General features: G+C 38.3%; 4 protein-coding genes and 1 pseudogene across 17 annotated transcripts; 1 reads left to right on the forward strand and 4 right to left on the reverse strand.

The window, feature by feature from the left end:
- Positions 1-2,337: 2,337 nt before the first annotated feature.
- LOC102793099 (protein mono-ADP-ribosyltransferase PARP6) lies at positions 2,338-20,948 on the reverse strand. 7 transcript variants are annotated; one of them, XM_087850455.1, is made up of 24 exons: positions 20,913-20,931; positions 20,646-20,739; positions 19,196-19,268; positions 18,603-18,680; positions 16,867-16,976; positions 16,563-16,623; positions 16,302-16,392; positions 16,050-16,116; positions 15,698-15,847; positions 13,979-14,129; positions 13,383-13,514; positions 12,897-12,992; positions 12,524-12,616; positions 12,162-12,287; positions 11,830-11,895; positions 11,394-11,461; positions 11,105-11,153; positions 10,855-10,967; positions 9,198-9,270; positions 7,472-7,541; positions 6,571-6,650; positions 6,221-6,284; positions 5,652-5,736; positions 2,338-4,649 (listed from the first exon to the last, which is right to left on the reverse strand). In XM_087850455.1, exons 3-24 carry the CDS (start codon positions 19,196-19,198, stop codon positions 4,547-4,549), a joined length of 1,929 nt encoding a protein of 642 aa, XP_087706581.1. In that variant the 5' UTR covers positions 19,199-19,268; positions 20,646-20,739; positions 20,913-20,931; the 3' UTR covers positions 2,338-4,546. The 7 variants fall into 7 exon arrangements, with proteins under 7 accessions (XP_087706581.1, XP_087706838.1, XP_087706713.1 ...); XM_087850712.1 differs by having other exon boundaries at positions 13,383-13,436; positions 16,867-16,961; positions 20,646-20,948; XM_087850587.1 differs by having other exon boundaries at positions 11,830-11,892; positions 16,867-16,961; positions 20,646-20,948.
- Positions 20,949-22,876: 1,928 nt separating this feature from the next.
- Positions 22,877-39,362, forward strand: pkma (pyruvate kinase M1/2a). Of its 7 annotated transcripts, none has more exons than XM_087850976.1 (11): positions 22,877-23,056; positions 30,032-30,213; positions 30,595-30,686; positions 32,386-32,517; positions 32,618-32,804; positions 32,910-33,180; positions 33,400-33,550; positions 33,697-33,849; positions 35,930-36,096; positions 37,813-37,994; positions 38,103-39,362. In XM_087850976.1, the coding sequence occupies exons 1-11, from the start codon at positions 23,016-23,018 to the stop codon at positions 38,207-38,209; spliced, it is 1,665 nt and encodes a 554-aa protein (XP_087707102.1). In that variant the 5' UTR covers positions 22,877-23,015; the 3' UTR covers positions 38,210-39,362. The 7 variants fall into 7 exon arrangements, with proteins under 7 accessions (XP_087707102.1, XP_087706954.1, XP_006779864.1 ...); XM_087850828.1 differs by lacking the exon at positions 35,930-36,096 and adding an exon at positions 35,350-35,516 and having other exon boundaries at positions 22,890-23,056; XM_006779801.2 differs by lacking the exons at positions 22,877-23,056; positions 35,930-36,096 and adding exons at positions 24,578-24,685; positions 35,350-35,516.
- Positions 39,363-39,487: 125 nt separating this feature from the next.
- Positions 39,488-42,808, reverse strand: dhdh.2 (dihydrodiol dehydrogenase, tandem duplicate 2). The gene is made up of 7 exons (XM_087851014.1): positions 42,703-42,808; positions 41,918-42,029; positions 41,607-41,770; positions 41,109-41,364; positions 40,407-40,531; positions 40,065-40,215; positions 39,488-39,896 (listed from the first exon to the last, which is right to left on the reverse strand). The coding sequence occupies exons 1-7, from the start codon at positions 42,790-42,792 to the stop codon at positions 39,787-39,789; spliced, it is 1,008 nt and encodes a 335-aa protein (XP_087707140.1). The 5' UTR covers positions 42,793-42,808; the 3' UTR covers positions 39,488-39,786.
- Positions 42,809-44,968: 2,160 nt separating this feature from the next.
- On the reverse strand, positions 44,969-50,138 carry LOC102794036 (trans-1,2-dihydrobenzene-1,2-diol dehydrogenase-like). The gene is made up of 7 exons (XM_087844006.1): positions 49,590-50,138; positions 49,342-49,453; positions 49,093-49,256; positions 47,392-47,644; positions 46,684-46,808; positions 46,340-46,490; positions 44,969-45,953 (listed from the first exon to the last, which is right to left on the reverse strand). The coding sequence occupies exons 1-7, from the start codon at positions 49,677-49,679 to the stop codon at positions 45,844-45,846; spliced, it is 1,005 nt and encodes a 334-aa protein (XP_087700132.1). The 5' UTR covers positions 49,680-50,138; the 3' UTR covers positions 44,969-45,843.
- A 2,165-nt stretch (positions 50,139-52,303) lies between these two features.
- Positions 52,304-55,924, reverse strand: LOC148106288 (trans-1,2-dihydrobenzene-1,2-diol dehydrogenase-like; annotated as a pseudogene). Its single transcript, XR_015719313.1, has 7 exons — positions 55,835-55,924; positions 55,614-55,725; positions 55,376-55,539; positions 54,175-54,408; positions 53,529-53,653; positions 53,187-53,337; positions 52,304-52,805 (listed from the first exon to the last, which is right to left on the reverse strand). The product of XR_015719313.1 is annotated as a trans-1,2-dihydrobenzene-1,2-diol dehydrogenase-like (transcript).
- Between the last annotated feature and the right edge of the window lie 2,842 nt (positions 55,925-58,766).

Consider the following 58,766-nt stretch of genomic DNA (forward strand, 5'->3'; position numbering starts at 1 on the left):
TAATGTACAAGAATCATCCAGGCTTTGTTCATACTGTGGCTGATGCAATTCTCTTCAAAATCATTAAATACTGACTCTCTTGCAGTTCTGGGAACTCTCCACACCTGCTCAACAAGTGCAACCACACTGTCATGTGCTCAAATACCTCTTTTGCTTTGTGTCACTGCAAAAAAATGTTGCCATGTCTCTGCAAGAACACGACCAAGAGAAATTCCTGCACATTTATCCTACTTGGCCAATAAAGCGAATCTGATTCTGATGTGTCCCCCAAACTCTGCCCTCTAGTCTCTCTCTCCCTTGATCTTAAGTCTATCTATCTCTCTGCCTGGCTGGCCATCCTGTCTTCTGGTCTAGTCTACCTCTTTGTCTCTGTCCCAGGGGCCTCCACAGCGTGCAAAGTAGCCTGCGAAGTCTTAACTCAAACGAGACCCCTTCGCGCCCCGTTAAACCACCGACCTTCTCTGTCACTCCTGTCGCCCGCTGCTGCCGACGACGGGAGCCTGAGCTGCAAGCTAAGAGACCCCGAGCTCAATAAAAGTGTGGGTGATTAAACAACTCCCTTTAATTGCTCCTTTTGTGCAGGAATCAAACGGTCACACTTATTACTGAGGCAAGAGAAAGGGAGGCTGGGAGCAGTCGTTTCCACTGAGGGCCAGACACCCTCAGTGACCCGCTGCCCTCCCGTCACTACTCCTTTATCTGACCAAACAACGACTGTGTAGTGTGTGTTTACGTATGTGTGCGCGTGTGCGTGTGTATGTGTGCGCGTGTGCTAATGCCCTATGTGTATTTACCCATGTGTAAATTAAGTATGCAAAGAAACCCGCTGAAACAAAGGGAGAGCAGAATAGCACCAGAGCTCCCCTCAGTGGTCAAAGCTTAAACTACACACCAAATCCCCTCGGTTGGATCGAAGGGATTTGGAGTTGTGTGCCATCAGCCAGCTGGCTTTGGTAATGGGGGAGAAAGCCAAACCAGAGGACCATGTCCAACATGAGGGCCGGGTTTCAGAGATCATAGTAACACATGAACCATACACATCATCTGCAAGTCACACACATATATACAAATATCAGTACAAGGGCCCAACCACAGGCCCTGTCAAATGGGTCAGCTTACCAAGGGGAGGGGCCCAATTACCTTAGCCACAAATACACACATAAAGTGCCTTTCAAGGGTCCATGAGTGCTTCAGCTTCCCTATGATTATACCCACTTTCTACACACCCAGCACTTGTCGTACACATACAGCACATCCAGAGCCAAAACAGCCATCAGACTGGACTTTTGCAGCAAAGTAGCAATGTGCTGTTTTCAACTGGTTTGAAAGTAAAGAGCTTTCTGTGGTCAGAGAGAGCAAGCGAGACAAAGAAAGGGAGAACAGAGTGAGCATTTGGCTGATCAACAAATATTAGTGATCCTCTCTGAGAGGGAGGCATACCCTGCAATATTTCGAGGAGGAGAGATTACATTTAAAAGAAATCAATAACAACTTGAATGAATTTCTGATGTCCTGAATTGTAAACATTTAGATGTTGTAAGTACTTTTGCACAGGCATCCATGTATACTGGTATATTGCACTACTATTTAAAAAAAAAAACCGAAATCCATTGTTTTTAAGAAGCAAAGTTAGTTTTAATAGTGATGTTTAAGGTCAAAGACTTTGTTTCTAACGAAAAAGAAACATAACGCGAAATTTAAGGAACGGGATCGCACCGGCAGGCCTATGGCGTGAGATTCTGCAAAATATATGCCACTCAAGTGCCTATTCACTTCTGTTGTTTTTATATCAGCATAGCGCTGTGTGATGTAGTTTGCAACTGTATGCTAATTCATCACCTATATTTTTATTTATTTGCATTTGTCGAGTTTGGTCTTCATGTGACTGCGTAAAAACGCTAATACCGAAAGTAAATGTCATACAAACATCTCTTTTGTGTTTCTTTAGGTACAGTTTAGTATATGTTGATTCGATGGCTTCAAGCTTCTCTTTTTTTTTTTTTTTGCAGCATTCTTGCTTTTTACACGATAATCATCAAAGACTGACACATTAATGACTCGGTTTTCTCAAATGCGAAACCTAATTTCTCTATGACATGCCAGTTTTTTAATATTTAGCATACTGCCTTACCTTTATATCCTACACGTGAGCGCGAATACACAGGAAAACATGTTGATCACCAACACAGGATTCAAACAGAACAGAGGACTCGAGCAGTCTAAGCGGTGGTGGAGTAATAGTGCCCCCTTCTGCTTAAAATGCCGCACAAAAGCTCAGCAACAATAGACATTTCAACACATATAATAAACAAAACGACGCCGAGAATAAGACTGTGCAAAACCAGGCTTTATTCTTATTTTTTTGTCTGCATCGCCCCCCCTTTCATCTCGATCATAATCACCATCACTGTCATAACATCATCGTCAAAAACATTACTCACCAGTTACAGTCAGCGAGAGAAACGACTCTCAAAAACACTCAGTGTCTTGGCAAAAACAGGCATCAGCTGTTAGAAGAGTCCCAAGTCCCACAGTGGGTCAGCTGTATGTGTCCATCTTTTTCTGGGCAATACATTTCAACAAGCTCTCCAGTGTCCTTATGTACAATCTGTTTTGTTTTTGTGCCCCACAAGTCCATTCAGTGGTCAGTTTCAGAAGACAAAATCCATCTTAGTACAAACACAGTTAAGATGTTGGATATTTTAGTCTTGCTGATTCCATTAACATTTATTTTATCATGTCTTTTTCACCACTTCCCGTCTACTGCAGGCCCAAGGACAGTCAAATTGTCCAGTTTAGGCGAACGCTGAGTAAGTGCAATGTCTATTATAATGTCAAGAAAATACAAAGCCACACATACATACATACAGTACATGACTAACTGATAAACTTGTTTAGCTATACAACATTGCCATTCTCCAACGTGAAACCAAAGAGTTGCACATTCATGCACCTCTATATAATATCCAGTCTCAATTGCGTTAGGGGTGAGAAGGACGTGAGCTCACCTGGACTAGATAATGTTTGTAGTTAGAAAACTGTCCATGATTTTCTGTACAGGTGATTTTGTTTGTGGATCCACTGGTCAGTGTAGTTCATACACAAAAATATTCATTTTAAATTGAGATATTCATTGGATGTTTAAGTAGTAAAGACTACTTAAAAAGGGGTATATGGCAGACTGTGGTAGTTTTTAAACAGAAAACAAACTTCAAGTAGTTGATGTAACATGTTATATGACATCTGATCAACATTTTTTTTTCCATCAAGTGAGACAAGAGTAATGTGTATAATTTCACCTATATATTTTGCTGCATATTGCTGTTTTTGAAGGTCAAACCTGACAGCCAAAGTCACCCCACTGGGTTTTTAAATGCTTGAAATAACTGTTTGTGTTGAAGAACTACAAATCCCATTATTCTTCAAAACAGGAACAAAGACAAAACCTTGATGGAGCGGTAAGTCATCACAACAAAACACTGTCCACTTTATCATAATTGTGGAATGAAAGGAAGAGAAACAGATCTTTACCAAAACAATAAACTGAATTCATTTAAAATGAGCAAAAACAGTGCCAATGTCCTAATTTCATAAAAATATCAACAGCAAATTTTTCAATATATGAATCCTTAAGGAAATTTTTATTACATTTGTCCTTTTTGTCACAAATTCGTCCAGAGAGAACAAAGCTTCTTCTTTTTTTTTTTTTTAGAGCTCTGACATTTGGGGGTTCTAAAGATTTAAAGTGCATCCTTAATCAAAACTGTCTTAATCGTTCTGTGAAAAATTCTAATCATGGTAAACCCCCACATCAAAAGCAAAGTGCTTAATGTGTATGTCATCTGAGTCTAAACCAAACCAACACCTCGTGTTTTGGATTCTGGGAGATTCATTGAGTATGCAGGGATGAAACGACAGTGCAATACTTGCTGCTCAGGGGGCTAAACATATCACAAACATTAATTCATACCATTACTGAAAGAACACTGTATAATAAGAAAAGGGATAAAGACTTTGCAAACACAAAAGTAAAAAAATAAAAAATTCCATGTGTATGTAAATCCATCACTTACTCGTTTGCCACAAAGGGAACAATTATCATTTGGAATGGTTATTTGTTTTACTATATATTCACAGAGAGAAATAAATAAATAAATGGAGATGAAGAGTTCAAAGGAACAGTAAAAATGCAGCAAAAAAGAAACCAAGGTCAGGAGAGTGTGTGTTGATAATATATCCGATGACTACTGCCATTTTTCTTCACTTGTTTTAATGATATGAAATGAGAAAAGAAGACATTACCCCAATTAAGCCTAACTGTAGATTAAATGACCATGTAAGGTGTAACAATTTGGAAAAAGGAGAAAAAAGAAAACAAGGAGACCAGAACAAAGCAACTTCTGAAATAATGTGCTTAAGAGCTCCCTCATCCTTCATTATCAGGCCTGAGGACAGCCCAGCTGAAAACATTCGCTAAAACTGTCTGCCTGCCTGTGTGCCTTCCACAGAGAAACGTATGGATCCAAACACTGCTGGTGAACCTCCATTAGCTCGAGTAGATCTGGGTCCCAATCACACGCATGATCTCCTTCTGCACCTTAGGCTCTTGGGTGTTGATGTTAGCATCTCCTACTTGGCCATCCTCATATCTGCGCATAGAGAGAATACTTTATATTTCTGCTTAACACCTGGTCTTGATAGCGTCCCTGCCCTTTCTACTGCACTTTATTTTGGATATAACTGCCCAACTTAATGGCGCAGCTTTAATAAGGAAGACCTGTATTCATTCTTCTGCCTACATTCCTGGGCTGCTCGTCTACTTACATCACTTCCGCATTCCCACGCTGTCAAATTAAATTCTGTTGTCATCAATCAGGCCTAATATTTTTCTTTCCCTCTTTCTGCAAGCCGCTTTTACATACACTTCAAATCTTAGTGCGTTTTTGTCGTTCTGCCTTTCAGATTTAGATTCATGCGACCCACTTCCTCTTCATCTTCACCTGGCCAGAGCTGCTTATCCAAGTCTCCACCTGCTTCATCTCTACCATCACTAGTGTCTAGACTCCAGGGTGTCCTGCCCTACCAGACTCTCATCCCCAAATAATTTAAAACTAAAACTCTGTATGTCATTAAATCATGTTCAGTTTTTCCAAATATAGTTTACCTTATTTCATTTTAAGATTAAGATTTAATCGAGGTGTTAAGGAAATAGGCCTTTAAAAGGAACAACTGAGGTTTGGCTTGATGCTCCTGTCTGGGGAGCAAGGAAAAATGATTTTAGAAGTTGTGTTCTGACATCTTTCTGTTTTTATTCTAACCACACTCTCCATTCTGGAAATAAGAATAAGCACACACATAGCACAAGAGTTCATTTATGTTTAGCTGTCATTTGAGTTAGACTGTAAGAAATTGAAAAATTATTTTCTAACATATTGATAAAATCTGCTATTTGATCCGATCTTTAAATCACCTGCATCTTTACGCAGTGTAGCAGATTAAAAAACGAGAAAAAACAAAACAACATAAAAACACCAACTATGCATTCAAGAGTGACAATGACAAAATTAGATTGGTATGCCAACTCGATTTTGTAATAATTCCAAGAATTCAGTTGAAATTATCAAGGCGCTGAAAGTTACTGAAATACTTACACAAAAAAGAAGCGAGTACAGACATGGTCAGAAACCGGACACACCCAGATGTTTCCATGCTTCTGCAGATCCTTTGATGTGATAACTGTTAAAATCAGAGAACTATGTTTTATCAAAGGAACGTTATTAGAAATTGTAAACTGTAACAACAGTGCTTCTTGTTCTGCTTTGATTGTAGTGTTGCTGTTGTTTTGGAATTATCTGATACAGCATAAAATGTATTATAGCCTAAATGTGCTAAATGGCCTTATTATTCTAAGTGATCCAATCTAAATCTTTATTTTTATTGTCTCCTTCAATAATAGCAGTGATCATATTGCCATGACTTCATAGCAAGAGCAACTGCATTATAATATCTTTTAATCTGTAATAGGACTCTATTTGTATTTTACTTTATCAAGGTTTGTCAAGTTTGAAAAGGGTTGAGTAGAAAATATCAAAAATGTGTGTATTAGTTGTTACATCATGTCACATTTAGTCTGTAGTTAATTTATTTCTAAAAAAGCTATAATGATGTGACTCAGTTTAACCCATCTACCAATAATATTACGCCTCCTACATAATATTACCTTCACAAAGAGCAATACAGTTCAAGTTTCGACTCTGAAGAAACCTTGACTGGATGGGACGGCTCTGTTGAAAAGCAAACATCACTCAATTAGTTGTTACAGAAAAGGCGACGATGTAACTGAAGCATCCAAAAGACAAATAATTAATGTTTAGAAATACTGAAATTATATGGTTCGCCACAGTCAGGTCCAAGGTGAAGATACAAGTGTTTAAAGCATGAAAAACGTCAAAAAAGGCAAACTGCCTTTTGGAAACCAACTCTCATCTAACCATCAATGTTATTTTAAAAAGAAATCGGATCTTTTAAGAGATCGGTATAATAAAACTGTGACTCTTCACTGTCCCTCACCTGTGGTATAGTGTTCATGCGGTTGTAACGCTGCACTAGTTCATCTTTGGTGGGCATGCGGTGCTGTCCTTTCCCCATTCCTGCAAGAAGCAGCACACAACAAATAAAAACAGTCAGAACAACTTTACCTCAACTCAACCAATATGTGGGGAAAAAAAAAAAAAAAAACTTTCTCTGGTGAACTTTTGATGTCCTTGTCAACAGGTCCGACTTTGATATAAAATTCACTGCCCTAAATGGTACCAAATACATGCTACATGGAAAACAAGTAAAAAAAACAAATATTCAGCGTGAGACATTTTCAGTATTGATAAACAGTTCAAACAGTACTTGTTTTAGACTGTGCCTATAATTAAAATAATATTTGTACTTAGAAAATTAGCTGGGAAAATAAAACCAAGTAGATGTAATGTCAAAAACTGTAACATCTGTTAAGTGTTTTGCTTTGTTTTAAGAATTCCACATCCATTCTCCAAGTTAGCATATGTTAATAGCTGGCCCCCACTAGGAACACACTGTGCTGAAGTCCTTATTATCGCCAGCAAACTCTATAAGCCTTGAAACATCTTTGCAACCCTCAACTGACAAAGGCAAAGCCAGATGAAAACCAAAAAATGTGAAAACACACAAATCCAATGACAAACCTATTTTTATACAGCCACAACATGAAGCATGGCATGGCAGGTGGCACAGAAGCTCAGAGGCCCGAGACCCAGCACCCAAAAATGGAAACACAGTACAGCACAACAGGATAACATGGCAGGCACCCACAAGTGAAAATGGAGTGCTCCACGATGTCAATTAGGCCATGTAGCAAACACAAAGGATACTCGGTGAACATGGTGGAAAAAGCGAGAGGGGGGGGGGCACAGGGGTCTGAATGGTGATGAACCGTTCCTACCTGAGTATCCAAAAGATATGCTGGAGATGGGGCTCAGATAGATGCCCTTTCCGTACGCTGCCCCATGCAGCTTGGGTTTGAAAAGAGCAGGAAGGAAGGGTCACAGGACAGCCTTACACACACATGTATATATATGTACACTTGGAAATGCTAACACATACAGTGAAATTCATCTCAGATCAACTGTACTTAAATTAGCCTGTGAATGTCAATGATTTTAATATGGATGTGACAGTTCCCCTCAACAACCAAGCATACTAAATACACCCACACATGCAAAGTGCAAATCCAAATTCTGCAAAGTAGAAAGCGTCAAAGAGAGAGATTGTTCCAGGAATCTGAAGCAATTCATATACAGTTACACCTGCTAACTTCTTTCAACATTATGCATTAGAGATCAAGTGATACTTTTGATTTTTGTGCTCTGAATTTTTTGCGTAAATGTCCAGGTATTCAAATAATACTTGCATGAAACTTGAAATGTAGACATAAATGGAAAGAAAGAAAACTGATTATAAGGTGAGCCTTCTCTCTGCAATGTCTGCAGGGAGGAAAACAGAAGCGCCACATGTGTAACGACCAAAAGTCAAATTAAGAGGAAGAACAAAGAGCCACTTGACTGGGAATGCACGAGGGAGACAGCAGTCGGGACATTGCACATCTGGAAGAAATGAAAAGGAACAAGAGACAAGAGATTTTGTGTGATGGCTGGAGCTAAAGGCAGATTCAGTCATCCTCCTCCTCCTCCTGCTGTGAAACACAATGACAGAGGAAGAGTGTCAATGCTCAAGGTGAAATAGAGAGAAGGGGGAGGCAGACGAGCACCAAAGCAAGATCAAAGATGAAGACTTCAAAAAGTTGGAGAATAAAGAAGGCATAAATGAAACACATCAGCACGATAGAGCAATCATGGCTGAAAGATCCTTGAGATTTCAGATTTAATTGTGTTTAATCTATTTTCAGGACAAGCCTGAGTCTCTCCCGAGCAGCAGTCTTTATCAGCTGTATTGTGCAAATGAGACAGTCTGTTCTCTCTGAAGATCAAATCTTTTCCCTTGTTTTTTTAAGAATTATCTATGAAAGACCAGATTGATTACAACTACAACAAAATAAAAGTGAGAACAAATGCGGAAATTAATAAGAATTAAAAAAATTAAAATCACAAATATAATTGGGTATGCCCTTCTTTCCTGGAAAACTCTATAGTTCTTATATGGTCATTTGTTCCACTTTGGTATTAACAAGTTTTCTATAAACATTTGAATGATTTATATAAAATATTTTTGCGTATATAAAGAGTAGTGACAGTTACTAACCTTTCAAAAGAGATCCCTATTCACTCTGTTGAAGGCTGTACTCACTGCCACAGAACTTGTCCTCTGCGTCCTTTAAATACAGATCTAACCTACTCAGTGCTCTAGATGGTTGACCCCAACAGGGCACACAGGCTCTCAGCTGACACCACAGCCCATTTCCTTTGTCCCACAACAGGAAGGGACATGCTGTCTGCTGTTGCCAGCAGAGAAGGCAGAAAGAGGCTGACGCTGGCAAGGAAAATCTCCTAGTGTGCCCTGCTTGCTAAAATGCCAATTGCAAAGCTGATGAAAAGGAAGCTGGCATCCATTAACTGTGAAAATGAATCAGCCGGACAGCGAGCCTGCTTTGTGCAAGGGCAGGTTTGCTGTCCGATAGGAGATGCATCCAGCTAACTGCCAGGGTTACATACCTGCAGTTTGGTATAAGAGGCATTGACTAGTCCATTTCTCAGAACAGAGTGCCAGTTCTCTATATGGGAACCACTAGAGCAAGTGTAGAGAGGGAGAGATAAGAAGATAAAACAAATACCATGTGAATATAACAGTGTAATAGCGTGGAATCGCTTTTTCGTATTGGCTGGATCTTTGCTGTTCAACGCTGGAAAAAAATGAACAAAAACAAACATTTTGTTCTCTTTTCGTAATAGAAAAACTATAAGATTAAATATTTTGTGATAACATATTTTACAAAGTATGTTATCACAAAATATTTAATCTTATAGTTTTTCTATTTTAAAATTCATCATTTTTCATGAACTGGGTAATTGAAGCTTATTACTGGCAAGAAAGAGCAGCAACAGGGATGAGCAACTGGATGCTGAATATACTTGCATTTATCAGCATGTAAATTACTGCATAAGAGGATTTTTTTAAAATTTAATTTTAAAAAGAAAGGGTTAAACAAGCTATAAATCTTTTGGTTTTTAATAATTTAACATTCTACAAAATCTACAACTTAATTCATTAAAAGAGAAGATAACATCACAATCTTCCAGATTTATATTGGTTAATTAAGCCTTAAAACACGGGCAAGGAGTTTTTTTATATATATATATATTTTTAACTAATCAGCCTTTGAGCATAATTAAAGGAACAGTTCACCCCCAAATCAAATTTCTGTGTTTTTGAGCTGACTAGTGGTGCTGTTTATCCATCTGGATTGTTTTGGTGTTAGTTGATAAGTTTTGCAAATATCAGCTGTACGGATTTCACTTGAATATGATGAAGCCAGATTCTGCTGCTCAAAACACCAAAATACACGAATCTCAGCAACAACATCTATTTTCTGTAATCATGACCCAGTATAAGGTTACTTTTCTACTGATTTTTTTCAAATATATTATTTGGTGATTTGAGAACCATTAGGCAAGTGCCATTTAATTCCTTTATATGTGAGATGGTCTCTCTTTTTTTCAAAAGGTCATGTTTCTATTTATATCAATATAAAAGAAAATTGCAGTCAGGCTAAATTAAGTATTTGGCATTTATTGTTATCTGATTATTACATTTCTAGTAGGAACCATCATGCAGAGAGACTGTAAGCCCTGTTGGTGAATCAGTTGTACCCTGCACGTGCTCAGATGGGTTGTGAGTATCTAAAATATTCAGCACAGGCCCCATCTGCTACAGTACAAATCTGTATCTCACAGATATTGCTGGCTCCATGTGCTGGCTAAGAAAGGTGGTTTCTCAGTCCAGGAGAATGACCATTGCTCTGTGCTGTTATTTGTTATGGTTCCATAAAAATCTGCTAAAGTGGCCCCTTTCAGCAAATGCATAATGACCAGGTGTTACACTGAGACATGTTCATGTTTGCAAAGTATAGCGCTCCAAAGCTAAAGTATGCATTCATTTTAGCAGCTATGCTTGATTTGACATCAATTATTAAAAGAATTTGATTCCTCAGAAAATATTTCCCACCAGCCACACGCTTATAAATATAATAACCGCTAAGTGTTTTCTGATACTTCAGCACAGCCTAAATGGTTTTACTTCTTAAGCATTAAAGGCTTTAAAAATTTAAATTCATTTACTGACAACATGTTAAATAATGGAAATGTAACTCACTGGAAGGCAAAAGTGCTGCCGTATAACTTCTTGGCAGTGCGAAAACGAGCTTCCTTGGCTGGGGGGCTGCTGAGCAGGAGGAACTGGTGGGAGGTGTGCATGAATTTCAATTGCTGTTACGGTGAGATCATTGAGACGAGAGAATGTCAGAGACAAGTGGACAGGGAACGAGTACGTATCAAATTACACAATATAGCATTCAAAAATGTTTATAGAAGGGACATAAGGCAATATTGTTCTGGTTTCCTACCCTACTGAGAGGCAGCTTGACGATATGAGATCTGTTACTGGAAATAATCCTGTAGAAACATAGAGAAGAGATTCAAATATGTATATAAACTATATTGTATCATAATAGCATTGTGTTAATACTACTCACAGCAGACATCTTGACTTGTCAAAGTAAAAACAACACACCACTGAAGATGCTTCCTTTTTTTTTTCAAGTGTCCAAGTATCCCATGGCAATATGACAGTGAGGTGAAGTAGATAATACCAGAAGGTGAAAACACACAGCACAACGGATTGTCTTTACTCACCACTGTAGCAGGGGATGGGCCAAAGGGTCTAGTTTGTCCATCTGTTTCTTAATCTCCAGATATGAACCCTGGAAAAAATGCAAAAACAAATAAGTAAGCTTTTACTTGTGATATGAATATTATATAAGGATATCATCTTATAGATGCAGTCCAACCACAGTAGGTGACAAGTGGGTAAACAAATGTAGCACGGAGAAGACCATGCTACCACTTTGATTAACAAAACTGCATCCATGAAGATTAAACAGCACAGTTCCTTAAATTTAAAAAAAATGTGAACGGACATTGTCAGTAATCTCGATACACATAAAAGCCTACTTCCAAATACATTGGGATGCTATTTTTATCTGCATTTTACATGCCTTTCAACCCATTTTTAAAAAAAAAGCTACTCTACTATTATGGCCTTTCTTTCCCGCCCACCTCCTTCTTGTACCTGGGTCATTTCCCGAATGGACATTACACTGTCCAGTGCTTTTTGTAGTCTTTCATAATTCTTCTTCTGTGTTCACCGGTTGAGCCGAACATCCATTGTATGCAGTAAGAAAGAGAACAACATACAGAAATCTAAAATCACTGGAGACATACAGGTCTTAGGTTTAATCATTAGTTTGAAATATATGATATAGAAAAATGAATTGTAACAATAATTTTAGTTTGTTCTGATGGCAGAAGTGGGTTTTTTTTAAGCATGCAGTATGTCTTTTTCAAATTAAATGTCATGATGGAATTAAATATGATCTTTAGAAATGCAGTGAGGATGCTGACCTTTGGATTAAAGGCAAGAGTCTTGGGGTCATTGGGATCAACAACTGAAGGGTAAGGCTCAAATATGATGCTCTTACGGGGTGACTCCAGGGCAGCTCGACACATAGCTACAAGAAGGTCCACGACCTGGGAAGAGAGGGATTATATATTTATATTTTGTGCCTTCAGTTTATGCTGATGAGGGAAATTGTGTTTTTTCCAATAACACATATTAGCTACAGGTAATCAGAATTGGATCAAAATGTTGACATTGGTATTTTTGTTCTTATCTATATTTCAGCATCTTTATCTAATATCTAAAGGAATGGACTATAAAATCCAAATAATGTGCATTATTTGATATACTGAAGTGTTGTGGTCACCTCTGCTCCGGTGGCCACTTCCTCTGCAGCTCCAGACATTACACCCAGAGTGTAGAAAGAGAACACACACAGCTCCCTTGTGCACACAGCAGGCTGCATGAACAAACAAAGTTTAAACTACACCTATTTCAAAATCTACTACCCATACACAAAAAGGTACATGAACTCACACAATCTTCCCATTTGCTTACTCCAGTATTAAGTAAGCAAGAAAATCTTCAACCAGAAAAATGCATATGTATATTACTGACAGAAAAAAAAATCATAGATCATGTTTCAAGTTTTACTGATATGTTTTCCACTTATATGAGGGTTCATATTTCTGCATCTCTTACTTATACATCTACGTGTTTCTCTTATTTGCCTCTGGTACCTTCAGCATGGATCCATTCTGAAAGACATGCTGTTCGTCACAAACCACGCAGTACTCATTAAGTGTGGGGATCCTCTGTTCTGAGTACTTCATTATCTGTTTGGGGGGAAAAGCAGTTTAATTCTGAATTAATTGTCACCTTCAGCACTGCCATTCAAAGGAATGCTATTTTGGCAAAGTTGTTACAATGCCATGGTTTTGGGTCCTAGAATAACATTACATTTTAGAGCTCAACAATCATTTGCACAATACTAGGAGCTAATAGAATCTACAGACTGTATGGCGTGGGTTCACACCTAACAATCATGAAATCCCCAGGAGCCATTTATAAATTACTCACCAGGTATTATTTTTTATTTTTAAGTCATTCAAACAACATGTGGTATTTTAATGCTCAGGTAATTAGTTTACTTTTTTCTTAGCTATGACTGAGACAAAATGTAGAAGTGGCTTTGTAAGTGGACTGACATCTTTTTGAGCTCTAACCTGCACTAAGAAGCCATACTCCAAGGTAGGAATGTTCTTGCAGTGGCCGCCCGCCTGGGATGAGAAAAACAATTCAATCAGCTGCCTCGTGGTAATCTGCGCTGGGGCCCTGGCCGCCGGGACAGCCACAGTCTGATGAGTCAAGTGAAGACAAAGCATTATGGGAAAGGGCGCACCAGCCATGTTACGGTAAGGGTAGGGAAAGACTCAGGTGGGTATAGTGCAGGTGGCGGGTGACTGAGAAGGGGGTCAGAGTGAATCACAGCGGATTAAGACATAAAAAGAAAAAGAAAAACAAAAAAAACTTAAGTTTCTTAATAGCAGCATTTCACCACATACAATTCCCAGAATTACAGTACTTAAAATATTAACTTCAAACATTACGGGTTTCTACAACAGAACTTTTATGAGTGGAAAGAAAGTAAAGTTAAGAGCCTCAGAGTTGTGGCGTAAACACTGCAACCAAAACTTGACATGTGACAGTTAAAATATATGTTTACTGAGAAAGAGGGAAAGGAGTAAAATTTACACAAGTCAGCATTTTAACTGAAAGGTATTTCACATTTGGGTGTTGATTTGTCGAGACTTGCTCTGACCTGGCTATTTGGTGGATAGCTGAATAGCTCTCCTTTAGGGTTCTTCATGGTGCAGGAGATTGAGCGGTTCATTAAGCGCGTCACCCTCAGCTCAGGGACACTCAGCTTCCCTTTTAAAACTGTGTCTTGAATCAGAGGAAAACTTGGAGACCTGACAGAGACCAAAATACAAAGAAAGCTGTCATTCAGAGTTTCAAAGGGGATATGATTCAGAGCACAAAGGATTTAGATTTTAAGGTTAAAGAACACATTTTGGTATTTGATGCTGCTAACAACAAAATCTTAATTGTGAATAATCTCATTTCAAAAATCATATTATCTATAATAATATATGATCTAGACTGTAATATACTTGTCGACTATAGGCTTGGACAATTTTATAGTAACATCTTCTAAAGAAGTACACACTCTGCTCTAGTGATTCATATGTACTAACAGGTAATACTAGCTCTGACAACTGAAATCTGGCAGCAGCTCAAGTCACTAACTGTTACCTGCAAGAGCCAGTTTTGACTTCTACCATTGCTCTCAGTATATAATCAATGGACCACCTTAACGTGAGACTTGTCAAGTTTTGAGGATGTCAAGACAGGCTAGTAGTTAGAGGAGCTGACCTCCACTGAGTGGGCTGGGATTTAATCCCTTTGCACCAATAACTGTCAAAGAATGTCTGAGGAAGTCAGAAGCCAAAAATTGTAGTTACCCAAAGGGGAATTTGGTTGTGCTTGTCAAAGCTTGAATTTCAGTCAGTCTTCACAATGCTGAGTCAGAGCTACCATTACAAATGTGGATTGCACAACACTGGACATTATATTTCTTCATTTCCACTTAATACTGTACAGCTGCTGTTATTGTATATGTATATATTTATATTTATTCATATCTTATATATTTCTATACTGTGTATTTGTGTATTGTGTATTTTGTTGTACAGTTATTTTATTTTCAACTTTAATTTATATATTTTATCTTATTCTTTCCCAGTTAAATTTACCCTTCATTCTAATTTGTTGTTGTACAGTTATTTCATTTTTAACTTTAATTTTTATATTTTATTTTATTTTATTCCTTCCTAGTTAAATTGACCCTTTTTTAATTTTCATATTTATTTCCTATCTTATTCATAGCCTTTTTTTTTTCTTTAGGTCACGAGCAGTTGTGTAAGCATTTCAATGCATATCATACTGTGTATGACTGTGTATGTGACAAATAAAATTTGAATTTGAATTAGAATTTCCTGTTTGTCTTTTTTGCTATAGTTCACCTAATAGTTTGTAGTATTTATATGGTGTATTTATCCTGTTTATGAACGTAGGTAGAGAATGAATCATTAACCTCTTAAGCCCCAATGCCCCCTGATACGGGGGCAAAAAGCAGGAGATCGGGTAGGCTTGGGGCTTAAGAGGTTAAACTTTAGGTGCGCACAGTACTGTGTATCATGAAAGACTGATAACTAACTTAACTGGAGAAACATAGCATATTAGCACTTGTCACTACAGTCTGAATCAGCTTTGAGATGTTCTCAAAAAAGTCAATGTCTTCCATCACTATGCCTATATTATGTCAGCAAATAACAAAAGTACAAACAGACTACACAGAAAGCAAACATGCATTTGTGTTGAATGAAAAAAAAAAAGACAGAAATCAGAAATTAAATCTTACTCGGGATTCCAGAGTCATTTACCAATGGTGAAGCTGAAGTGTGAGAGAGATACCTACTTTGGGATGGGGGAGAAGATGCTGAGCCCGGCACGGAACTTCTTGATGGTCCCTCCGGCTTTGAACCAGCTGTGCCTCTTCTCCTGCTGGGCCTTGAGAAACTCATTACTGAGGTGCTTCCACTGCTGTGAGGTGAATGTGCTCAGGATCCTGTGATAACATGACAGTCAGGAAGGAAGACGCTAATTTTCTCTTTCAATCGGCGCCAAATATACCTTCTCATAAACGAAATATTACTATTACGTTAAACTAAGCTACTGAAACTAACTGAAATGTTTCTGCAGCTCTTGCTCACAATGGTACAGGTATAGATGTTTTTTAGGTCCCAAATTTAAGAGATTACATCACTTACTTTTTAAGTTGCAGGCCCAAGCTGAAACCTTCTTTATTTGACGGCTGGAACACTTCTACTGACGGCTCTAAATAAAGATGACTAATATTATTACACATAGTGAACAGATAGACACAAACTGTGTGTGTGTGTTTTCCCCCCCATTCTCCCTCTTGTACAGCCCACAATGTACTCATCTCTCACACTCATTGAGTAGCACAAATACAAAGTCCCTTCCAGAAAACCAACATCCACAGTGACAGCTTTACTCACCGGGTCCATCGAGATACTGAGAAAGAGAAAAGCGAAGTCTCAGAATAATTGGTTCTGTTCTGATAACTTTCCATGCCGTCGCAACTTCCTCCTGAGTCGGACACAGACACACAAATATGCAGAGTTAGCATCCTAATTAAAGACATTTCCTGTAATATAAATAGATGATAGATGATTTTATGATGCATTTTACTTTGCAAACTGTCAATATTAGAATAGTAATAGGCACAATTGGAAGAGGTGTTTCCAGTGAAGACTCACATCTAAGAAACTGATGTTAATATGAAGATCGATGTCTACATCATCAATGGTTCCATACTCCCTGTTCATAAACACAACAACATGTAGAGTTAATTTATCATGAGTAATCAAAGTTATACTCAAACCACTTCACGTGGTTATACCCTGAGGGTGGTGGTTTTTTTCTCTTTTGGCCCAGCTAGTTATAACAGAGTGCAAGCATGTTTAATCTTATCTCTACTTAGTTATTTCTTTCAAAACTAGTCAAAATTTAAACAGCTTGATTGCATATGTGTGTGTGTGTGTCTTACTATCTATGCTGTACCTGACAGAGATAGCACTGTCAGTGTAGATGTCTTTTACAGCCTCAATGTCTGCATCCAGTTGAGGGTGTCGATACAGGTCAGCAGCACAACTCCCCTGCAATAAGCAGCACTGGTCACAGTTATAGCAGGGAATGAATTCTCAGTGGTTCCTAATCTTATTTTCTTTTTAAATCAAACATATCCCCACACACCCCACAGTCCCGTCAGATAAAATCCAAGCACTCGTTACTGTCGTGTTTCAAAACAGTTTAAGTTTTTAAGTTAAGCCTTAAATTAGAGATTGCTTATCAAAATGAATTATCTAACATTTGATATTGCTACAGTTTGCACACAATTGTTCATTCACTGTTTGTGTTAGTTTGCATTTGTACCAGCTTAAGGTTTCAACTAGCTGCTCATTACTTTCATACACTTATTTTAACTAATCATCCACAGTATGATTTACTATGAGCTTGCAAAGCTCTGACTCAAAAACAAAATCTTTATAACAAAGCAATTTTTTTATATGAAACTATAGTTAATAACTTATATGGGATATCTGAACAATATGATATGGAGTGGCATTTAATCTTAATATTACAAAAATTAAAAAGCCTAAATAAAATGTACTATGTCTGTCATATATGTTCCTGATATCTAGAGTTGATATCTCTTCCCTTCAGCTGAGTGTGTAGAACAGATCACACAGTTTTGTTCTTATCTTCACTTCACTGCTTTCATGTTCTCTGACTGCACTGAAATGAGCGTTAAGTCCCAGACTGGATTTACATTTCAATCAAAAGACTTGCAAGATAACCACAAAAAGGATAACTAACAGATTAAGGTCTTATATGAGAGTGAAGCAATGAACTTTGTGAGATGAGATGACACATTAAATATTTGCATCAGAAATGAATTTGACTGAGGTACTTGGGATTACTTGGGCTATCTGGGGTTATGTAAGGTGTAGATAGTAAATGAAAATACTATGATCCTAATTTGAATAAAAACACAACATTCCCAGATTGTCACATATGGTAATATAAACACTTACACAACTTCACAAAACACAGCATCACATTCTGTAATTAATTAAAAATACATTTGGCCTTTTTCCAGCACAGCATTAGAATGCAAATGTCAGTCATTTGGCCCATCGGAGAGAAACATGTCAAAAATGATTTACCACAATGCCGTGACATTTGGTCTGAATATTTACAGTTCCCAAGAGAATCATCCCAAATGATTCTGATGACCTCTGACTTATTGTCTGCAGTTACTATTCGGTCAAAAAATCCTCCTGACATAAACTTAGCATACTGAAAAGTAGAGCTCTCTGCTCATGCATGTTAAATTGTTAAAAGATTACCTTTGTATCAACTGGGCTATAATATCACAAAAAAGCACTGTACCAAAGATATGAGACTTACATTTTCCTTCATAACACTCTCCATTATTACTGCTGAGGATTTAATGATGACAGAAGGCTTAAAATAAACACCATACATGTTTTTGACTTACCAACATTATCCTAACGTGAGGTGAAATTAACAAGTAATATGTATTTCAAAACCTGTAAATTAACCATGGTTTTGTTTGTGTCAATGTATTATAACATTGGGAATTTTTAAAAAAAAAACATACTTTTAAATAACTAGAAATAACCACAAATAAGCACAAGTAGTAAAAACACAATGCCAATCTCCTGACAACAGATTCAACAGAGATTTTGCGATGGTAACAGTGTTTGCTGTACCTGAATGCCATATAGGAATTGTTCTGATTCATTCTCCCCATCTGACTCCTCGTCTGTCCAACACTGTCCTTTGATGTCCTGTGGGCCCACACATTGTGAAAAAGCTATTATAGTGCAGTGGGACGAAAAAGCAACCTCTTTCTATCATCCTTTCATCTCCCACTTCCCTATTTAGACTTCCTTCGTGTGCTTCAAAATACTGCTTAAATAGCATCGCAAAGAGAGAGATGAAGGGACACGATTTATTCCCGACAGGATATTCTCTCAGTTCAACCCTTTTTAAACGAATCCTCAAATGACAATGAAAAAGGATGACTTTACAAAAATAGGATTTTATAAATAAAATGAACTTTCTTATCGTTTCCAGCAAAGCCTGAAACCCAGAGGTCCAACAGAATAAACCAGAAGAATGTGTTATATTTAATACTTAGATCTAGGTTATTTAATGTTTAAATGCCTATGGAAATTATTTATTTTGCCACGTCAATATAATTTAATTTAAAGCTTTTTATATCATTAACAAAGCCAAAAATTTTTTTACACCATTTTAATGATAAGTAATGATTACGCCAATAGATTTTCAGTTGTCTTACCATTGGGTCTGCTGTTATGGCTCTCTCAGACAGGTTTGGGCCTTTGATTAGTGCCAACCATGTCAGCCTGTTTCTAGGTGGAAGGAGTGAGAACACAAAAGTGCAGAGCTTTGATTGACAGTCTCACATTACTCCTCAGTATCACAAGCTCGAAAAATACAAATATAAAATGAAAAACAAACAAAACAAAACAAAAAAATAATAAAACAAGAAACAAAGAGGCCACTGCAAGTGACGCCATGCTTTGTAAACGGTGCCCTCCTCCTCTTTTCTTTAAATCTTCTGCACTTCACCTTGCCATGTATCCTAGCAACAGCCATCTCTGCCTTCTTTCAGAGTGGCATTAATCACTGCAGAGAGAATGTGTGGGAGATATGTGCAGTACGTTCAGTTCCAAGGATGTTTCCATTTTTTTGTTTGTTTTTTTTTTTCCAGGAATTTAACCTAAAAATATGAAAGCAGCAAAGGTTTTTATAGGCCTTACCTGTTGTAGACACAAGGCTAAAGCAGCACATTTACTTCTCTCACTGCACTGTTAGACTGCGATTTATTGTTATGAGAGTGAGGAACAAATGTGGAAAAAATATATATTTTCTGAGCTAATTTCCCCCGAGTTAGCCTAAAAAGAGCACTAGAGTTTTAAGTAATTTTTAACGCAAGAAAACAATAGCTGCCTCAAAAGAAACAACAGTCACAATGATTGCCAAAAATATCTAAATGATCCAGTCGCTCCCTTCTGTTAGATATGTAAATAATGCACTGCTGAAAATTACAATTTACATAGTCCAGCCCACATCAAACAATAAAATGAATGAAAAATTAACAAAATAGGAAATGATCTAGGAGGGGTGTAAAACACGGCAAGGTGACAACATAGCTTAGCAGTACGAGACTGAACGCCTTGAAAAAGACAAAGACAAAAAAGAACAGATATACACAAAGCCATTCATGGGATATATAGGTCAGTATAGTAAAAAGGATACCAATTTTTCATGTCTTCTTTGACTAGGCCTATTTCAGTACGTCTACATGAAAATTATGGGTGTCTGTTTTTGTGAGTCTGTCATGATCATGCTCTTCTCATTGTTGTAAAACACCCTTTCTTACAACAATAGCACACAAGTAAATTCTCATTAAACACTGCTATTCTCAAAACCATATCTTCTTCTTTAGCTTCTTCTCTTTTCTCTATATGCCTGCTGCCTTGCTGTTCTCAACCGTGCTAGCATCTACATCCTCCCAGCTCCCTAACCCGCCATTCCTGGAGCCTCTGTCGTCTCACATGCCAATAGTTACTGACACAGCGCCCACCCCCACACAAACACACATTTAGCCGTCCCCATTCCTCCTTTTGATAACTATTTAGCTTAAACACAGAGGCAGTCAGGCGTATTTTCCCCTCCCCCCATGCTCTGGAACCCCCCCACCTACCCCATCCATCCACACTTACCTCCACAGAGGATGGAGACTGGGATGCTGTCCTTGCCTCAGCTTTTCTCCCTCTTAAAGGGCACACCTGCCTCTCTCTCGGTGGCTGCTTTCCACTGAAATGATAGATGACAATAAGTCCTTTCAAATAAAACCAAACCAGAGCCACAATCCTAAATTCTAAAGTGTCTATTTCTCAATGCTTGTGGTGTGCGTCTGTGGGCAAGCCAGCTAGTGTGTGCGTGTGTAAGAGCCTATGTGTTTATCTATTACAGATCTCTGCTCTTACTGCTCTCTTATATTTTGCCTGACAACACTGAGGTGTCTGAGCATGCTCAGTGAGACTAGGCAAGCCAGTCATGTGACCTGCAGCTGACTGCACTGCTGCTGAGAAATAAGGGGGGAAAATGGCTCTGCATGTGTATGCATCTGCATGTGTGTTTGCATGTGGTGTGCGGTTGCATAAGTCAGTGTCCATTAGTGTGCTCTTTTACTTTGGAGGCAGCTTTTGGTTGATATTTTAATGCTTCACGTCTTGTTTAAATTTATTTAACATAAAAATAGTATAATTATACCACAAGCTACATTTGCAATGTATACTACATAGCATGCAGTTACATGCAATAAATATTTCATGCAACATAATATACTAACACTCCATGTTTTAAAAAGTGACTTATATTATATTAACATTATAAGAAAATAATTGTTCCCGTCTCCAAAATAGACTCACTTGCATGTGTGAGACAATGGCCTTTCAGCTAATCAGTCTTTACCCTCTTTATCTCCAGGTATCTATTTAAGAACTGACCTGAAGAATGGGAAGATTAATGGACAGGTGTCCATCCACTTGCCTGTTGTGAGGCTGTAGTCTGGACAGACATGCTTGGGACAGCCCCTTACCCACCCAATTGCTAGGTATTGGATAAGATAAAGGCAGATGCACAGATGACTCTGCTGAAAGAGTGTGATTGTTTACACCTGAGTTTGCTGAGTGTTTTGGAAAGCTGCTTTTTGATTGTTATTTATCCTCATTTTAGGTTTTTTATTAGTGTATTGTTATTCTTTCCTGATTATTGCACTGTAGAGGCTGGTGAAAAACAATATTTTGTTTCAACCTGTGCATTTCTGTAAATACCATGTGAAATGACAATAAACTTGAATCTTGATCTGCTGTGGCGACCTCTAAAGGAACCAGCTGCCAGAAGAAGAAAATAAGACATTTATTTGTCCCACAATAATGCAAACTAAAGGTCACTGACTCCAATGAAACGCTATAAATATGGGTTTTAACGTCATTCACAGCGATTTCATCAGCTTACAGAGTTTAGACTTTTTGGTACTTTATTTGTGAAGCTAAGAAGTCAATCTAAATATTCTAAATTACATATGCAGACTTATTTAGACAAGAGGTTGCCAAATTAAGGGAATCACTTTTGATTAAAGTCTACAAAAGAAAACTGCACACACAAGCCCTTTGTCTGTTTGTTCATTTTTCTAATATTTCAGTTTAGGGTGGCGGTTTCTGTTGGTTTTTGAAAAACAAGCTTTCTAACCCTTACTGAGCAGCCATTTTCCAGACAGCAGCTATATTTTTCTTCATTAGCGTTTAGTCTGCTATGATGACTAGTACAGAGGAGTCAAAATTCATCCGTCTGATCTTATTGTAAACAGCTATATCACAGTGCAATATAAAGTGGACGAAGGAAATGAACAGAAGTTTGTCAAGCTTGTCAACCTAGTTGCCTGCACAAAAGGTTACCAGGTTACCAACAGCTAACAGTGGGCAATAGGCCACACTTTGAAAACGCTGTCTTTAGTCTGGGTCATTATCTTTACTCCATTTTCAGCATAATCAGATTGCTAAAACTGCGACCACACCATCACTATTCTATTTGGGGTTAGGAGAAAAAAGACACAATACCATGTTTTGGTGATGGATATATGTATGTATTCACTTCCATACATGTATATATAGATATGTGTTTGCAATAACATAATGTAAAACCTGTTGCTTTTTTTTTCATTTTGTAAATGAGCTCAATATTTTAAAGCAATTGATTTTTATCTGTGGTTCCAAGTACTTCACATTCTGTTTTATTTTGGTAGCACTGGTGGAGGCAGTTTTACTAGAGCAGTATTAGCAGCATTAAGGTGTTCTATCTGCTCATCTCTGAGACTTATCTGAGCATATTCTCATACTGTCTTACTATACAACATGGCACAGGCTTTAGCAGCAATTAATGATGACTGACAGCCAAGAGCTTGGACAGTGAACAAAGAGACTGAACAGCAGGTCTGTTCCTCACCTGGAAAGGTGTGTCAACTGGCCTTGGAGGCTGGAGTAGATGGGATCCAAGTAAAGGAAGCCAGCAATCAGAGGGACAGCAACATGGGCAGTGGGAGTAGCAGTGCTACCACAACTGTTAACAGGTGAGTGTAACATGGGAAAAGGGGTTACACCTGCAGTGGGAAGTGCAGGCTTTTGTAGCAGTGCAAAAAATAGCATCTGTGTTTTATTGTTTTTGTAAACTACAAGTTTAGGATTATCTGCAGGTTTTGTTGCAGAGCTTAAACATTTTGTTCACTGCAGTTAAAATGTATTTGTGCCTGTGTCAAAGATTTACTTTCGGCAACCAGATAATTAATCACTTTGGCAAGCATTTTTTTTTTCATAGTTATGTACTGTATGCAAGGCACAAATCCGTGTTATGTGTATTTATTGCCAAGTGGTAAAATGTAAATGTACACCCCCCCCCCCCCCCCCCCCCAAAAAAAAGAAAAAAGTTTACATTCTCTCATTCTCTCTTACTCTCTAACACAGGAAGGTTTTTAATGTAGTCCAGTGGCTTTTAAAAGTTTTCTGACATTCACAACTTCAGAAGCAGTTTATGCCTAACACATTCTATCAACTTTTACCAATTAAAAATCAATCCAATTTGAATGTTATTATTTTCTTTCCTTATTTCTCCAAAAATGTTTTTTTTTTAATCTTAATTTTATGTCATATATTTACCTTGGTCATCATTACCCCACCTGCTTCAACCGTGGGGGACACGCCACTGTTTGGGGATGCCTGCTATAGTTTGTATTTATAAATTACGAATATGATTTAAAGTAAAATAAATAAATAAATAATAATAATAATAATTTAAATAAGGCGCAAATAATATTTACATAACATAACATAACAAATAACCGAAATTAATGTTTATATTTTAAGAGAACGTATTTTGACAATATTCAATATTAAGTAACAAAATGCACATACTTATATAACTGACCACAACCAGACTGCTGTATCATTTTTATCGCTAGATGGAGTAAGAGTCTATAAAGAATTTCCGAGGCCCACGTTAGATTTTTCTGTCTACTGCTGACTGATTGGGAACTTACAAAATACAGCAGGGTCCCTAAAAAGCATTTGGGTCTCTTTTTTCTTTCTTTCTATTAACCGTCTTTCATCAACTAAGTTTAACATAAAAATATATTATGACAGCACACAAGTCGGTTACCGTATACAGCACGTCTAATGATGCTTCCCATGTTACACTAAGCAGCAGATGGTTAGCACGTCCAGGCACTAATAAAGCCAAAAGACAACATGGAATATTTAATTCATTTAAATACTACGGGGCCTGTAAACGGAGACTGAATGCCGATGTTAAGCAAACTACTGCATTTTTCATCTTCCTCACTTTTATTTGGGAAAGCCACACAGAGTCACATGTCCAGGTCCTCACGCGTCCCAATCACTACCATACGCATCTCTCTATCCTTCCGCACTGTTTTTTATTTACCACTTCCTGGCTTTCAACAGGCGTAAACCCGATATAAAAGTGAAATAAATCTTTCTTTTTCGTATTCTTGATGCTATAATGGTCGCAGCGGTTGATATAAGACTCTACAGACCCCCTTTCCCGTTTTACATGTTCTCTCGGATGGATATCGTAGCATCCCTAGAAAGTAGTGCCATAGCTTGAGGTTCTAAAGAGATCACCTTGAGCTGAGCTCAGTGATACGCCAGTCACATCGGTTCAACCGGTTCAGCAGCTACTAAAGGTGGGTATCCTCAACAGGGGGTTCAGCTGCATTGTCTGTCGATCCATCGGACGTGTCACAGCTTTTAAAACCTGTAAGACCTTTTTTTTCAGTAGCTATGTTTTACACTCTGGTAAGATTACCGAGCAACTCTGCGTGTTGCTCACCGACATGTGGTTTCCTGTCTTTCTCATTTACTGGTATTTTAATTGATTACTATTTTAAACCTCAAAAATGTAACAGTGTTAATACAGCTAGATGAATACAGTCATCTTAGATCAGCCATTTTAAACCCCTCATGTGCGGACTTAGAATGCTTTTAACAGCCTTGTGGCAGTGCATTTAATAAACGGGTAAGCCGAGGGAATGTATGTGTAAATTGAGCAGCTGCTTATATTACAAACTCTCAAAAAGTAGCAGTATTGTTTTTGTAGCCAACCCAGTAAACGTATGAATACCAGTGACATTTTATTTCATTCGCGTGAAACATTGTAGAATCGCTTCCTGTTGCCTCTTGACGTGGGTGTGGCCCCTTCGTCTTTTCGGCTTCCCATTGGTCAATCTCCGTGATGCGTCTAGCTCAGGAAAATGTGACGCAGGACGAGAACGTGACCTTTAGCGCATCGTCTTTACTATAACTTGATCTGCATTTTTATAAAACACTGCTGCTTTATAGCTGATGTAGCTTTTAAATAATGAGAAAAAAATCTAGTTAATTTCATTGTAGGTGTAATGATGCTTAATTAAAGAATTGCGTGGTATGTGTTCTCCTTTTCCTCCGTGTGGCCGTTACTGCTAAGCTAAATTCATCACGATGCGCATCTTCATCCTTTAATTCATCAGTCTTTCCTCTCTTAAGTAAATGCCGGTCACGTTGGATGTTGTGTATGGCATGGCCGTCCTGTAGATCTAGTTTGAAATATGGGTTTTGTTTGACTACTGTAATTTTCCGCAGTGGTGGAAGGCCTTATTGACACTAGATACACAGGAATGAAGGCAGGTCTCACCCTGCCAGGTATGTGAACACTTCTTTTTTTTTTTTTTCCACAAAAAGAAGTGTTTTAGCTGAATTTTTAAACTGCAGTTTGATATCCTTAATAATTGTGAAATACACCTCCTGCATATGCTTTATTTTCTGAAATGCAGTTATTTGTATAACACAATAATTGTCATTGATATGACCTTCCTGGGCAAATGCGCTGTTTACAAAATGAAGTCTCATTTACAAGAGCCCAACCATAATCAGATTGTCAGGCAACTGACTGAGTTCTGTTGAAGTGATTAACTCCACAAGAGAACCTTGAGTGTCTTTGCCACTTAAATCTAAACTGAAAGCACAGAACTCTAGAGGCACTGTTGTAATTATTTTCTCACATAAAGGCAGAGTAACCCAAGTTAAATTGAGCCTGTGAACTTAAACTTCAGACTCTAGAACTTTTTTTTTAAATCAACAAATACCTCAACAGAAGGTTCTGTGTGACAAACATCTGGGTCATCACTAATATCAGTAATTTTCTGCTTTTGAAATCATTGTAAACGGCACCTATCTGTTTACCAAGAGCGGTGTGAGTCGCGGATGCCACCTGCTGCTGCAGTTAATGAATAAAACTACAATTTCCTCTAGTAGGAACTACTGTCCTTGACCTGCTGTTTTGATAAGAAAGTTTAGCTTTAGCAAAGCTGGTGGTCAGTGTATTTATCTGGCCCAAACAGCTGTTGGTCTCTCTACTGTAGATGTATGTTTGCTAATGCCGCATGGAGCCAACTCCACCATTATGAGTATTCCTCTGCCACCACCTGACAAAATGGTCACTCTAAAGGTACACACTACCCTAAATAAAGTTTGTAATAATCTGTAGATTCTAACAACCATCATGTATTCTGAGGATTCGCTTTCTGCCACTTGACTTGCCATGTTGTGTTATTATTAGACAAAAATCCATTTTTAGACTCTGGGCTACCCTAGACCGGTAGCAACACTGGTGTCAGAATACTCCTGTACCATCACAGAAGTCTCATGTATGTCGGTTGTATTAGATCGTGGTAACTGTCTAGTCACTGTGGGTGCTCTTCATATCCTTTATCCTCATTGAATGGATTTACTCTTGAGCTCCTGGGAATGTTGCACACATGCACGCACGTTGCTGCCGCACTCAGTCCTGCTGTAGCAAGGAGAAGTTTGTGCGCTGGAATTGGAAGCTCAAGCACACTGGGGTGGCTATGGAGGTCATTTGTGTTAACATGCTATGTCCCCAAGAGGAACAGGAAGATCTACTGGGGGTATGTAGTGTAACCTGCAAATGGCGCCTTGGTTGAGAGAGTGTGGAGGATTGAAACCATTCAAGAGCCACCTTGGATTAGCCCAGTGTTACATCACATGCTTAGCAGGTCATACAAAATATCATGTCACCCTGGCAGGAATGCTACTGTAACTGCTTATGATTGCACAGCTGTTTTCATAGATAAGTTGGATAAGAAATGGTTTAGAAAGACGTGATAAGGTGGTGAGAGAATATGTTACAAAAGTATATGTCTTACAAAATGATTATCAGCACTCTGCTCTTAGCTGGTCCTGCATCTGTGTCAGGGTTACTGTAGCTGCTGCTGGTCTGTGACTACTGTCCACTAGGTATCCGGGGTTCAGAGATGCCTCTTTATGTAGCCATTGTGTTTCTCTATAACAACAAGGAGCATACAAGCTGGAACAATGCATGTTCTTTGGCCAGTCTCATTCCTTCTGGTCCAAAAATAACACTTCACTTGAGGATACAGGCAGTATGAGAATGTGAGAGGACATTTTTCCTGAACTGCAAAAGACACAGGCAGATAATTCTGTGTATTTGCAGAAGAAAATCTTATCAGATCCCTATTTTATGAGAGTAAGGATGAGACATTCAGCACATTTTTGGTTGATGCACATTTGAAATTCCCAACCTCAACAAGCAAGGGTAAGCTAGCAATTCTGTTACTAGAAGCAAGCCTGTGGTTTTATTACTATTCCTATTCTTAGATAAAGCTATGTATTTTTTTTTTTTTTTTTTTTTTTTTTTTTTTTTGCCAACTATGACTGTTTGTGTGTCCTGGAGACACATTATGTAGTGGGAACTACAGCAACAGGGCTTTTGAGCACTTTGGCAAGGGTCAGTATATCTGTCTGTGGAAAGCTTTTTAACACAGTAGCTTTCCAGAGATGCAAGGAACAGCCTAGTAAATATAGAAGGCTTTACATGTGTGCCCACGTGTAGCACCAAGACTGGCTGTATGGTGCAGAGAGGCCTATGGCTCTGCCCAGCTTGACGTTTCTGTCACAGTTCTAAATTATTTTTTTATTTTATTTTTTTAATGCATCTCTTCTCAAGTGAATTCTCTCTATCTGTTGCATAAATACAGAATTTTCCTTTTTTTTTTTTTTTTTTTTTTTTTGGGGAGTTGGTTTTGGACATATTTGTAGTCGTCTAACAAACATCTTCTGTAGGAAGTTGCATAAAACCTCATTTCCACATTTCCTTCTAAATGTCTTTAAAGTTCAATACAGTCTATCAACATTGCAAAACTGAAGAGGTTTAACGTTAAAGATACATTTAAATTAGACTGTAGAAAAGAGTGACAATGATGGCATTGCATCTAGATGTTGCATTTTTCTCAGATGTTTTGATTGTCTGATTGTTCGACATGTGCTATTGTACTATTTAATCAATTTTGTTAAAGTCGTTTTATTGCTTTTTGGGTCACACCAGGAAATCATTTAAAAACAGCATGCTGCAGTAGCTAGCATGATTACAGGCTCCTTTTGCCCCCTCTGAGATTTTTCCCTGTGGTTCAGCCCACTGAGGGGTTGAGTGTGCCGCAGTAGTGTGACTGAGCTCACGTACAACATTAGTCTGCCTCATTGATGGAAATGTTACATCACCAGTTAACATGCTGCTGGCAGTGAGGTTCTGTCTGGAATCCCACACCATGATGCATTTGCATTTAGGATGTTATGAGTAGAGAAAGTCAGACCACTACCACGTGTCTGCAGTAAATCTTCCACTGAGAATTTACCACAAAGATGCCTTTGGCTTCAGTTGAAGCTGCAGCACCTAAAAATTGTCTGTTTTCCAGATTTTTTTTTTCTGCATCAGCCTTTGTATCCTGTTCTGTGTATATTGGTAGGGAATTAAAACTGGTACTAAAGGTGAAACACTTTCAGTGGCTTTTAGTGACTTGTCAGCCTGTTGCTTTGATTAAAAAAAATACATAAAATAAACCCCTCAAATCTACTTAGAAGTGAAGTTAATCCAATCTGATTAATTTTACTGTCTGTAAAACCAGCCTAATAAATTAAATATTTGTTTTAGTTGTGTAACCACAGCAACCAGAGCCCTAAAAGAAGCTGCACTCATAATCAATATAGATAAGTAATGTTACACCCTGCTGAGACATGCCTACCTTGTTAGATTAAGCGTGCTACAATGCTCATTGATACAGTACCTCTCATAACTCTTGATTCGTAGGCTGAAAGGAAGGGAGTGTCCCAGCCACACATAAAAGTTCCCTGTGTGCAACTGACTATATTGAGTCACTTGCCACTGCACAGGATTTTAGGTAATCTCTGTTCTATACAGCCTTGTATTTTACAACTAGAAAAGAGTGATGTTTTCCTGTTGAAAGTACAGAAATTCCAACCTTCTAGTTGAGATATGTGACTGTTAGCATCGGTGACTCAGCAAGAAGGGTGGGTGGTCTAGCAGCTCAATGGGCTGTACTACTCTGTTCTCAGTATAGAATATGGAAATGGCATAGTGAACCAGTATAAGCCTTAGCATGTCCTCTAGCGCTACAGATCAACATTAATATATTTCCTGCTAGTCTTTAAGCTATTCCAAAGGGGTTGGAGTTATTTTCCTTAATTATTGAAGCGTGAAACATTCATATCCTCAAATTCAAGATAGTCTTGTGCAAATTCTGTGCTCACAATAACCCAGTGTTAAAAAAGAAATGCAATATTTAGATTTCATAAGCCTAATGTTAAAAAGTGTGTGTGTGTGTGTGTGTGTTTGTGTGTTTTACCTTTTGTGACTGACAACATTTGGAGTTCGTGACTCTTAGCACTACCATGGTTCAGTTTTTCCCCTTATGACAAACTGAACCATGACTTGTGTATATCACACATTCTGTTGGACTTGCACAGTCTAATACAAAGGTATACAAAAAGGGCTTAGACTGTTAACAGTCTTACTGTTACTCTATGATATAAACTAGCCTAACTAATAGCTATCCTGTTTTACAACACAAATGCAGGTATAGGGAAGATGTTTTCATTGGAATCCAACAATCTATTTATTAATTATTATTATTATTATTTTTTTCCTCTTTCCTGTTGAGGAGTTCTCCAGTTGCACCAGGAATCACCATGCCTCAGTTAAAAGGAGATATGGGCTCGGCCTTCATCCAGACACAGCAGCTCCATGCTGCTACGGCCGACACTTTCCTGGAACACATGTGCCTGCTGGATATCGACTCAGAGCCCATCACTGCACGCAACACCGGAATTATCTGCACCATTGGTTGGTCCAACCTACCTTTTTTTGTTGTTGTTTTTTTTGTTTAACTTGTACTCACACAATAATAGATGTGGAACAAAGCTCTTTGTACATTTAAAAGAGAACTTCTGTTTTTAAAGCCGCTGTTGTAGGGGCAGCTTAAAAGCTAAGACACTGCATTTCTGGAGATTTAGTTTTTGGCTTTGTGGTGCAAACGTTGCAACGTTTAGTTAAGTTTTCCGTTCACACCATTGAGTCTTCATACAGTACCGTGTCTTTTAACAAAATAATATCTGTTTGGAATTTTACATTTTGGACTTTAGTTTGTACACAATGACTTGTACCTCCCTGCTAGTAAACGGTATCAAAATCCTAAATGTTAGAATTTTCAATAACTCTGTGCAGGACCAGCCTCTCGATCTGTGGACATTCTAAAGGAGATGATCAAGTCTGGAATGAACATTGCTCGCTTAAACTTCTCCCATGGCACACATGAGGTGGGTCTTCGTACAACTCGGTCCGCTTTGTAAATGTCTTGGGAAATGGCAGTTTACATTTCAGACAGTTAAATCTAATTTTATCTGAGCTGATGGTTTCTTCAAATATAGTTTTTTTTTTTTTTTTTTTTTTTTTTTTTAAAGCTGTTGCAGATTCTGAAAATTCAGTGTAGAAATCATTAATAATTTTCTTTGAAATTTTTTTTTTTTTTTTAACATACTTGACTTTAATATATTCTTGGACTGAGTAGATCTAGCTGTTTCACAAAGAATCAATGTAACTGTAGATTTGAAAATGGAAAACTAAATTAAAGCTTTGTTGTTTTGCAGTGCTAGAAAAGCAAGCAGCAACACCTGGCTTTGTTTTGGTTTTTTTTTCCAGCTGGCAAAACCATAATGGTTTTCTCATAGTGGTTGTCCTGTAACTTTGAAAGTCAGCCAATGTGATTACCTGCCACTTAAGTTATTATTGAAAGCTCCGGTTACCCAGGTAGGCAGCATAAGCCGTGGGCAGGCAGTAGCTGTTTATAAAACCACAAACAATACACTGCTAGTTAATTAGCATGCACTAAGGTGCAAAGCTGGTTGTGTTTAATTTTCTTATAGCATTTCCCACAGCACTGTAGCAAATGTTGGCCAGCATTGAGAAGTAGCAAGATTTCTTGGGGAAAAAGTGCACCTACATTCTTTATCTTCCTTTAAGATATAACAATGTATTTTAGTCTGTTTGCACTCCTGCTTGTGCTAGGATTTAGTTTCATTATTGGTGTACTGCTTTTCATCAACTACTTGACTGAGGAATTTCCTTTTGAGAAACGCTACACTCAAACGTATCATACATGGCACAGTATCAGAAGGTGTCTGTCATAATCAAGTGTAACCTGTGTTCAAGGACGCACACGGTGGCATGTCACCCGTCCAGTTATTAACTGTGACAGCTTTATAGCCAAATGCACACTTAAAAATGCAAGCCCATTTCAGCCCGTGCTTCATGAACTCCTGTCTCAGGAAGACGGTGCACCCCGCCCACCATCTGTTTGACCCACTGCCCTCTGACGGCGTGTCAGGTCAATCAGTTCCCACACTTCCAGACTCACAAACGGCTTCTTCCTCTGAGCCATTTGGACTGTAAACATCCCCCCCTTCCCCAACCAACACACACCCCACTCCTGCCCACCCACCTTACTAATCTGAGCCATGGATTGAGTAACCCCCATCCCTCAGGCCACTCATTTAAAAATAATTTTTTTGTTTTTGTTTTTGTTCCAACTACTTCCAAACACTTTGCAACTTGGTAGTATACATTTCTCCTGTTTGCTATTTATTCATGCTGCCTACTATTTATATTTTATTCCACCACAGTGGAGCTCCCAAAATTTTGTTTTACATATACAATGACAATAAAGGGCTATTCTATTCTAACCCCATGATGATAACGTATAATTATGACCCAGTTTATAGTCAGTTGTATTTTTATCTGTTTATTGCCTGGCGTTACTTTTATTTCTGCTTTGTAAAACCTTTATCTGAGAATAAATGCATAAAATAGTATTACTCTTTAACATGTTTGCAGTGCAAGATGGAATAGAAAGAGGTTGTTAGGCACAGTTTTGACTGAAAGAAATAGTTGGGGTTAACATCTGGCGAAGAGTATTTACTGGAAATATATTAACATATTGACTTCTTCCTTTCTTTACAGTATCATGCGCAAACAATCAAGAACGTTCGTGAGGCATGTGAGAGCTTTGAGCCTGGCAGCATCCAGTACAGGCCTATTGGCATTGCTCTGGACACCAAGGGCCCAGAGATCAGGACTGGCCTCATTAAGGGAGTGAGTTTAGCTCCACTTGTTCTTTACAAAGCTTCAGTAGAATAAAACCCAACCAGAAAGAACAATAACTTATGTGATGATTGTGTTAATGATTTGACAGAGTGGTACTGCTGAGGTGGAGCTGGTGAAAGGCAACATGATCAAGCTTACCTTAGATGATGCTTACCAGGAGAACTGCAGTGAGGACATTCTCTGGCTTGATTACAAGAACATTACCAAAGTTGTCGAAGTTGGCAGCAAGGTCTACATTGACGATGGACTCATATCCCTGCAAGTCAAGGAGATTGGTGAGTAAAAGCCAGGCCATGATAAATGAGGCCAGCCTCAAAGTCTCTTATTCTGATCTATTATAATATTTAGAAAATACTTATGTTTATTTTTCACCTCCAAAGGCCCTGATTTCCTCAGTTGTGAGATCGAGAATGGTGGCACCTTGGGAAGTAAGAAGGGAGTGAACCTCCCCGGTGCTGCTGTAGACCTGCCAGCTGTTTCTGATAAGGACATCCAAGACCTGCAGTTTGGTGTGCAGCAGGGAGTCGACATGGTCTTTGCCTCTTTCATTCGCAAAGCAGATGATGTGCATGCTGTCCGCGCAGTGCTAGGAGAGAAGGGCAAAAACATTAAGATCATCAGCAAGCTTGAGAACCATGAAGGTGTACGCAGGTGTGTGGAAATGGCTTGCTATATCAACATCTTTTATTTAAATGATGGTGTATTGTAGAGGAGAAATAAAAGATTAAGCTGAAACCTTTTTTTTTTTTTTTTTAAAGGGCTTTAAAGTGGTCTTTATGAGTGTATGTTTATGCCATAGTCCTGACAATATATCATAATAAATGGTTGCACTTGATGAATTTGATAAGCTGGAATTTTTCTGTTTTGCAGATTTGATGAGATCATGGAGGCCAGCGACGGTATCATGGTTGCCCGAGGTGACCTGGGTATTGAGATCCCCACAGAAAAGGTCTTCCTTGCCCAGAAAATGATGATCGGTCGCTGCAACAAAGCTGGCAAGCCAATCACCTGTGCAACTCAGGTCAGACAACAGTAAAGAAAATGTTGCATTTCCTCCTAGCACATCTAGTTTGCTGAGTACTCGCTGTACTAATCATCCTGTCGGCCTAAATGTGTTCAGCTACGTAAATTTTAACCAGACTGGTTTTATTTTCCTAAATTATTCAGATGTTGGAGAGCATGATCAAGAAGCCTAGACCCACTCGTGCTGAGGGCAGTGATGTAGCCAACGCAGTGCTGGATGGAGCCGACTGTATTATGCTCAGTGGAGAGACTGCCAAGGGAGACTATCCTCTGGAGGCAGTGCGCACACAGCACATGGTGAGTTAATGTATAATAACAATATCAAAAGATGGGGAAAATATCTCAAATTAGGCCATAAAGAACTGTAATTTAAAGTAATAATTTTGTGATTTGATTGCATGAATTACAATTATAAATTGGAAAAGATTATAGCTACTGGGTGGTTATGCTTTCATTCTTTCCCTTTTTTCCCCTTTCAATTTTTTTTTTGTGTTCACTTTCATGCCCATTGGCATAAACTTTTTACTTTGTCACTTGTTGAAACTTTAAGATGTCAGCAGACATCATCAATATACAAATGAACCATGTTAAAATTCTCAGTTGGGATAATTGACAAAATCCCAGTGATAATTCCGTCTGTGTTTGGTATTTAAAATAACTCTGACATTGCACGATTTCCAAATCATAATGCATGTTGCCTGAACCCCTTCATCTAACACATTGGCTGTTACTGCTATTGTTTACTAGTTACTAAAGTTGCTATGATTTCAGGGAAATCTGTGGAACTTTGGTAGCTGTTAAATAATTCATAGTGCAAATCACTTGTATTCCAGAAAGAGGGGGAAAAAATGTGGCTGCTGGAAAAGGGAACAGAAAAAGCATTTTTAAATGATGCTACACTCAGAATAATAAATTGTCAATCAATGACCTGATTAACAAGGGACTGTGGAGATTCCTTAAAATCTGCACATTGTATACCCACATTTGTGTTATTTAGTTAGGGACAGTCTGAATGAAGTACAATAAAAGTAAAGCACCTTTGATGAAGTCTTAGACCCCATAGAAATTTGCTCTAAAGTATGCACTCAATGCTGTGTTCATTGTTCATGCCCTTTTTTGGCTTACTGCAACTGTTCACAGCTACTCTGCAGTAGAGCTGCAGTGACTCAGCAGTCCTGCAGATCTTAGTTTTGAACTTGCTGTCCCCACATTGAAGTTGGAAGGAATGCTTTAGAATCTTATGTACAGTACAGCCTCTTAATAGCATCTGTTTATTTAAATAAAACACTTATTTAGTAAGGAAAATAAAATAAAACTAACCTCTTCTAAGCCTCTGTTAAAAGTTATTTCTGGATGGTTCCTCTTTATTCCTCCTGGCTGCCCTTAACTGTTTCTTCAGCTTTTTGTGCAGTTTGTTTTGACTCACTGTTTGTCATTTGTTTTTAACCCAGTAGCTTCTTTAGGACATATTTGTGATTTAATGTTTTAGATAATTTAAAATTAATATGCAGTTCACTGTATGTCATATTTAATATCATGTAAAAGTTTTTGTATTTTAATCTTGACATTCCCCTTTTTCCCCACTCACCTAAATTCTTATATTGCCTTTCATTTCTTTTTTTTTTTTACCTCCTTCACTAACTTTTTTTTTTTTTTGGCGTCCCTTTAACATTTTCCCTCTGTTTTTCATCTTCCTTAATTTGTTTTCCTTTTTCTTGTCACTTATTCTTGCTTTACAACTGTTTGCCTGGTTTGAAAACTCCTTTCTTCGATGCATCTTGCCCTCACTTGTGCCAGATTGCTCGTGAAGCCGAGGCAGCCATGTTCCATCGGCAGGTGTTTGAGGACCTGCGTCGTTCCACGCCGCACTGCAAAGACCCTGCTGAGGCCATTGCAATCGGTGCTGTGGAGGCCTCCTTTAAGAGCTTGGCCTCTGCGATCATTGTGCTCACAGGCTCTGGAAGGTAGGCAGGTTATCTGGTCTGCCAGTTGGTCACTAATAACTGTATTTAAGGAGTCTGAGAGGCAGCGTAGGGCCAGGCAGGGACTTTCCAAGGGAACAACTGGGAGAGCTGGCAAACATAACTAGACTCATGGTTGGATGTTAAGAATTTCTATAGAAGCAGTTAAATGCTTGTGTGGGGACCCTAAAGAAAAAAGACAACATATCCCCAACCCTCTTATTCAATGTTCTTCTTCACTGATTTGTGTGTGTGTGTGTGTGTATGAATATCTTCATTAGCTTTATTGGCCATCCTTGTTTAACCAGGAGTCTAGCTACACATTTGCCAGTTAATCCCATTGGTGTGAGTACCTCCATTATATAGTGTGTGTGATTGAGAGTAACCCCTCCCCAACCCTTCCCTTCGGGGTTCAGATAGCACGAGAGGCCGAGGCAGCCACCTTCCACAGAAAGCTGTTTGTGGAGCTGAGGAGACACTCGCAGCTGACCAGAGATCCTACAGAAGCAGTAGCTGTTGGAGCTGTTGAGTCATCCTTCAAATGCTGTGCTAGTGCCATTATTGTTCTCACTAAGACTGGAAGGTAAGGAAAAGTGGAATAGAGGTGACATGATGCGGGTCCGAAGGTAAGGTGTCGCCAAACATGTGCCTGCCCATTTAACCCAGCTCCTACGTCTTCCTCAAACACCTAATGTACTTGTGAAAATCCCATCCTTCTAGTGTATGTGTGTGTGTGTGAGTGTGTGATAACAGTAACTAATTTTATAAAAAATGGTTATGTCATTAAGCCCAGGTGCCCATCTTTTAGACTCTTGTCATTTATAGTTTTATGAACTTTTAGTTTGGATTGTTGTATTGTCTCAAAATGTTTGAGAACTTGTGACAAAAATATTATTTTAAAACCATAAGTTATTTACACACTATGGTGTAAATATGCAGATTTTAAAAAATTGTCAGCATTTTTCTCTTCTCGTTATTAGCTGTACAGCAGCTGGTTTATTCAGAGAACGCCAAGTTCACGTTTAACAAAGTGATCCTTTAACAGTCTTTGCTATTAGAGGATCACTTGGTCTTTAACCGTGGACATCTTGGGCTACTGACAGTGACCTTAAACCTCTGCATATCGATGCTAAAACATAAGTTTTGTCACTTATTTTGGGCTACTCTGACCACTCACTATGGAAATGTTAGAGACTCTGGTTGCTTCCCTTGCCTCTCATCCCTTTTGGGAGCAGGACACTGTAAAAACTGAGAAGTAGAAATGAGCCAGACTATCTGAGAACACTTGTGTGTGGGTGGTGGAATATTAATTGCACTGAATTGCTTCTTTCAGGAAACCATCAGTATGGAGATGATTTGCATATATTAAGTTTTTAGTGATTTTTAGCACTAAGTAAGAAACTAAGTATTATGAGTTAAATGCTTGGATATGTCTGCTTGGTTAAATGTTTTGCACTTTTTGAAAAAAAAAAACTAATTAAAACCTCATTGTTCTGCACAACCTTTTTTAACTACTAATTTACAAAACATTGGGATTGTTTGTTAAATGGATCACTGAAACATTGAGAGTAGGCTGGAAGTAGTATGTGAACCCCTAATGATATCAAATATAACAACTGGAATCAGAAATAAAGGAAGAGTTCCATTAATGAAATGTGACTGGAGGGCTTTATAATAGGAAAAATTTCAGGAATTTGCTAATGTGAAATCGTGTTCCAAAAAGAAGTCAGCCTTGCAATCAAAAAGCACCGAATACCATAAAGCTGTAAAGAAGTTCAAAGTCCTTTATAAAAGTTTATATGTTGATCAGTCTATTGTTAGATAAGAAAAATGATTTAATACTGTGGCTGTGTCCTTGACCGAGATGAGCGAAGCTTCTAGCTGTCTGTTAAAAGACGAGTTGGGTAAAGTCGCTGTTCACAGATGTACCATGTGCTAATCATAGTACACATCAATTGGTACAGTAGCACAGAGCAGGGATAACAATACACTCTAGAAATAAACATCAGTTTGTCAGAGCACCTTGACATAAAACACTGTTTAATTCCCTTTTTTTTTTTTTTTTCTGATGAAATCTTAAATTAAGGTTACTCCATAATGAAGCAAAAAGATGGTAGCTACAACAGGACAGATAAAATTAAACATGCTCATTAAAGACACCATATTGCAATTATTTGCCTAAGAACATCTTTACTTGATCATTTTAACTTTTGGAATCTCTTCAGTAAACTTGTATTACTGCAGTCTTTACATCAATGAAATATGGATGAAGTGTTTAGTTTCCTCTGTGTCCGTGCAGGTCTGCCCACCTGATCTCCAGGTACAGGCCCCGTGCCCCCATCCTCGCTGTGACCCGTAATGCTCAAACGGCTCGTCAGGCCCACCTGTACCGCGGCATCTTCCCTGTCCTCTACACCAAGCCCGCAAACGATGTGTGGGCAGAGGATGTAGACCTGCGTGTCAACTTTGCTATGGAAATGGGTAAGCAGCTGTTAGCTTTAATACCCTGTATACTGTAAACCTAATTTAATACATCAAATAACCACTGCTTCATTTATTGTTTCATAATGATTTTTTCTTTTCTTTTAGGCAAGGCCAGAGGCTTCTTCAAAGAGGGTGACGTTGTCATCGTGTTGACTGGCTGGCGTCCGGGCTCTGGTTACACCAACACCATGCGTGTGGTTCTGGTGGCCTGAACAGCCAGGAGGGCAGCTCTGCTTTCTCCTTTTTCTTTTTTTTTCCCCTTTCATCTATCTTTCATAGCGTTCCAACACCACATCTCACTCCTGCTCACAGCCTTTGGAATCCAGACACTGGGGCTCACATGCTCTACCATTCAACAACTTAGCATTTAGGAAATGATGCAAAGGATTTTTGAAAAGGTACAACCCTCATGGTCGAGGTTTTGAGTGTGAGTGGAGTGTGTTTTTCGCACAGTTCTACCTATGTTCCATTCCTTTCAATTACCTAAATCAAAGCAGTCTTCAGGGCCTCACACACCCTGACCAGAAACTGCTGTATTTGTTCACTCAGAACGCTTGTATAACTTTAAAAGTTGAATTTTATGAGTGACTGCTTCCTGGTCTGTGTGCATGTGCGTACTGACTCATGTTTAGGTGGGGTTGGTGGTGGAGCCAGCTGACCTTACCAGAGCCCCTTGAGTCTGTAAGGGTATACTAAAAACACTCCTCAGCTGGTTAATTGAACAAAGTAGTGGCATTCTCTGGGCTCCTCGCACGGTGGCTCCACCACTCCACCCAAACAAATCCTGCTCTAGTGCTGTCTATATGAAGTGTCCTCATTTGCCAGCTTTCACTGTACAACAGTGTATATGTAAGTGTTGCACTCCTAATTTACTCCACTGTTACATTCAATATTATACTTGACTCTTGTGAGTGGTGAACTTTTGTTTTGGGACATCCAATACTACTTATATTTTGACTGTCTATAGAAAGCTAGTTTTGGATGTCTAATTCAAAGATAGTTACTGTGTTTGTGTGTTTAGTTGTGTCAAAGCCTTTACATTTCTTTGCATTTAGATGATATCAAAGCTGGCACCTATGGAAAGACGTGTGGTTCACTAAGGATGACTTGTGTGATTGAGTATAGGACTGATGTAAAGATATGAAGCCCTGACCCTCTAAGTCAAAGGTGGTGATGGGTACGATCCCAGATTTTCTATCTCTGTTGGTGACCCACTGTAACTGTCTTCACGTGTGTAACATGCTTTTGATTGTAATGCTAGAGTGTAAGAACTAACAAAATGTAAAGGAGTATTATAATGCTTAGCTGGTGTACTGAGCTGTCCAACAAGACTTGAGTTCCATCAATAAAAGAGATGAGCACCTATCTGAATGTTGTGATGTGTTTGAATCATTGTTTGTGGGTTTATTCAATTTCCGTGCACAAAGTAAAGGATTCGGGTGAAAAAAAAAAATTCTAGTGAGACTTGACTCCTTTATTTAAAATTTATTTAAATGTGTTCTAATCACCAAAAGGTTTCACAGTGGTACAGTGTATTGCTAGATGCAACAGTATCCAGGAATGTAAGAACTTACAAGTCCAGTTGGCAAAGTGTTGTTTTTCCATATTTGACCATTAATGACAATATTTTTAACATCTTCTGTAGTGGCTGGGTTTGGCTGAAGGATAGTCTTTATCCTTACAACTTGATGTGTTCCTTGCAGTGGTGTAGGAATAAAGGTTAATTTTGAACCAATAAAAGAAAATTATCTGGCACCCGTTAATCACAGCATGGGTACGTGTTTAACATTTACTGGCAGTCCTGGCTGTACACCACCCCCACCTGCCTGCGGATCTCATCCTCCAATTCAGCCAGCAGGAGAGAGTCTGCATGGGACATGACAGTACTTTCCTTCAGCCCTAGGAGGGGAAGAAATAATGTTAGGCTTGCTTATGTAGTGTTTCTGATGCCACCTTGTGTTAAAGTTGTGCATTACAAGTCTGGCAATAGCCAAAATATTTGGACCATTAATGATTTTTTTTTTCCCTTAGTGTGGATGCAGACTAATAATCTAAAAGTCTCAGTACCTTTGAGCAAACACTGTCGAACCTCTTCTGCTTCATAACGCATTCCTGTACTATTGATAAAGTTGAGAGGCAAATAGGGTTCTGGAACTGGGTACTCTGTCTCCTTCTCATTCACCACTAATGATGTGGGGCACCACATAGGAGTAGGGACCTAAGAAATAAAAAGATTTAAATAAATAATATTAAAAAAAAAATATATATAGATAGAGATATATAGATATTTGATTCAGAAATTACCTTGGTTGACTTTGAAATGATTTGTATGATGTATATCCTTAATGATTAACAAAAAAAAAGGTTTGCTCAAACTAATAAAATTTTATTTAACCTTTGATGACCTACCCGAACTGTGCCCTTTGTTCCCATAATAATGGCATCATTGGGCAGTTGTACACCTGAGGAGCAGGTAATCACTGCCATTCTGTTCTTGGAGTACTTCAGAATGGCGACCATGGTCTCATCCACTCCTATAATAACAATATAATATATATTAAATATATTGTTATTATATACTATAATAACAAAGAAAGTACATTTGGTAAAGACACATTAGGATGAAGGAATACGGAGACATGGTTGGCTGAAAATATTGGACCATAAATAACTGCTGCAGTTCAACCTTTATTGTGCCTCATAAAGGCAACAATAGATAAAGACTTAAAAAAGGAATGCTGTAAAAGAAAAAAATCTGAGTTCACACTCAGCAGGTGCCATGGTGTCACTAAAGTGGAACATTAACTTTACAACTTGAGCTTATTTCAGATTTCAGTTCCCTATAATGTTATCACATGACAAGCTGCAACTGAAAACAGCTTTGTCACTGTCAGCTCTATTGTGGACCACAAAAATAATACATTTTAACGACTAAAATGTCAACAAAGATTGTTTTTTCATAGTTTTTAAGCGAGCATGTCAAGCAGAAAAAAATAGAATGAGTCAGCTATTCCACCATTGCCATTTGACTCAGGACAGTAGTATAAACAGCATTATTGTGTAAGTACAAAACTACATGTTAATAAGTGACACGGCTTTAAAAGTCATTACCAGTCTCCACGTGCACTACTCCACTAGCTTGGATGCTCTCTGGCTTCTCTCCATTATACACCATGGATACAAACTGCAAGCAGTAGATCCCAATGTCTAGTAATGCTCCTCCACCTAGCTCCTTCTGCACTGCTCTCGGTACATGCATCAATGGCACACCAAACTCTGATCTGACCATCTTCACTTCGCCCAGCTCCCCCTGGGCCAGCAATCGTCTGATCTCAACTGAGACTGGGAAAAAGCGGGTCCAAACAGCCTGGAACAAAAACACAGTAGATATTTCATACACTCACATTATACGTACTTGGTTCTGAGTAAATTACATAGAATCAGCTAAAAATAAACTAAATGTTTTTACATTCTCTTATTTACATGAGGGTTTGACACTTTGACGTGCACCAAAATTGAAATAAAGAAACACTTATGACTAATAGTGAAGGTGAAAAATAACATCAAGAGGAGAATTTCCTTTTTCTTTATGGTTTTCTGTACTTGTACCTCCATGAGAAAGACGTCATTCTTTTTGGCTGAGGCCAGAATCTGCTGCACCTCCTTGGTGTTCATAGCCAGTGGCTTCTCACACAGCACATTCTTCTTGGCATTTGTAAAGAGCAAACAAGTGTTCAGATGGTACGGGTGGATTACTCCGATGTACACCACATCTGCAAATACATAAAGATGCCGACCAGAGAGAGCACCATAACAAGAATGATTATGCAGTCTAACAAACATCTAAGTCCTAACCGGAGCAGGAGCTTTAAATCATCAGCGAAGCAAACTGAATCAGCAAACTTTTGGCAGAAACTGACCAATGTCAGGATCTCTGGCCAGCTCCTCATAACTGCCATACGCTTTGGAGATGCTGTGTTTTTTGGCAAATTCCTGTGCATCCTCCAGCTTGCGTGCTGCCACAGCCACAACCTGTAAATACAGTCACAGATGAGTTCCTCCTGTCAATAACTAAGTAAGCAGGCAGTTTCTTGTTGAGTCTTGTCTTGTTTCCCGTTCCAGTTTATATAAATCTTCTGGATATATAACAATTAGGTAAGATTTTTATCTTTTGTTAGTATACAGGCTCCCTCAGTGCCACCACCAGGTCATCAGTTAAGTGTGATATGACACACACACACAGAATCTTTAACTCTCAAGGCCATTTTGTATTCACAAACCAGGAAAAGCCAGTCTCAAGTTGCTGTTTCTTTGTAAACTTCGTTGCAAATGAAACGGAAGTTTTAGGGAAACTTATAGATATTTATGTACCATACCTGTTGATTTGTGGAGTGCCAAGAATTTGAAATGCCCATCTATTGCTTTATTTACGGTAAACATGTAACGCGTATTGTCAACATACTGCAAACTGTAACTTGCAGTTTTCGCAAGTTCACGCCGGAGTCACTTGTATCGGCTTTTGTTAAAGACACAAACTGCAAATATACAACATTGCGTCAATCGAATGTTGTAAGAAACTGATTTCAAAAGCACTTCTAATCAGTAGAAACTGAGCGGCTACAGGAAACCACGCTGAGTGATAAGGAGAAGGTTTATGTTTGATCACTGGATAGATTTGTGAACAGTAGTTCGCTAACAGAAATACCTGATGGTCTTCAGGTGGAAGAGTTTTCAGGGCCACGGTGAAGTCATGACTGATCTTCCCGGCGCTGCAGATTCCCCACCTGGTTGCCATATTGGACACGGCGGACTGAGACAGATTCAAAGCAGCAGTTGCTGTTCTCAGCCTCAGAGTGGCGACACAGCATGCGATGTGGACTTTCACACACAAGTTGCATTTTCCTATATGTCTGCGTTGTAGCTTCATGTAAAGACAAATGCATTGCGTCGTTATATAATATAGCCTGCAAGCAGTGAAATGAAATGTAAACTAAAACAGGGAGAGCAAAGAATAAAGAAATGCATTTAAAAATATGTAAAAACATACTTTGTTCTTTAGTTATTTAAATACTAACAACAACCGAAATTAGGAACTAAACAGACGATTATCAGACTACTGTTACAGAAAGTCACGTTTTCGTGTAATTAAAAAAATCAGAAAATAGCAGCTAGATTTTTTCTAGGTTTCCCAGAGGTGCTGTCAGCATTACAGACACACACACAGCAAGTGGAAATTCATTGCATGCGTGAAATAAAGACAATACTATGCTGACGATGTGGTATTTAAAACTACTGCGTCGTAACTGTGACCATAAAGGAAGAACTATAAACGTTTTTTTTTCTTCTAATTTCTTATTCCATCTGTCCCCACTAAGGGGAGCTCTTTTCCTTTAATCTTTGTAATAATAACCCCCACACTGTTTTAACTTTGATTCCCTCTTTTACAGTGTGTATACTGCTTACTTATTTTGTGAATTACTATTAATTGATTTGCCTATAATATATTTATCTTTAAAAAAAACAGTCTGTTATAACCTGATTCCACTACAGTCACCAAATTTTATGTGCCTTTTCCCCCCCTGACTGATTCTGTTGTGTTTTCCTCTTTATTTTTGTCAATTATAATTTAGCTGTATATCCTGGAGTCTTAACTTTGTCCTAGGGAATAATAGGGCGTGGAACACGATCTAACTAGGCATAGTTTTTGAATGGATTCACTTGTTTGTTTGTTTTTAGGACATAAATTACATGACATGTTAGAGCAGAGCTGATATTTACTTTGTTTAAAGCTGCACGGTCCATTTATTTAACCTGCCCATTAAATAGCATAAAAGTGTTTAGTATAAACACAGCAGATGTATAGAAAAATATATCTATGATTAAATTACCCAAAAATCAAAATGATAAAAATATGTAATTTTGAAGCCATGGGATAAATTCTGTATGTATGTATACATAAATATGTGTGTTTTTATATATATTTAGACACGGCCCTACTATATATAATTCTATATATCCTTCAGGTTTTTATCAGTCCTGCGAACCCAAATGGTTGAAATTAAAAGTAAAAATATTAAATAAGCCATACCCCTCCCTGACTGAAAAAGCCTTTCTTAAGTCCTAACCTTGAAAATCAGACAGTGCAACCTATTTTTGAATTTGTTTCTATACCTGTGCAATAGTCAGACACAACAGAACACTTCAACATGTGCTACTTGAAGTTGCTTCTTCTCTCCAGTGGATGATATTTCAAATGAACATGGCTTTCACAATTAGTCCTTTATTGAGTTAATCAATCAAACACCTCACAGTGACAGCTGTTGTTTTTTTTCATTAAATGACTAGGACTCCATCACAGGATGGTGACACAAAAGGCAGTAGCTCTATCTGTTTACACTGCGATTTGTTTGATTTAAATCTTTTTCTTCTGTGTAATAAAAACATTGTCAATATTTTTCAAGCAGTTTGCTGTATTTAAATGGTAGCTCTGGGGTATGATAATTATAATTTGCTCTGTCATGGCTCTATCATGAAGCTAAAAAGACTAAAGATCAAACTCCCTAATAATGCAACCAAAATTTACATGTTCCAAAGATTTGATGACTCTTTAATTTGGTGGTTAATCATAGTCACTGTTCCCATACTTTGTCATGTGGTGCTCTGATAGATCTGCTCGTTTCAATTGCCTCACGCAATTGAGGGGTGGACTATGAAGCAAGATTAATGGGGTAACAATGGATTAGGTTGAACTTAAAACTCAGAACTTTCTTGGCCCTGCCCGACCGGTCAGCTATGTATAATGTATTAATTTGTGTTTGTAAATTCAGTTTAAAATCATCTGGAAGAACCATTTTTTCCTCTGATTATTTTATTTATAATACATTTGAAATGCAATATAGATTCTCTATTGTTGAAAGATCTTTTTAATGAGCAACTTTTAAGTCATATCTTACAACAAAAATCCCCTAAAAAACCTTGCAATAAGGTTACAGCGATAGATAGATAGATAGATAGATAGATAGATAGATAGATAGATAGATAGATAGATAGATAGATAGATAGATAGATAGATAGATAGATAGATAGATACTTTACAGATATTTCATCTTGTTTGATTCTATTTACAGAAAGGAAGTTGTCAAATTTTATTCACAATAGAAGACAGAAGAAAAACCATATGATAACAAGCTGGATGTTACCTCCCTTCTCTAGTCTGAAGGATATGATGTCCATGTTTTGTAATAATAATTTTGAAATTCTATTAATCTGACCATAGAGCAGTTTTGCACTTTGCTTCAGTCCATTTTAATGAACTTAGCCAAAGGAAAATGTCAGTATTTCTTCTTCTATTTCTGGATCATATGGCTTCTTTACCTGATAGAGCTTATAGAGCAGAAAACTGTGTTTACATAAAGTGATTTAGAAATGTTTGTGAGCCCATAAAGTGACACTAATGAAAGAATCATGCTCATTTAAAAAAAAAATCCTGTCCTGCCTGGCAGCTTTTGCAATCAGAATTATGATCTGTAGGCACTGTTGTGCCAAACATGTAATAATAAAGATAGAGAAGGAATCAGTTATAGGGATAATTTCATATAGAAAAAAGTCATGTGTTGCTAAACCTGTCCTTTTCATGTGAAGCAGAAAGCTTAGCTTAGCAGAGAAAGCTGTTAAACACTGTTGTGATATGCATTTTCTCTGGGTTTTAGATTTTAGGTTTTGTCAAGCCACCCATTGCAAAATAAACCTGGCTATGTTGAACTTCCTTCGTAGTACATCCCACTGCTTCTTCTGTTATATGTTAGTAGGATTTGGTTAGGTGAAACAACTCTGCTTGACAGTGGCGTCACTGGCTGTCTTGGCTGAAGACAACTCCCACTTGTTTCCTGATTTCATCCATGGTCTCCGTCAGCAAGACAGAATCTGCCAGAGGCATCCGTGGGCTCTCCTTAAGTCCTGCAAATGAAGACAAGTTTTATCCAAATTCTGGCTCAGGGACAGATGTTATATTTTAATAAGTGTAAATTATGTACATATTTAGAATGAACTGTAATTTATGAGAAGGCAGGAATATAAAGATTATGTAAATTATTATTAGAAGTAAAAGTAACAGTACTGTAATATTCTGTGAGCTAAAGGACATTCCAAGCACTCATTACATTCAGTCCTAATCTGATGAGTACAATTGGTGTATACTTCTACATTTTCATTTGTCGCCCTGAGAATGCAAGTGATTCTCTAAACTGCAGTGTCCTTCTTACAAACTCAGCTTTCCTTTGAAGCAGTGGTTTAGACTGTCTCTTCAGAGAGAAATACACACATTTCCTTTTATCATGACCTACCTTTAAGCAGGCACTGCCTCACTTCTTCTGTCTCATAGTGCAGCCCTGTGCTGTTGGTAAAATTCAGAGGGAGACACGGCTCAGGCAGAGGGTACTCTGTTTCCTTGTCATTCACCAGCAGTTTGGTGGGGCAGTGCATGGGGCCAAGAACCTGTACAGTGAAAAGGAAACAAACTTTTGTTTCAGTCCCTCAATTTGCAAATTCATCAAACACAGTGAGATCTATGTCTGAATATATTGGTTTAATTAAATGTGAAATTAGTCATCAGTCAGCACAGTCTTTGCATGTCCCTGTAATTTCTTAATGAACTCAAATGGTCCTGTACAGGACGAGCATAGCATACTTTAATGGAACCCTTAGTGCCCGCAATGACAGCGTCATTTGGAAGTCGGGCTGCAATTGAAAAGGCACACAAGGCCATTCTCTTCCTGGAGAATTTCATCGTCACAACCACTGATTCATCCACTCCTGTTAAAAACATTCAAAAACATGAAATTATTGAAAGCATCAATTAAATTAGCATTAAAATGTTGTTTTAGACCTCTGCAGATGCAGTTTTTTTATTATATATTTCAACTGAGTTTGAAATTAGGTTTATTTATTAGTTTTTTTAAAAGAAGATAGTATACACAATGAAAGAAACAATTTTTTATTATTCAATAAATTGCCAAATGTCTTCCATGAAGAAAAGAAACTGCTTAATACATATATTATATGATGGTTTTGCACTAAGATATCTTTCAGTGAGACATGCAGTTACATATTCTCCTGCCAGTTTTACCGTATTACTGTATTCTCTGGGGGGATTTGGATTAGTGTGACATTTTAATGATAAGTCTTGGATATTCTGTGTCAAATTCTGTCCTGCGGTGTTTACATTTTAGGCAATTCATTTAAAAGTGTTTCCTCTGTATCACACAAACTGTGCTTCTTTTCCTCTATTTGTTTTTTTATGGCAAGGCTCAAGCATGCGTTTGTAATCGCTGAAGCATGGCCTGTGGTAAATGATACTAACATACATCCTATTTCTCCCACATGATCTGAATCATACCTGAGTCAAGCAGCATCCCTGTGGCTTGGATGGACTCTGGCCTTTCACCATTGAACACCATCAACACAAACTGCAGGCAGTACACTCCGATATCCAGCAGAGCTCCTCCACCCAGCTCCTTCTGCTCTGAGCGAGGCACTTTGAGCCGAGGGGAGCCAAAGTAGGCTTTTACCAGCTTCACGTCCCCAACCGCCTCCTCTGCTAGCAGCCTGCGCACCTCAGCATACACAGGGAAACAGCGGGACCAGATGGCCTATGAGGAAAAGGGCAGATGATCCAGTCTCGCTACAGAACTAAACAGTTGAAACTGAAGTTTCACCTGAGCAGGCATTTATTATAAAGCTCCTCAGTTATATGACTGTTGTGGCAAATCTGTACTGTGAACAATAATTTTTCCTGTCAATAATGTAAAATAATAGGAATGGCAATTTCTTACAATCCATGTATATAATTTGACCATTGGGCTTCTTACTGGTGTAAGCCAAAAACAAATACACAGTTGCATTTTATGTAGCTAACAGTTAATTTAGAAGAAGCAAGAACAGAAAAACATTGAAAGCTGCAGGTGCATTGTGCACGAAATGGGAATTAAAATGTGATCATCAAGCCAGGTGCAGATGTGTCTGGCTGTGGCCACAGGTTGCAATAACAACCTGAATTCCATTCCATCTGAGTACAGATAATGTTAACTGCATGCCTGTGAGGCTGATAACCCTCAAATAATAATAAAAACAATAACATTTTCCAAACTGTTTATTAACTTTTGCTGTGTTTTGGAAAGGCATTAGTTTAGTGACTTATATTTGCTTATTGGTCTTTTTACAACAGCTGCATGCATGACAATAATTCCACTTTCAATTCAATTCAATTTTATTTATTACAACAACACTTGACTCAAAGTGCTTTCAATTGTAAGGCAAAGACCCTACAACAGTAGAGAAAAAACCCCCACCAATCATTTTACCCCCTATGAGCCATCTGCCATGTCCAGTTAGATATGGGGAGGGAATATTAATACACAATTAATATTATGGCTTGTTGTATTTAAACATACCCAAAAATTGTGATTTATAGATGAAGTACTTCCAGTGTTTAATTCAAGGATTGTTGGTAGCAGGTCCTGACAAGACTGTCTCCCCCTCACTAGGTTGAAATGTTTGCAGTAGCTCACATTAAATGCTTACGCTAATTTAATGTAACATGTTAACAAAATATAACATTTTGGATAAATAATCTGCCTCCATGTTAGTGTTTTAAATAAATTTTACAGTAATGAAGTTTATGTTAAAGTATGTGGGATGAACATTTTGTTTTAGTACTGAATTGTGCTGCATCAATAATCATTCAATTTCACTGCTATGAGTACATTTCTGGCATTGTGACCTCCCTAGGTCATACTAATTATTGGTTATTACAATTGTTCAAACTGCGTTTCTGCCTTAAGCTGTATAACGTGTTGGTCTGCATATTTGGAAATTTTGTTGTAAAATTGAAAAATTGTTGTACCTTTTTCCACTTTCTTTGTAAATTGTTAAAAAAAAAAAGAGATTTATAAGCCTTGCCTTGGGTTACATCCTGAAATGGACAATTCTTTTCTTATTCTGTGGCACTGTAAAAACTGACCCTTAAGTTACCACTACTGTTAGCAAGTGTCCTCAGGGCAAAGCTATAAATGACAGCACTTCATCCCTTCAGCCTTACCTCCATCAGGAAGACATTGTTTTTCTTGGCTGTGGCAACAAGGTCTTTAACCTCTCTGGAGTTCATAGCAAAGGGTTTTTCACACAGCACATTTTTCTCAGCCTTGAGGAACAGCATACCAACTCTCCAGTATTCTGTATGCAGCACTCCCAGATATACAATGTCTGTGGGAACACAAGTTTTTCATCCAAACAATAAAACCGTCACACCCTTATCTCTAATTGTGCAGTCATATTATTCCCTACTTACCAATTTCTGGGTCATTGGCCAGCTCCTCATAGCTGCCATAGGCCTTAGGAATACAATGTTTCTGGGCAAAATCTTTGGCACGGTCAATACTCCTCGATGCAATGACAGCAATCTGTGCATAACATTAGAAAAGGAAAGGAAAAGAACAGCAAAACAAAATCAAACAAACGCACACACTGCACACCTGTTCAGTGTATAGGGGACACTCTGTGTGACAATGTTGTACCGAACTTCCTTAAATTGAGTACCCGATGATCTCCCGGAGGCAGAGTCTTAATGGCCACACTAAAATCATGGCTGATCTTTCCAGCTCCACAGAGTCCCCATCGAGTTGCCATGTTGACAAGTGACAAATGAGTAGGCTATAGTGTTGCTTCAGAAAAAAAAAAAGCCTGCGCTATGACCTCTCGGAAATCCTGCAAATCGGGAGAAGACACCTACTAAACGAGACTGCCCTGTAAAAATAACTGCCTCTTAGCTTGTTTGTAATAGTCCATTTTTAGAAACAATACATACTTTTTGATATTAAGCGATTTCTAGCGGTGGTGCAAGAAAGGGCGTGGAAAAAACGTGGAAAAAAACCAAACAAGGATTTCATCTGACCTGTCTTTTTAAAACTCTCGGCCAATACAAAGTATAGTTTTTCTTCACGTAGGAAATAAAGATTCTCGCAATATTTATTAACAGTTTATTTTTGCTTCATATTATTGGGCGCATTAATATTTTTCTTAAAATCTTAAAACTGACGATAGATGTGTACTAAGACAGCATTGGTTACGCAACAGAACTTGCCCAAGATTCCGCTCATTTTTAAGATTTCATCACTATTAATGTAATCCCATGATATATATCAGCATATCAGCACAAGAAACTGATAATAATTATTTTAGCGCATTAAAGCTTTTCAAAGATATATAAACAGTGTACAGAGTAGTGTGTCTCACTGTATCCATGGTAACATTATACTTACTGTTTCTTGTACGTGACATCTAAATCACGCCCATGAAATTCTAATATTCTTCTAATTCAATGTCATATGTCATAAATGAAATCAGGTATTATTATTATTGTTCATTTTTCCCCCAAGTAAAATAGCCTATGGTATATCATACGAGTGACCATAACGTGACCGATTACGCATGCGTAGCTGATGGGAGTTTCGTAACTTTCTTACCATACTTTGCGGATTTCTTGTCGTGTTACTCCAGATATACAACACTGTGTCAATAAAATGATGTAAGAAACTGATTTCAACAGCACGTCTAACCGCTGAATGATGAGGGAAAATTTTATGTTTGAATGACTGGGTAGATTTGTGAACAGTGGTTTGATAAAAGACATATCTGTTGTTCAGCAGATGGAAGTTTTCAGGGCCACCGTAAGGTCACGATTGAGTTTCCCCACCTGGTTGCCATATTGGACACCGCTAATTGCGAGATTAGGTTCAACTCAGCAGCTACTGTACTCGGCCTCAGAGTGGCGACACAGCATACATGTGGACTTTATGACGTAGCTTTTTAAGTTTGCCAGTATTTTTGCATCACAGTGGAGATATATGGAGATACGGGCATTGCATTGTTATATAATATAGCTTTGAATCAATGAAAAGAAACAAAATGCTACAAAAGAAAAAAAAGAAGGAATAAATAAATAAATATTAAAAACATTCACAAACATAAAAACAGTTTAAATGTTTTAGGATTACAAAAATGCAAAATCACCACATGAAGGTATTTAAAATACATTTGAAATGAAGGCAAAAATGCAACAGCTATCTAAATTTTGAAGCAATATTGTTGCAGTATTGTTAAAAGATACAGCGGATTGCTTCTGTTACATTTTCAGCAGCCATCCAGACATTTTCCAGAAAGTGCTGCCAACATTGGAACCAATAATGTGTCTTCTTAAAATTTATTGCATTTGTGGAATAAAAATAACACCATGCAGACGGAGTGGTATTAAAACCCGAATTCTAATATTAGCCATGAAAGGAGAGCATTTAAACCAATGTGCTTTTTTGTTCCAATTTCTTATCTGTCCTACCCCACTAAGGGGAGCTCTTTGCCTTCAATCGATGTGTAATAACACTACATTGACTTTTATTTCCTTGCTTTATGTTTTGTGCTGACTAATGTTAAAAATTTGTCTTAATCAAGCTGCACTGGCATTTTAATTTTCCTTTGGATTGGTAAAGTACCTATGATAATACTTGCAATATTTTTAATTTGTCTGTTATGTGTTTAGTTTGATGTAACTTTATTCTACTACAATCATATCAGTTGTAAATTAGTTGTATATTTTGTAGTCTAAACGTTGGTTCGTGGCATAATAACTGCTCTAGTTATATCTTCAGCTACTGTTGATTTTAAAATGGAAAGCATCATTTATTTGTTTGTACGACATAAATCACTTCAGCTCACTTGTTTCTCAAAAAACAGAGCTGATATTTGTTACTACCTTGTTTAAAGCTGCATGTCACATTTATTTAGCCTATTTTAACTAAGACACACAGCACAGGATGTATAGAGAGATATGTATATAATTATATCATCCATTAATCAAATAATCAAAATCTATCATTTTGAATTTAAGGGGTAAATTTTATATCAGTGAAACATTCTTCAGTTTTTATCAGTCATATGAGCCTATAAGGTTGAGACGAAGTATTAAATGAGCCATGCCCTTCGCTGACTCATAAAAACCTTTCTAAGTCCTAACCTTGAAAATCAGACAGTGCAACCTATTTTTGAATCTATTTGTACACCGCTGCAAGGGTCAGACATGACAGAACACTTTGATTCAAATGTGCCACTCGAAGTCTCTTCTTCTCTCCAGCAGATGATATTTGAAATGAAACATGGCTTTCACAATCAGCCCTTTATTGGATTCATCAATCACACACCTCACAGTGACAGCTGAGTTTATCTTTAAAGGACTAGGACTTCATTACAGGATGGTGACACACAAGGCAGTTGCTCTATCTGTTTACGTTGCGATTCATCTGGTTTAAATCATATTTTCAATCTCTCTGCTTAATCTGTGTAATACAAAATTTGGCAATGTTTCTCATGTAGTGTATTTCACGGTATTTACATAGTAGATCTGGGGTAGGATAACTATGTTTTGAGCTATCATGGGTTTATATTGAAGCTAAAAAGACTATACGGAGAGCAAACTGCCTAATAATGCAACCAACATTTACCTATTCCAAAAATTTACTGAGTCCTTCACAGCTGCCATGCTTTGTCACATGGTGCTCTGATTGATCGGCTCATTCCAGCTGCCTCAAGCAACTCCTTCTGTTACATGTTAGTAGGATTTGGTCAGGTGAAACAGCTCTGCTTGACAGTGGCGTCACTGGCTGTCTTGGTTAAAGACAACTCCCACTTGTTTCCTGATTTCATCCATGATCTCTGTCAGCAAGACAGAATCTGCCAGAGGCATCCGTTCACTCTCCTTAAGTCCTGCAAATGAAGACAAGTTTTATCCAAATTCTGGCTTAGGGACAGATGTTAAATTATAAGAAGTGTAAATTATGTACATATTTAGAATGAACTGTAATTTATGAGAAGGCAGGAATATAAAGATTATTTAAATTATTATTAGAAGTAAAAGTAACAGTACTGTAATATTCTGTGAGCTAAAGGACAAGCACTCATTACATTCAGTCCTAATCTGATGAGTACAATTGGTGTATACTTCTACATTTTCATTTGTCGCCCTGAGAATGCAAGTGATTCTCTAAACTGCAGTGTCCTTCTTACAAACTCAGCTTTCCTTTGAAGCAGTGGTTTAGACTGTCTCTTCAGAGAGAAATACACACATTTCCTTTTATCATGACCTACCTTTAAGCAGGCACTGCCTCACTTCTTCTGTCTCATAGTGCAGCCCTGTGCTGTTGGTAAAATTCAGAGGGAGACACGGCTCAGGCAGAGGGTACTCTGTTTCCTTGTCATTCACCAGCAGTTTGGTGGGGCAGTGCATGGGGCCAAGAACCTGTACAGTGAAAAGGAAACAAACTTTTGTTTCAGTCCCTCAATTTGCAAATTCATCAAACACAGTGAGATCTATGTCTGAATATATTGGTTTAATTAAATGTGAAATTAGTCATCAGTCAGCACAGTCTTTGCATGTCCCTGTAATTTCTTAATGAACTCAAATTCCTGTACAGGACGAGCATAGCATACTTTAATGGAACCCTTAGTGCCCGCAATGACAGCGTCATTTGGAAGTCGGGCTGCAATTAAAAAGGCACACAAGGCCATCCTCTTCCTGGAGAATTTCATCATCACAACCACTGATTCATCCACTCCTGTTAAAAACATTCATAAACATGAAATTATTGAAAGCATCAATTAAATTAGCATTAAAATGTTGTTTTAGACCTCTGCAGCTTATTTACAGTGTCGTCTTTATATATTTTATATATATAAGTAAAAAAAAAAATCATATATTAAAAAAAATGCTTACATTAAACTAAAAGAATAAGCTTTTTATATTATTATGGTGGCTTTTGGGGAGACGTGCAGTTACATATTCTCCTGCCAGTTTTACCGTATTACTGTATTCTCTGGGGGGATTTGGATCGGTGTAACATTTTAATGATAAGTCTTGGATTTTCTGTGTGAAATTCTGTCCTGGGGTTTTTACATTTTAGACAATTCATTTAAAAGTGATTCCTCTGTATCACACAAAGTGTGCTTCTCTTGCTCTATTTGATTTTTTTATGGCAAGGCTCAAGTGTGCGTTTGTGATCGCTGAAGCACGCCCTGTGGTAAATGATATTAATCTACATCCTATCTCAGCATACATGATCTGTGTGCTGAATCATACCTGAGTCAAGCAGCACCCCTGTGGCTTGGATGGACTCTGGCCTTTCACCATTGAACACCATCAACACAAACTGCAGGCAGTACACTCCGATATCCAACAGAGCTCCTCCACCCAGCTCCCACCCAGCTGAGGGGAGCCAAAGTAGGCTTTTACCAGCTTCACGTCCCCAACCGCCTCCTCTGCCAGCAGCCTGCGCACCTCAGCATACACAGGGAAACAGCGGGACCAGATGGCCTATGAGGAAAAGGGCAGATGATCCAGTCTCGCTACAGAACTAAACATTTGAACCTCAAGTTTCACCATGAAGTACCATGAACCATCATTTTTGCTAGTTTTGCTTCTTATATGAGTCTTGTGAGCATCAAATTTGTATTGTCATGGCAGTAATATTTAACTAATCTGCAGTGGAGAGTAAATGCAAACTCATTTATTTTTGTGCCACATTAAGCAGAGATTAAATAGTAATATTTATTTGTTACATTTCGACCTGTAATTTTTCACCTTATAGGAAATGTTTAAGATATTGAAAAATATGATTTTCTGCTATTTTCCTTTGAGTTAGATGAGAACATCATGAGCAGTGGTCTGTCTGTTAGGATGCCTAATTAGGAAGCTACAGTCAGCAAACTGCTTGCTTTGCATAGACTGGATACAGCTATCCTCAATCTGTCTTAAGATAACAAAACACAATTATTAGCTCCACTAAAGTGTATTAATTTACACTTTGTATCTTGTGTTTTGTTCATCCTTTTTATAATCTGTTTTAGACATTTTATACCCTTCAGAACAATTTCATAAATGGTTTTGCACTGGAGTATTGCACTGAAATGCCTACAAGATATAACATAAAGAAAATATAATATCCTGAACTAGCTCACAGTAGATACATTTTCAACTTTTTTACAGATCTAAGGAAGCCATTCCTCTCCATTTATAGTGTTTTTATTGTGCTAAAATAAGCTGCTTTATTTAATTTTTAACCATTCGTACATCAGTATATACTGACACAAGTCCAACTGTATCCTGAAATGTTACATTTTTGCTACACAACATTTAAAATGATTACCTTTATTTTTCATCCTGAAACAAATATTTTCTTTTGTTGTGGTAGCTTCAAAACAGCACCTTCAATTACCCCTATTGTTAGCAAGTGACACCAGAGCAAAGCTGTACAGAGACTACGGCATCCCTTCAGCCTTACCTCCATCAGGAAGACATTGTTTTTCTTGGCTGTGGCAACGAGGTCTTTAACCTCTCTGGAGTTCATAGCAAAGGGTTTTTCACACAGCACATTTTTCCCAGCCTTGAGGAACAGCATACCAACTCTCCAGTATTCTGTATGCAGCACTCCCAGATATACAATGTCTTTTTTTCTCTCCAAACAATAAAACCAACACACCCTTATCTCCAGTTGTGCAGTCAGATTATTCCCAACTTACCAATTTCTGGGTCATTGGGCAGCTCCTCATAGCTGTCGTAAGCCTTAGGAATACCTTGCTTCTGGGCAAAATCTTTGGCACGATCAATACTCCTTGATGCAATGACTGCAATCTGTGCATAACAAGAAAAAATGCACACACACACATTGCAGATCTCTTTAGTTGAAAGGACATATCCTGTGTGACAGCGCAGCTGCACCGAGCTTGTTTATATTGCGTACCTGATGATCTCCAGGAGGCAGAGTCTTAATGGCCACACTGAAGTCATGGCTGATCTTTCCAGCTCCACAGAGTCCCCATCGAGTTGCCATGTTGAATTATATGGTAAGTGACAAATGAGTAGTGTGTTGCTTCAGTAAAGATCTCAGCTGCTGGCGAGATGTAACCTTGGAAAGGTTGCACGTTCAGAGGAAGGATCCTACTAAACTATTGTGCCTTTGTGATAGCAGATAGAAGGCTCCTGCAGAGGTAGTGACTGTAACACACACACACACACACACACACACACACCTTGCTGTTTTGCTACATTGTTGCTGATCCAGGTCTTTCAATCCAGGTTGAAGTTGTTTGAACCGGTTGTGTCCAACAATCTGTAACATGCGGATCACCGGATCACCGGGGCCCATCATTAACATGAAGTAGTGCAGAGTTTAACGTGTATAGGCCAGGGTGAGGGATCACCTTGCCCATAGATCAGCAGTCTTCCACAGTACTTCAGGTCAAGTATCGGAACCAGGAGGTGCTTTGTTTTCCACTGGGAGAGAAACTGATTAACCTGAAATGGCTTGACAGCCACAGAGAAGCCAATGATTAAACCAGAGTCTTGTGGGGGTTGCTGGAATAAATAGATATGCTGGCTTCACAGAATGCTCATGGAGCCCAACGCAAGGTAATTTAACTGACCAGTAAGCTGAGCCAGGATGACTATGGAAAAGCATCAGCACACTTACCCTTGAGCTAATAATTATCTATTTAGCCAGACAGGTGGTTGTGTAAACTTCCTGCAACATGCTGCCAGTAGAGGACACTACGTTGTCAGCAGAGATTACTTTCTTCATCAAACTCTGAGGATTTGGCAAGGCTTATCTAAGGAATTATGTACAGGTTTGCAAAATCAGGTGACTCATGCAAATGGCTGATATACTTTCAAAAGTATCTGCCAGGAGTCAATGGAGGTTACTGAGAGCATCAAATCAGGATAGCTGACAACTGTTTCAAATTCAACTTAAAAGTCCATCTTTTCCATTAATTCCTGTCATAAGTATATGATTTATTTTCCTGGAGGTACTGCATGCTGTTTGGAATTCAGTGGAAGGCCAATCACCATGGTGTCTGCAACATCCTCATTATAAAAGAAAAGGGAATTTTATCAATGACTTCTCACTGGCTGCTTTCTTTTTGTATTTCACTTCCAAATGAATTCTGGGAGCTGTGTGCCGTTGTCATAACAACAAGGTATCAGCTGGGCAATTTGTATGCAAATGGCATTGGGCTTGGCCTGATATCCTTGCCTATACCAAAAGACCTGGTTGCCATGGGAATGCCCGACTCCTCCTTGAGTCACTTTTACATTTTTGGGGTAAAACACACATCTGCATTTCTTTAACGGGGTGATTCTGTGACATCACCGCAGGTAATAAGAAAAGAGAGGTAGAAGTGTGATAGAGGAAGTGTAACCAGAACGGGAAAGTGCAAGTAGATTTTGAATTGGTGTGAAGCAATGAATTGGTTCCATGCTGTTTGACTCAGCTGCCAGCAGAAGGGCGCATAACGCAGAGGCTCAGGTGGTCAGAGAATGGTGCTTTGGATGGGATTTGGACAGGTTCGCCCAACTGTATGGCACTTGGACCCTTCCCAGTATCACCCTCAGGATGCATAAATGCCACCTCTTCGAGTAGAAAGTGACAACTAGGTCATAGTGAATCATACTTTTGCTTTTAATGAAGCAAAAGCTAAAAAATGGCCATCATATACTCTTCAGCCACATACACTGAAATTGTATTTCTTAACCTGCTGTGGCTGGACTGGAAAGAGGCAGATGGTAAAGACAGCTGATTTGTCAAGTTATTCAGAAAACTGGCGTGCAGGAGGAAACCAGGAAACTCATTAATTCAGCACGGGCATGACGATTGCCTTCCATTCGTATCACTTCTCACTCTCTTTATTTGATTAAGAATTCATGCATCATCTCTTGTCTGCATCGTTATTCCACTGAGACATGAAAGAATGACAGTCGATGGGTCATGTGACCAGTCACAAGTTTCCTTAGAGTGGGTGGAGAAACTTCCCTGTGAAGGTATTTGATCACAGCAGACAGCTTTGTTTCACACTTTGTCATATCATTTCATCTGTGTTGCTGTCAGGAACGACCCCTCCACCACCCGACCTCGCTGTAACACTAACAGCACAGAAGTATTAATTGAGTATTTCTCGAATGATTGAATTATTTAGGCTTGCAAGTGAAATATTTAAAATTTGTAAGACAAGCTGAATGAATCTTATCTGCTTTTTTCTTTTGTTTAACACTTAATTAATTTTCATTTAAGGTAACTTGTGAAAAGAGTAAATGCTACAGTGGGATTCTGCAAACCCGATTACCATTAAACTGCTTGATATTTCATCACCAACTTTAAGTAAAGAGGGGAAAGGAGCACAGAAAGTCACCCTAATCCTGTTTTGATTGAAGTAGATATGCAGAGGGCTTTTTACCCCCTCCTTCCTCCAGCTGGGAAAGTGAGAGCCATCTTGGTGATGCTTTTTTTTTTCTTGTAGGGGAGAGTCGGGGGGTTGTACTGCAGCAGTTATGGGAGCCCCATCACTGCTTCATCTCTCTCTCAAGGTCACTGCAGAGGACGAGTGACAGGCTAGATGAGTGCCAGCCATTTTGAGGGGAGGTTAGGAGTTTGATGAATCTAGGAAGGGAGAGGGAGGTGTGCAATGAGGGGTAATAAGTCATTTTGTCAATGCTACTGCATGTTCTGATGTGTGGGCTGGGCTTTTTTTTTTTTTTTTACTAGAACAAGTGTGATAGAGGGGGAGTGAGACGAGCAAGCAAAAACGGGAGCCTTTGAGCCACCCAGCATTGCGCTGGCCCTTTGAGAGTCCTATCTTTGTCTGCAGCACACACACACAGGGAGGCTGAACTATGGAGCA

This window comes from Neolamprologus brichardi, chromosome 1, assembly GCF_056152115.1.
Source record: "Neolamprologus brichardi isolate AB-2024 chromosome 1, ASM5615211v1, whole genome shotgun sequence".
NCBI lineage: Eukaryota > Metazoa > Chordata > Actinopteri > Cichliformes > Cichlidae > Neolamprologus > Neolamprologus brichardi.

Coding starts and splice junctions, on each gene's coding strand:
- LOC102794036 (XM_087844006.1), bottom strand. CDS start 49,679: ATGGCAACTCGATGGGGACTCTGTGGAGCTGGAAAGATCAGCCATGAT. Junction 49,454..49,589: donor TGCCTCCGGGAGATCATCGG/GTACTCAATTTA, acceptor TGTTATGCACAG/ATTGCTGTCATTGCATCGAG. Junction 46,491..46,683: donor GCACTAAGGGTTCCATTAAA/GTATGCTATGCT, acceptor TTCACTGTACAG/GTTCTTGGCCCCATGCACTG.
- dhdh.2 (XM_087851014.1), bottom strand. CDS start 42,792: ATGGCAACCAGGTGGGGAATCTGCAGCGCCGGGAAGATCAGTCATGAC. Junction 42,030..42,702: donor TTCCACCTGAAGACCATCAG/GTATTTCTGTTA, acceptor CTGTATTTACAG/GTTGTGGCTGTGGCAGCACG. Junction 40,216..40,406: donor GAACAAAGGGCACAGTTCGG/GTAGGTCATCAA, acceptor TTTATTTCTTAG/GTCCCTACTCCTATGTGGTG.
- pkma (XM_006779800.3), top strand. CDS start 26,784: ATGTTGCACACATGCACGCACGTTGCTGCCGCACTCAGTCCTGCTGTA. Junction 30,687..32,385: donor TCTCCCATGGCACACATGAG/GTGGGTCTTCGT, acceptor CTTTCTTTACAG/TATCATGCGCAAACAATCAA. Junction 37,995..38,102: donor CAACTTTGCTATGGAAATGG/GTAAGCAGCTGT, acceptor CTTTTCTTTTAG/GCAAGGCCAGAGGCTTCTTC.
- LOC102793099 (XM_087850402.1), bottom strand. Junction 16,117..16,301: donor TCAGTATCTCGATGGACCCG/GTGAGTAAAGCT, acceptor ATCTTTATTTAG/AGCCGTCAGTAGAAGTGTTC. Junction 6,285..6,570: donor GCATGAACACTATACCACAG/GTGAGGGACAGT, acceptor GCTTTTCAACAG/AGCCGTCCCATCCAGTCAAG.